Genomic DNA, 69742 nt, shown 5'->3' with positions numbered 1-69742 from the left:
GGTCCTCTTGGGACGCTCTGGCGCGGACTCCTCTCTGGGACAGATGCACTTCTGATGGAGGCCTGGGAGCTCGTGGGGCTTGGGGGCTGGGGAGGCAGGACTCAGATGCTGCCAGAGTTAGTTCTGGCCCTTTGGCCCCTGGCTGCGTCCTCGTCCCCCCGCTGGCTGAGGAGGGAGCCTCTTTTCAGACATTCATTTTTTTCGGCCAGTTTGTTTGATTGTGTGTGTGTGTGTGTGTGTGTGTGTGTGTGTGTGTTCTCCGCCTCTCGACGGGCGTCCCTCCTGTGCTCTGGACATGCACACTGCACGGATGTTGTGATTTTCTAGTACAGTTCCCTCTCTGTGGTTGTGGCCTCACTGTCTCCTGGTCTTTTGTCGACACAAGTTTTTACACTGAGGATCCCAGGTTTCTCTGCCTTCCTTCGTGATTAGTGCATTCTGGTTCCTGTGGAGAGAAATCTTTCCTACTGTAGTCCCCAACAGTTTCTGTTTTATATTTAACAAGTTCTGTTGTCTATTCTTTTCCAAAATGAACCACAATCCATGTGAATCTAAGATTTTTGCCTGATTAGAAGTAACCTCTAGTTCCATTTTCTCCTCCATATACCTAACTTCTGACCCTTTACAACATAAACTGCTGGGCAGAATCTGAGTGTCATTTTTTCATGAAACACATGTCCATCGACATGTAGGTCTGTGTCTCCAATCCACTTTTCCATTTACCTGTTTGTCTGTCCTGAAACCATTTTATTATGTACTACCAAATTTCATGGGGTAGTTATTGTAGCAAAATATAAAATATAGGAAATAGAAATGAAACTCAAAATTTCCTTGTTTTGCTTCAAAAAAGAAAATAAAATACACCAATAATAATATGCTTCACCTAAAAGTAAAGAGAAAACTGCACACTCATGAGCAATTTGGATATAGAAAACTCTCACTGCTTTGATGGCACAAATGGTGACTGAGCAAATAGAAGGACACACCATGTTACTGCCTGAGAAGGGCAGACACCATAAAGACCTGCATTTTATAACTGAATTTACAAACCCCTTCTCTGCCACCTGGCCAAGTTTCTATAGTACTAAGCAACTGAATCTACCCTAGAACACATCACGTCAAAGAAAAGAAAAATCCAAAGAACTTGTGAAAACTGAAAAGAAAAAGGAGGGACATGGCCTGCCAAAGTCCATGGAAGAGTAAGAGTGAGGTCTCAGATGTCTTTAGAATTCTGAAATGGTATGGAACTCACTAGGAGTGAGGAACTGAAATTTTAAACTATAGCACAAATTTAACACATTTGTCAGAGTGGAGTCAGAGAAAACAGGAACTCATCCACTCCTGGCTGCATTTCACTGGCTTAATCATTCTGGGAGGAAATTTGGCAGGATAAATAGATAAAAAAGAAAGAATTTAATAAGGTGCAATTTCTCAGCAGGAATTGTCCAAAACCAATATGGTGGATAGCAAGAAGAATCCACCATTCTGATCTCATGGAATTTGTGAATACAGATAGCAACCTGAAGAAGCCAGAACTGAAGAGACAGGATCAGCATAACACCCCTGTGTCCCTGCGGGTCCCCTCCGCATGGTCCTTGAGCAGCTCAGAGTTGGCTCTCTGCATCCATCTTTCTACTTTGCCATGTGTATCTAGGTATGCACCTTGGAGCGGGGAGGAAGGCCACCGCTGTGGTTTTCATAATGGAAAAAGAGAATAAAAAAGATGGATTAATTGTGCTTCTTCAAATGAATTGGGTCCATTTATATTCTGTGTTACAATAGAAGTTAATATGGGAGGATTTTTCAGAAGGCAATCAAGACTCCTATGGACCGAATTTTCACACAGAGCTGGAGAACTGAAATACTCATAAGACAGAATAGTGAGGATGTTTTTCTGACCTTGTCAGCTGCAACCCTTTCCCGCTGTATTAGGTTCCTAAGGATACCATACAGAAAGAGAAATGTGTTATTCCACAGATCCTGAAGACAGATGTTCAAAAGCAAGTTGTTAGCAGGACCATGCTAACCCTGAAATCTCCAGGACAAAAACTTCCTTATCTGTCTTCCTTGGAAGTCACAGTGGCTCCCAGCCATCCCTGGTGCTCCTCGGCCAGCAGCTGCCTGGCTGCTCTCTCTGCCCCACCTCACACACACCTCTTCCTCCTGTCTGTGTGCCTCTGCATCCTTTCTTCCTACAAGAACTCCAGCCATTGGTTTAGGGCCCCCCCAGGATAGTACGGCTGAGTGTGGCAAAACTTCACTCTGATTTGGTTGTATGCCTATCATCTTGAACTCCATGTTTTTGCTTTATGTGTTTTCAGTCTTTATTATTTACATGCAAATTCAAATTTTCATATATGATTGGGTTGGATGAAACTTTTCACTATGAAATATCTCTGTTTTCCTATGTGTTTGACTATTTTATTTTTTCTCCACATTTTTATTGGTACATTACATATAGTTGTGCATAATGATGGGATTTGTTGCTACATGTTCATACATACATACAACATAACAATATGATTTGGCCAATGTCATTCCTTAGCCCTCCCATTTCCCACCCAACTTCCACCCCCCGTTCCCATTCTTCAACTGATCTCCTTTTGATTTTTATAAGACCCCCCCCCCAACCTTTCTTTTCCTTTCCCTCTCTAGCTTCTGCATATGAGAGAAAACATATGGCCCTTGACCTTCTGAGTCTGGCTTATTTTGCTTAACATAGTGCTCTCAACTTTCATCCATTTTCCTGCAGATGACATAATTTTATTCTTTATGGCTGAATACCACATTTTCTTTATTAATTGATGGACACCTAGGTGGACTCCATGGTCTGGCTGCTGTAAGCATGGGTGTGCAGGTCTCACTGTAATGCAATGCCTTGAATTCCTCAGAACAAATACTGAGCCGTGGTGCAGCTGGGCTGTATGGGGGTTCCACGCCTAGTCTTTTGAAGAGCCTCCATACTGCTCTATAGTGTTGAAGTAATTGACAGTTCCACCAACAGTGTTAAACAGTTCCTTTTCTTCATGTCCTCTCTATCTCTTATTATTGTTTGTGTTCCTGACGATGACTGATGTTCTGACTGGCGTGAGGTCAAATCTCAGAGTAGTTTTGATTGGCATTTCCCTAATTGCTAATGATGTTGAATATTTTTTCAACATTTGTATTTCTTCTTTTAATTCACTGACCCATTTATTAATTGGGTTATTTGATTTTTTGGTGTAAAGTTTCTGGGGTTCTTTATAAACTCTACATATTAATCCTTTGTCAGAAGTGCAGCTAGCAGATTTTCTCCCATTTTGTGGGTTCTCTCCACAATCCTAATTGTTACCTTTGCTGTACAGAAGCTTTTTAATTTGATGCTATACCATTTATTAACTCTTGGCATCATTTCCTGAGCTTTAGGGATATTATTGAGAAAGTCATTGCCTGTGCCTATCTGCTGGAGTGTTGTTGAACACCACATGGAATATTTTCTAAAATAGACAATATTTTAGATCACATGGCAAATCTTACCAAATTTTTAAAAACAGAGATAGTACATTGCATTCTATAAGATCATAATGAAGTGAAATTAGAAATCAACAACTATTTAAAAGCCACTATATAAAAAACATTCTAACACCTAGAACTAAATAATACTCTTTTAGTTTTGGAACTGAGGATTGAACCCAGGGGTGCGTAATCACATCCACAGCCCTTTTAATTTTTTAAATTTTGAGACAAGGTCTTGCTAAATTGCTTATGGCCTTGCTCAGTTACTGACACTGCCTTTGAAACCACAATCCTCCTGGCTCAGCCTTCCGAGTCACTGGGATTACAGATGTGTGCCACTGTGCCTGGCTTAAATAATACTATTTTGAATGACAAACGGATAGCAGAAGAAATCAGAGGAGAAATAAATAATTCTTGGAAACAACTGAGAATAGAGATGCAGCATATCAACATCTCTGGGAGAGTGTGAAGGCAGTTCTAAGAGGAAAGTTTAAAGAACTGAATTCCTACATTTAAAAAACAAAAGATGCCAAATAAATCATCTAATGTTACATCTCAAGACCCTAGAAAAAGAAGAACAAACTAGTACCCTAATCAATAAAAAACAGGAAATTACTAAAATCAGATCCAAAATCAATGAAATTGAGAATAAAAAGCAATACAAAGTATCAGTGAAACAGCAAGCTGGTTCTTTGGAAGGATAAAGAAGATTGATAAGCCTTTAGCCAAAGTAACTAAAACAGAGAAAATGCAAATTAACAAAATTCAAGGTAAAAAAGGAAATATCACCACAGACATTACTGAAATCCAGAGGATCATCAGAAACTATTTTGAAAATTTATATTCCAATAAGCTAGAAAATATGAAGATATTGACAAATTCCTAGAAACTTATGACCTAGCCAAATTGAACCTGATACATAGAAAACTTAAGCAGATCAATGTCAAATAATGAAATTGAAGAAGCTATCAAAAACTTTCCAACAATGAAAGCCAGGACTGGGTAAATTCCCAGCAGAGTTTTGCAAGACATTTAAAGAAAAACAGATGCTCAACTTCCTCAGATTTTCCCATGAAACAGAAAAGGAGGGAACATTGCCAATCTCATTCTATAAAGCCAGTATCACCTTGACACCAAAACCAAAGACACATAAACAAAAGAAAACTGTTTCCTAATGACATGATCTTATATTTAGAAAACTCCCCCAAAAAATCTATAACAAAAGACTGCTAAAACTAATAAACAATTTAGAAAAGTAGCAGGTTATAAAATCATCCTACAGAAGTCAATAACTTTCCTGTGTACCAACAATACATAAATCTGTTGAGAAAGAAATCAGGAAAACAATTTCATTTACAATGAATTTTAAAAATAAAATAAATTATCTAGGAATAAATCTCACCAAGGAGGTGAAAGACCTTTACTATGAAAACTATAGAACACTGAAGAAAAAAACTGAAGTCGGCCTCAGAAGATGGGAAGACCTCCCATGTCCATGGACAGGCAGAATCAGTATTGTTAAAATGGCCATTGTACCAAAGCAATGTACAGCATCAGTGCAATCTCCATCAAAATACTGACGACACTCCTCACAGAACTAGAAAAAAAAGAGTTCTCAAAGTGATTGGGAAGGATAAAAGACCCCAAATAGCCAAAGCAATCCTGAGGCAGGAAGGTCAGTGGTGGAGCCTCACGATACCGGACTTCAAGTGACACCACAGAGCTGCAGTGACAAAACCTGGGTGGTCCTGGCACCAAACAGACACGTAGACCAGTGGACAGGGACCAACCCACACAGACCAGTCATCTGATCCTTGACAAAGGGGCCAGAACATAGTTTTAAGTAAAAAGACTTTTTATAAAATGTTCTGGGAAGACGAGTTATCCTTATGCAGAAGAATGAAACTTGACCCTTATCTTTCACCCAGCACAAAAGTTAACTCAAGGTAGATCAAAGACCTCGGAATGAGACCAGACACTGCAACTGGCAGAAGAAAATGTAGGCCAACACTCCAACACAGGGACACAGGTACTGACGTCCACTCCAACACAGGGACACAGGCACTGATGTCCATAACAAGGCTCCTGGAGTGTAAGAAACAACCAAAAATCAATAAGTGTGGTACCATCAAATTAAAAACTTCCAATAGCCAAGGAAACAAGAACATGAAGAGAGAGACTACAGAATGGGAGTTCTGTGCCATCTTTTCCTTAGAGGATTAATATACAGAATATACAAAGAGATCAAGAAACTAAATACTAATAAAAAACCCAATTAATTAATGGGTAAAAGAGCTAAACAGACACTTCTCAAAAGAATAAACACCATTATGTAATAAAAATAAGAAAAAATGTTCAACATTCCTAGCAATCAGGAAAATGCAAATCAAAACTACATTGAGATTTCATGTCACTTCAGTCAGAAAGTCAGTTATCAAGAACAAAAATAGTAATAACCACCTGTGAGCCTGTGAGGAAAAGGTTCACTCACATATTGCTGATGGGACTGCAAATCAGTGCATGCGGTCTGTAAAGCAGTATGGACATCCCTCCAAAGACTAGGAATGGAACCACCACCGTACGAATCTCTATCCCAACGCTTGGTGTATGTACACAAGATCTGAAACAGCATAAGACAGGCCTGGGTCCATCATGTTCGCTGCAGCCTAATTCACAACAGCCAAGCTATGGCCCCACCCAGGTGCCGCCAACAGACGGATGGATAAATCAAATGTGGTTTATATACACAGTGGAGTTTTAGCCATAAAGAAGAATGAAACTATGGCATTTGCTGGTAAATGGATGGGAACCAAGAATGTCATGCCAAGTTGTCAGGAGCCATGAATGAATGTGGGTTTGTCTGAGCCATCTCTAGGTGGAGGTGATGCCCTTCAGAAAACTCTCAATGTTATCTCACCCATCTGTGACCGCTCTGTTGTCTTGGCAATGCCCTGCTTTGTTGAGAGCCACAGCCGAAGGGGCCCCAGCAAACTTCCAGCTGCCAGCAAACTTCCAGCTGCCAGCTGGAAGTGGGTTAGGGAGAAAGGATGGATGGACATTTCAGGAGGATAGAAAGGCTGATATAATGATTTTGTGTGGTTCCATTTTTATTTCATTCTGTCTCGGTTTTGTTTGGTGTTATCTTGTTGGGTTGTATTATAGTAGAAATATGGGATCAGAAATTAGTAAAAAACAAACCAAAAGAGTGTTAAGTAAATTGTTAGAGGAAGGAGGCATCCCAGTAAAATCAAGAGCAGTCAGGGCATACGTTGATACAATACAAAAATGTAGCCCATGGCTTTTTAAGGAGGAGTTGTTAAATATATCACAATGGCACCATCATGGTGAAGATTTAAAAAGAATAGAAAAGAACAGCCCAGGAACTCTGCCAGTTGGCACATTGCCATTGTGGGCATTGGTATCTTGTTTGCTTAGTCCAAAGCCTTCAGTTCAGACAAAGGTAGAGGAAGGAGAAGACATATTGATTAAAGTAAAAGAGAAGGTCTCTCAAGTTAGTCAGAAAGAGGAAAAGATTCAAGTAAAAGAGAAGGTCTTTCGAGCTAGTCAGACAGAGGAAGGAAGTTTAGAGCAGAAAAAGCCATCAGGGGGAAAGTTACAACAGGAGACTGCTACTAACACCTTTCTATCACCAGAGGATGTAAATGTCCAACTGACAAGGCCACCTCCATATGCTGGGAGGCCCCCAACCCCTGCAGTTGATAGTTGGGATCCTGAGACAGGATCTCAAGTATTAACATGCCCTGTATTTGAGGTAGGAGGGCAGCGAATTCACCATGCTTTAATTTCAAAACAGTGAAGCAGCTAAAAGAGGCTGTAACAACCTATGGTCCTCAAGCACCCTTCACTGTAAGCTTGGTCGAATCCATTACCAACTTGAACATGACGCCAGCAGATTGGGCTAATATGTGTAAAGCTGTGCTAAATGGAGGACAATACCTGTTATGGAAGGTTGCCAATGAGGAAATTTGCAAGGAGACGGCTAGGTGAAATGCAGCAGCTGGTTATCCTCAGAGAAATCTAGATATGTTGTTAGGAAAGGGACCTTATGAGGGTCAGCAGCAACAAATTGCATATGATCCTGGCGTATACGCACAAATTTCTGCAGAGGCGGTTAGGGCATGGAAGACTTTACAAGGACATGGAGGTTTACAAGGTCAATTATCTAAGGTAATACAAGGAGCTAATGAATCTTATGCTGAATTTGTACATAGGCTGATTCAAACAGCTACCAGAGTTTTGGGGAATACAGAACAAGCAATGCCATTAATAAAACAACTGGCTTATGAGCAAGCGAATTGTTGGTGCAAAGATATCATTAGACCATGGAAACATGAAGATTTAAACACATATATTAAATTATGTAGAGACATTAATGAACAAGGGCAAGTCGTGGCAGCTGCAGTAAAACAGGCTTTAGATGCCAGGCCAAGAACATGCTACAATTATGAACAAACAGGACATTTTAAAAGGAGTTGCCCCATAGGAGGAGGGTTTAACAAAACTAGGTATCAAAGGAGTAGAATACCGGGTATTTGCCCACAATGCCGTAGAGGGAGACATTGGGCTAATGAATGCCGCAGTCTGGCTGGGCACAATTCAGGAGCCACTTGTCAAAAGAAAGAAACTTTATTTTTAGAACCACACATGCCAAACAAAACAGCTCCTTAGGAAAAACCCTCAGAGCCCAACTGTCACCACTGGCTTCCCACAAGCCTCTCCACCTCCCACAATCCTCCTGCTCTTGAGGCTGATTGGCTGGGTTGCATGGGTGGGGCCAAAAAAGTCCCCCAATGAGCAGCTCCGTGGTCTGAAAGGGCGGGGAAACAGCCCAATGAGCATCACCACAGAGGAGCCAATCAGTTGGCAGCTAGAAGTTGCTGGGGCCGCTGTGAGCCAATCATCAGCTGGCAGCTGGAAGTTTGCTGGCAGCTGGAAGTTTGCTGGCAGCTGGAAGTTTGCTGGCAGCTGGAAGTTTGCTGGGGCCCTTCAGCTGTGGCTCTCAACACTGCTCAAAGAGAATTCTGGGATGCCTTGGAATTTACAGGTTCAGACACAGCTCCCTGGAGGCAGAAAGAGATACCAGTGTGCCCACGTGGCCTTGAGGACTGGTGCGCGCAGGAGGAACAATCACTGTGGTAAGACCCCAATCAGGCCAGTCTCCCCAGAGACTCTCCGTTTATCTTGAAGAACCTTTTCTTACAATAAATCCCTTTGAGGTGTTTGGCTAGATAATAAAGGTGGGTGTGCTTTTCTCTTTATTAGGGATCAGACCCATCCAGTCTAATCCACCCACCAGGACCCCGCTATTAAACTATTTTTTGTCTTTTGTCTTTATTTCTTCTTAGTATTTAAGACCTTTATTTTCTCAGCTGGCTCATAACCTCGGCACGGTTAATGGCTCCCTCACTGTGCAAGGCACAGTGAGATTTGGGTGCAGGAACAGGGACCCATTCCAAGGCAAACAGAAATTTCAGATGAGCTTGGCCGCTCCTCATAAAAGGGATGCATGGCATTTTTGAAAAATAGACGGGGGACGAGTGAGTGAACTTTTTTGTCAGCTCAGTGTTAAATTTGGGGTATTTTCTGAAACTTAACCAAAGAAAGAGAGCTGTATTATGCCTCAGGTGAGGAAGGCATAGTTGGTGCAGCTTTTTAAACTTATTGTTAGATCATTTATTTGTTGGTTTTTCCTTTTTTTGAGGAATGAGCTCCAAGCAATGAATTTTCCTCTTAGAACAGCTTTCATTGTGTCCCATAGATTCTGATATGTTGTGTTTATGTTTTCATTTACCTCAATGAATTTTTTAATTTCCTCCTTGACATCATCTGTAACCCATTGATCATTCAGTAACATATTGTTCATTCTCCAAGTGAGGCAGGATTTTTCCCTTCTTCTTTTATTGTTGATTTCCAGTTTAATTCCATTATGATCAGATAAGATGCATGGTATTATCTCTACTCCTTTATAATAGCTAAGAGTTGCCCTATGGCATAATATATGGTCTATTTTTTTAAAGGATCCATGTGCTGCTGAGAAAAAAGTATATCTGCTTGCTGATGGTTGTTATATCCTATATATGTCGGTTAAGTCTAAGTTATTAATTGTGTTATTGAGTTATATAGTTTCTTTATCCAACTTTTGTTTGGAAGATCTGTCCAGTGGTGAGAGCAGTGTGTTGAAGTCACCTGTAATTCTTGTGTTGTAGTCAATTTGTCCCTTGAACTTGAGGAGGGTTTGTTTTATGAACGTAGCAGCACCATTGTTTGGGGCATATAAATTGATAATTGTTATGTCTTGTTAGTGAATGGTTCCCTTTAACAGTATATAGTGTCCTTCTTTATCCCTTTTGATTAACTTTGGCTTGAAGTTGATTTTATTTGATATGAGTATGGCCACCCCTGCTTGCTTCTGAGGCCCATGTGTGTGGTATGATTTTTCCCAGCCTTTCACCTTCAGCCTGTGTGTGTCTTTTCCTATCAGATGAGTCTCCTGAAGGCAGCATATTGTTGGATTTGCTTTTTTAATCCAGGTTGCTAGCGTATGTCGTTTAATTGGTGATTTAAGCCATTAACATTTAGAGTTACTATTGATATATGGCTTGTACTTCCAGTCATGTTTGTTTATTTATTTGATTATTTTTAAGATTTGGTTTATTTTTCCTCTTTGTTTAGTTTTTCATCCCCCCCGCTTTACTGAGGTACTGCCCACTGTTGTTTTTTGTTGTTTTTTTTTTCATTTCCTCTTCATGTAGTATTTTGCCCAAAATGCTTTGCAGTGCTGGTTTTCTGGCTGCAAATTCCTTTAACTTTTGTTTATCATGGAAGATTTTTATTTCATTGTCAAACCTGAAGCTTAGTTTTGCTGGATATAAATCTCTTAATTCGCACCCATTATCTTTCAGCATTTGAAAAACGTTGTTCCAGGATCTTCTCGCTTTCAGCGTCTGTGATGAGAAATCCACCATTAACCTAATTGGTTTACCCCTAAATGTAATGTGCCTCCTTTCTCTTGTAGCTTTTAATATTCTCTCCTTGTTCATATGTTGGATATCTTCATAACAATGTGTCTTGGAGTTGGTCTATTGTGATTCTGTATGTTTGGTGTTCTGTAGGCTTCTAGTATTTGTAAATTCGTTTCATTCTTCATGTCTGGAAAGTTTTCTAAAATTATTTCATTTAACAGTTGCTCATTCCTTTGGTTTGGACCTTTATACCTTCCTCTATCCCAATGACTCTTAAATTTGTTTTTTTTTATGATATCCCATAATCTCTTGGATGTTTTGCTCATGATTTCTTACCAACCTTTCTGAGTTGACTAGAGTCTTTCCGAGATGATATATTTTGTCTTCATTGTCTGATGTTCTGATTTCTACTTGGTCTACTCTACTGGTGATATTTTCATTTGATTTTTTAATTTGGTTTATACTTTCCTTCATTTCTAGGATTTCTGAAAAAGAGGGAGTACTTCCAAATTCATTCTATGCGGCCAACATCACCCTGATTCCTAAACCAGATAAGGACACTTCAAAGAAAGAAAACTACAGACCAATATCTCTAATGAACATAGATGCAAAAATCCTCAATAAAATTCTGGCAAATTGGATACAAAAATATATCAAAAAGATTGTGCACCATGATCAAGTAGGATTTATCCCTGGGATGCAAGTCTGGTTCAATATATGGAAATCAATAAATGTAATCCACATCAATAGACTTAAAGATAAAAACCATATGATCATCTCGATAGACACAGAAAAAGCTTTCGACAAAATACAACATGCCTTTATGTTCAAAACATTAGAAAAACTAGGGTTAACAGGAACTTACCTCAACATTGTAAAAGCTATTTATGCTAAGCCTCAGGCTAGCATCATTCTAAATGGAGAAAAATTGAAGGCATTCCCTCTAAAATCTGGAACAAGACAGGGATGCCCTCTCTCACGACTCCTATTCAACATAGTTCTCGAAACCCTGGCCATAACAATAAGATAGACGATAGAAATTAAAGGCATAGAAATAGGAAAAGAAGAACTGAAATTAGCACTATTTGTGGGTGACATGATCCTATACCTAGCAGACCCAAAAGGTTCTACCCAGAAACTTCTAGAACTAGTAAATGAATTCAGCAGAGTGGCGGGATATAAAATCAACACTCATAAGTCTAAGGCATTCCTGTATATCAGTGACAAATCCTCTGAAAGGGAAATCAGGAAACCACCCCATTCACAATACCTCAAAAAAATAAAATATTTGGGAATCAACCTAACAAAAGAGGTGAAAGTCCTTTACAACGAAATCTACAGAACACTAAAGAGGGAAATAGAAGAAGACATTTGAAGATGGAAAGATATACCTTGTTCATGGATAGGCAGAATTAATATCATTAAAATGGCCATACTACCAAAAGTACTCTATAGGTTTAATGCAATGCCAATCAAAATCCCAATAGTATTCCCAATAGCAGAAATAGAAAAAGTAATCATGAAATTCATCTGGAGAAACAAGAGACCCAGAATAGCTAAAGCAATCCTAAGCAGGAAGAGTGAAACAGGTGGTATAGCCATACCAGATGTCAAACTATACTATAGAGCAATAGTAACAAAAACAGAATGGTACTGGTACCAAAACAGGCGGGTAGATCAATGGTACAGAATAGAGGACACAGAAACCAATCCACAAAATTACAACTACCTTATATTAGACAAAGGTGCCAAAAACATGCACTGGAGAAAGGATAGCATCTTCAACAAATGGTGCTGGGAAAATTGGAAATCCATATGCAACAAAATAAAATTGAATCCCTTTCTCTCACCATGCACAAAAGTTAACTCAAAATGGATGAAAGAACTAGGAATCAAACCAGAGACTCTGCATCTAATAGAAGAAAAAGTTGGCCCTAACCTTCATCTCGTGGGAGTGGGCTCCAAATTCCTTAATAGAACACCTATAGCACAAGAGTTAAAACCAAGAATCAACAAGTGGGACATATTCAAACTAAAAAGTTTTTTCTCAGCAAGAGAAATAATAAGTGAGATAAATAGGGAGCCTACATCCTGGGATCAAATTTTTACCCCTTACACTTCAGAGAGAGCACTAATCTCCAGAGTATACAAAGAACTCAAAAAGTTAACAACAACAACAAGAAAAAACAAATAACCCAATCAACAAATGGGCCAAAAATCTAAACAGACACTTCACAGAGGAAGATATACAATCAATCAACAAGTACACAAAAAAATGCTCACCATCTCTAGCTATCAGAGAAATGCAAATTAAAACTGCTCTAAGATACCATCTCACTCCAGTAAGAAAGGCAGCCATTATGGAGTCAAACAATAACAAGTGCTGGTGAGGATGTAGAGAAAAAGGTACACTCGTACACTGCTGGTGGGACTGCAAACTGGTGCAGCCAATCTGGAGAGCAGTATGGAGATCCCTTGGAAAGCTAGGAATGGAACCACATTTGATCCAGCTATTCCCCTTCTTGGACTATACCCAAAAGACCTAGAAAGAGCATACTACAGGGACACAGCTACATCAATGTTCATAGCAGTGTTACCGCTGTTGGCTGGTGACGAGTCCTTGCTTCCCCAATGTTGTAGAATAATACCAAAGAAGCACGCCGAGGCAAGGTCAGAGTAGAAATTAGAAGTTTATTAAAGGACAGCAGAAAAGACTTCTCCAGGAGGAAGAAGGGGAGCCAAGAGGTGGAATCCGTGGAAGTGCGGTTGTCTCCCCTTTTTATAGTTTTGGTGATGGAATGTAGGTTGGAAGGCCCGAGGGGTGGGACACAGGTGCCCAACAAGTCATCTGGGCAGGAAGGACTTCATTATCACTTCTTGGGATGGGCTATCTCCAAATCTGTTGGGGGCTGTTTCCTGGGTTCCATTAACATTTTGGGGGGGTGGACTTTGGCCCAGGGCCTTTCTGGGACTTCATTAACATTCCATGAGTTGTCCTGCGTTTCCCAGAATCATTCTTAGCATGGCCTCCATTTTAGATTTCACTTGATATTAGACCCGATTTATCTAACTACACTGACTACCTAATTTTAAATCTGGCCTCAGCAGCACAATTCACAATAGCTAGACTCTGGAACCATCCCAGATGCCCTTCAACAGATGAATGGGTTAAGAAATTTTGGCATTTATACACAATGGAATATTACTCAGCAGTAAAAAATAACAAAATCATGACATTTGCAGGGAAATGGATGGCACTAGAGTAAATTATGCTAAGCAAAGTTAGCCAGTCCCTAAAAAACAAATGCCGAATGCCTTCGCTGATATAAGGGAGGTGACTCAAAACAGAGTAGGAAGGAAGGCATGAGAAGAAGATTACCACACAATAAGGAAAAGAGGAGGGAGGGAAAGGGAGGGAGAAGGGCAAATGCACGGAAGATGGAAGGAGACCCTCATGGGTTCACAAAATACATATACGAAGGTGTGAGGGGGAAGGGAAGGGGAAAAAAGAGAGAGAGAGATAAGTGTCACAGTAGAATGGGTAGACAATAGGGAGGGGAGGGGAGGGTATGGGAGGGGGGATAGGGAGGGCAGCAGAATACAACTGACACTAGGATTGCTGTGTGTATACACATGGATGTGTAACCAGTGTGATCCTGCAATCTGTACATGTGGAAAAATGAGAATTCATACCCTATTTGAATAAAATGTATGATTTGTGAAGATCATTGTATTGTCTTGAACAACTAATAAAAAATAAAATAAAATAAACATTGTTAAAGTCTGTCTTTGTTCGTTGAGAAGGGAGTGGTAGGTGGAGAGTCACGAGTTGATGGACAGCGGCCCGCCGACTATGAGGCTGAGACCCACCAGGTCCCCAGCAGAGCCTTTACCCTGTGCTCCCTGATGAGAAGCGGCCTGCGTCCACCCTGCAATGGCACAGCCTGTTTGGCTTCTGACTCAGTCTCTGATTGAAGGTCACCCTAGGTCCGTGGCAGCCTTCAGCCTCTGGTGTCTCTTGCTGCCCTCCCCCTGCTCAACAACAGTCTTTGTTTTCTGAGAACAGGCAGAAGGTAGGGAAGAAAAAAGCTAAAATGTTTCAGCCTCCCTGAAAAAAGCCAATCCAGGAGGAGCCGTTCTACCGTGACCAGCCTGGATGACTCGCCAGAGACCACTGCTGCCCCTGGTCATAAAAACAGACCAAGCTGCACTCATCTCCCCACCAAGATGAACATCTTGGATTGATTGATGTTGATCACAGCAAATGTAAACACAAGGCTTTTGCTTCCTGGGTTAAAAACTCACTGAGATAAGGTTTCCAGAAAAAAAATATAAGCTAAGGCACCATGCTTTCAGAGAATCCTGCAGGATTTATGGCCACAGAAAATAAGTTTCCTTTTAAAACTCAAGCTGTTTCTGACTTGACCATGTGCCCTTTTTAATTAATAATCTCCCTAATTCCACAGAGAAAATTGGAAAGATTCTAAACATACAAGTTTTCTTTTTCTTAAAAACACTTTTTAAGGATTTTTACAGGCTTCTGCATTCCTTGGATGGTTGGGCTGATTCTAATCTGAGCTCAGGGCAAACACTTAGTTGATGGAGAAGTTCCACATGCCCCTTTACTAGATTAACTGTAGTTTCTTCTCTAAAAAAAAAAAAAAAAAAAAAAGAGGAAAATGCTTTTGGGCTCATGATTTTATGGTGAATTCACATTTGATCTTGTGTGCCTAAATTAATGTGTTTTTCTAATCAGTTTTATTTTGTGACACTACGCAGGTTTTTTTACTCTGTCTTTTTACAGAGGCCGATTTTTCTGGGGATGGTGGTGGATCAGAGAGCCATCAAGGACAGGTGGCCGATTATCCGAACCTTTGCTTTCACTGTCCACCAGGCTGTTAGATTTCAAACCTAACATTTCCATCTACATAGGCCTGCTCTATATTCAAATCATAATGTAAAACCCTGATTGGCTCTATCTTAATTTCTAAACAAGTTAAATCTAACAAATGCTTTGATAGAAATCCACACAATTACTTCCTACCTGTGGAGCTCTTCTTAAAGTAAAAATCTTTGCTCCTTATCTGTTTTGTGTTTACACAGTGTTTTTTATGTTGTCTGCATCTGTATATTACATATGTGGTATCAAAATTGTCATATAGATAAATGAGCACTCATAAGTTAAAATTAAAAGATAAATGGATCCAAACAGTTGTAAATTAATTCAAGTAACTTAAAAAGAAGTTCAGTTTAAATTGGTAAACAGATGAAAGATGTCTTTAATATTACCAAATCACAAGTTTTTCTGGTTGGTTTATATAAAATGTCTAAAATGTAATATCCACTGCTTATAACAATTTTTTGATAGTTAATACTATTATCTACATTTGTTTGATTTCTTGGCTTTTTATAGTTAAGAATAAGTTAAATTTAAGATAAGTGAGATTAATTAACATTTTTATTAAAGGAAGCACATTAATTTGCAAAGTTAAATATAATAGTTATATTATCTACTAAATATAGAAAGATCAAGCACTCCTAATTAAAATATATTTAAACATTAGATGTGTTTATAATTTGGTTAATAAAAAAGAGTATAAAATTCCTTTGTTTTCTATGTTCTCACTGAGAATGGAGTTGCTGGGAGTTAAGATTCTGTCAAGTGTGTTTTATATACAAGAGTCTAAGACTCTGAGTCCTCAACTCTAATAAGAGGCTTTATAATCAGAAAAGCAATAAAACAATTTACTAGGCCACTATGAAAATAAATAATGTTTTAAAAAGGGAAGAGCTGTCTCTCATGCTGGATATTCTACTGAGATTGCATGAAGTTGATCCAAGTAAAATGGGATAGAATCTAAAACCTTCACAAGTACGTCCTGAGTTTTCCTTGTCTATCAGTCATGGACAGCACAAGGTCACTGATGCCCCTTTTTCAGTCGGTGGTGCTGGGTAGCCAGATGCAGTAAACTGAACCACAGATGTGGAAATTTGAAGGCCGTCAAAGACAAGGTTAGGAGGCAATAATTTTTGACAGACAAATGGTATTTGCCTGAGTACTAATATCCACAAGGAGGGGAATCATAAAACATGGGAGCGAACCCAGGAGATCAAAGGCCTGATAAGGAACTGCCTGCTGTACCCTAGCGACCAGAAACGCAGACCCTGTTCTCACAGCGCGTCAGAAATACACTAATACGGGGAACTACTGCTGTCTTAGAATGAATGGTGAGTACTGGAAATTACCCTTTTCCTTTAATTAGAATGATTTTTTTCTTAAAGAGTTAGATCACTTAGTCTCCCTATTTTTTCCCTAATAGAACAGGTTGTATTTTACAGTGATTTGGGATTTGATACCCTGATGTTCTTGGTTTGATAACATGGTTCAGTTGGAACACTCAAACATATGTATATAATAGATGAGTAACACATAAAAATCAATGAAAGAATTCAAAGATCAAGTGAGAGGTAATCCATGTGAACATTGTGAAGAATCAAATTCAAAATATATGTGGATTGATTCTGGCTTTATTTTTTTTTCAAAGAGCTTATTATATTTTTTTATGGTAACCACCTCAACTGTTGGAGTTTGATTCAAGAATTTGTTTTGATTTTGAGAGAAAGAGAGAGAGAGGGAGGAGGAAGAGGAGGAGGAGGAGGAGGAGGAGGAGGAGGAGGAGGAGGAGGAGGAGGAGGAGGAGGGGAAGAGGCGAGTTGTAAAACAAATGGGGAAAAAAACACAAAGAAAAGAAAAAGGAGACTTAGAGGTGATCTGCTCTGACTTCCTAACTGTACTAAGGGGTGACAAACCGTGGAGTCACAGGGCCTGTGCAGGAACAGTCACAGTCGGGGCAGAGCGGGCTGGCTACCCTCCCAGGGCAGGGTTCCCACCTCACGGCCCGCACACCATGGCCAGGGTGGAGCAGGAGGGGGAGGGCTGTGGGTCAGGAGGTCACATTAGCCCAGCCCAGGGCAGCAGCTCTTACAAGGGGCCCTGGACACGAGGTCCCTAGGAGTTGTCTGCTGCATCCCTCAAGGGAGTCCCTGATGATTCAGTCTTCCTGCCGCCCCACTGGGAGGAGATGGTGATGACACACAGATTGGCCACAGCCCTGCAGCTTGGGGGCCCAGGGAGTTGGAGTCCAGGCACTGCAGAGGCCCAGGGCCTCACTAATTGGCCATTGGAGGCCCAATAGCAGCCCTGCCAGGTACACAGTGACCCCAAGTGAAGGTGCCTTAACACGCTGCCCAGCTGGCAGGACAGGAGAGGAGGCTGACGTGGGGCCCCTGCTCTTCACAAAGCTAGGAGCCTGCTACACACACAGCCTGGGCCCAGAGCCTCACTGGACCTACTACTGCCTGCCCCTCACTCACTGCTCAGGAGGTCACAGCTGGGCCGCAGAGGACAAGGGGACTGGGCATCCGCCGCCCTGTCTCCAGCATAGACCTGGCTCAGGAGCATAGGAACCCTGGAAGCACAGCTGCTGGCTGTATGACCATGGGCCAGTCCTGACCCTCACCTGGACAGGTAAGGTCAACACACCACCTGCTCAGGCCTTCTAGGACCAGAAGCTGACCATGAGTGAGCAGGCAGCAGGGCTGTGTATGCAGTAAGGCCTTGCCCCAGCAGGGAGACAGAGACCACTCCCCTGCCCGCACCCTGCCCTACACCCTGCCCCACACCCTGCCCCGCACCCTGCCCCGCACCCTGCCCCGCACCCTGGTGGCTGAGCAGGGCCTGTGAGCCTTGGCCTGAGCACCCGCTGGCTGCCCCTTGCTAAGCACAGGCTCTGAGTCTGCAGGCTGGGGCTGCGGCTCCTGCATTTCCACCAGCTCCCAGGGGCCAGGGACGCTGCTGGCTCAGGACCACGCTGTGCACAGTAGGCCAGGGACAGAGGGGAGGACAGGCCATCCTATCACACCCAGTCAGTCTTCCAGCTCCCCAGCAGATGGGCACCCTCCCTACCCCGTGGTCAGCTGCTCATTCCACTGGGCCCAGGGATGGTCCTGGGTCCTCACCAAGCTGGACAGCTCTGCTCTGTCCCTCTTCCCACGTGAGTCAATGGCCTTGGTCTTGGGGATGGGCATTCCAAGTATTCTCAGCTCATCCCAAGGTCAAGCTATGCAGTCAGTGTGGGCACCACCAAGGGGGGTGTTCAAGAATTTTCTGGTTCAGTGTGCAGCACGGCACTGACGTCTCTGTACTCCACAAAATACGTGACCATGGTCCCGTAACCTGCTCAATCTCACTGCCTCCACTGTCCTCTCTGCCTGCTGTCCCAGCGCAGGGCCATGCCGACCCTCAGAAACGGAAACCTCTCAGCACTGCCCTTGCGGGAGTTTGTGCTGGAGGGCTTTAGAGGAGGGGTGGAGATTCAAGCTCTGCTCTTTGCTGTCTTCCTGGCCCTGTATGTGGTGACCGTCCTGGGCAACGTCACCATGATCGTGGTCATCACCCTGGATGCCCGCCTGCACTCCCCCATGTACTTCTTCCTCAAGAACCTGTCCTTCCTGGACCTCTGCTACTCCTCCGTCATTGCCCCCAATGCCCTGGCCAACTTCCTCTCCTCCAAGGCCATCAGCTTTGGGGGATGTGCCACCCAGCTGTTCTTCTTCTCCTTTCTTGGTACCACTGAGGCTATACTTCTGGCTGTGATGGCTTATGACCGCTTCATGGCCATCTGCAGCCCCCTGCAGTACCCTGTGACCATGTGTCCTGCTACGTGTGTCCGCCTGGTGCTTGGAGCCTACTGTGGAGGCTGCCTCAACTCCATCATAGAGACCAGCCTCACCTTCCAGCTGCCCTTCTGCAGCTCCAACCGCATCGACCACTTCTTCTGTGATGTGCCCCCCCTGCTCCGGCTGGCCTGTGCCAACACGGCTCTCAACGAGCTGGTCATGTTCGGCCTCTGTGGGCTCATCCTTGTGGGTGCGATACTAGGGATCTTGGTGTCCTATGGCTACATCGCAGTGACCATCCTCAGGATGCGCTCTGGATCTGGGCGGCACAAGCTCTTCTCCACCTGTGGCTCCCACCTGACAGCTGTGTCTCTGTTTTATGGAACTGGTTTTATTATATATGGCCAGCCAGGAGCCGTGGGGTCCATGGAGCAGGGCAAGGTGTTCTCCGTCTTCTACACCCTGGTCATCCCAGTGCTCAACCCCCTCATCTACAGCCTGCGGAACAAGGACGTGAAGGATGCTCTGCGGAGGCTGGGAGAGAGGCCCACAGCCTCGTGAAGTAGGGAGGCTGGTGAGAGGCAGTGACCATGAGGACTGATGGAAAAGCTGCAAGGGGACACTGCTTATTGCAACGACAGACCATGTGTGTTCCAAGTCTTGATTCTTCCTTTCCTTCTTGCTTTCTTGCTCCGTCTGTCTTTCCATCCATCCACGATTCAATCCTTCATAAAAGCATATCATGGCTCAGCCCTTATTAAATACAAATGTGTCATGTTCTTTGCCACCAGAAAAGCACTGGTCCAGAGATTGAGCTGACCCATGTCCTTCATGCTTTGTTGGAACACACAGAGGCCTAAGCGGAGCGCCTTCACAGTACACCATGCAGCTGGTGCTGACATCTGCCCGTGAAGGCTCAGGGCTCAGGGTCCTCCAGGGCCTCTCTCTCCCTCATCACTGAATGTCCCTGTGCCGGGATCCCTCCTGTGCCCCTTGCAGTGGGACTCTGAGGAGGCTGCTGTGGAGCCTATCCTTACTGGTGTCGCCAGGCAGTTCCGAGAGCTCTGAAGTCTCCTTGTCCTGGTGTCACCCACTCAGGTGCTGCCTCTGCCTCCCTCCCTGTGCATGATGCTGGCCTCCTCCTGTACTTGGCCCCTAGGATAACCCCCAGGCCCCAGCAGAAGCCCCAGACACACCACCCTCCTGACATGAACCTTCCAAACCCCGCCGGCTCGCCGGTGGTCACAGAGAGTTGTGCTTCGTCCCACAGAGGCTGCAGAGGGAGGATGGGCTCTGGCGGCCGCACCAGGTGGAGGTGAGGAAGCCATGGTGCCCTGTCGTGGTGGCCAGCACAGCTGCACCGAGCCTGCTGCCTCCTGTGCTGGCTGCCAGGCTGGACCCTCTTACCCACCCCCTCGTCACCCCCTCACACCCTGACCTAATTGATATGCCTGTCTCTACTGGAACCACCCATGCCCTGGCCACCACCAGCAATCCGTCCCCCTCCTGGAGGGCCCTGTGTCCCTGCACCTCAGCCTGGTCTCCTCCGCAGGAGCCTGCCCGTAGGAGCCCAGCAGCAGGCAGCTCCGTGCTGCTCCCCGTCAGCTGACCTCAGGGCTCCGGGTCTCCAGGGAGACCTGGAGACCCACCTGCACCCACCCCTCAGCGTCCAGCTCTCCGTGATTCTTTGTCCCTCTGCTCTGGTGCCTGCTCGATGCCAAAGTCTCTGTTTCTCTGTGACTCTCCTGCTTCCTGCTCGGTGCGTCTTGTGCCTGGTAACTGCCTCCCGCTGGAGCCTCCCTCCACGCCCTTCTCCCTGTGCTTCCTCACATGTGTCCTGTCAACCCACGTGTTAAGTTGCCTCTTGTTAGTCACACATGACAACAGCATCCATCTGCCATACCCACAAATCATGGACCACGACTCGCTCTGACCAGCCCTCAGCACCTGCTCCCTCCCTCTGCACTACTCACAGTCTGCAGTTCACTTGTGGTTTCTAAACGTTTAATCAGGGTCTTACTTAGAGATGGTGAGGTCACTGGGAAGGTGAGGTCAGCTCACTCCACCGCCCTGCCCCGTCCTCTTCCCTGCCCTCTTCCCCTCTGTGGGCTCCATGTGTCTTCCCTGTTCTTTCTGGTAGATGAGTGGAAGACGCCCATGTGACTTATGCCATCTTAATGCAGAGTGAGAGAAGGAATCAAGGACTACTTCGTTGAGTTTTTCTTTTTTAACACTGGTGTAGACTTTTTTGTTTTTGTTTTTGTTTTTTGGAGGTGCTGGGGATTGAACCCAGGGCCTGTGCATGCTGGCAAGCACTCCACCAACTGAGCCTCCTTAACACTGGTGTAGATTCAACCTGACACTTAAAATTTAGTGACGTGAACAGTAAGAATCAGCAGTGTCCCTGGTTGGGAGCATTACCTGGCCGTGCCAGTCGGGGAAGCTGTTCTGACATTAGAGGAACACACAGTCTCAGCCCATGTGCGGACCCTGTCCCTGTCACACAGACCACCGGTATGCATCTCAGCACTGCCCCTACATCCCAGGGGTGAACACTACTTGGGGTCGTGACGTATGAGCTTCCCAGTGTGTTACTGAGTTCCACTCATGAGCATTTTGTGGGTTGCATCGTTGTTTGACAGGGACGTTGACCTGTGGTTCATTTTCTTGTGGTGTCTGTCTGGCTTTGGTGTCAGGGTGATGCACACACCTCACAAAGAGAGTTTGGGAGTACTCTCTGTTCTTCGGGTCCAGGAGGTGTCTGGGAAGGACTGGTGGCAGGTCTTGGTGTTGGGCTCTGTCCACATGAGGTTCATTTCTCATCATGAGGCCCTCCATATTTGTCCACACTCCCACAAAGCGCAGGATTCCCTTTTGAAGGCTGGGTAGTGTTCACTGTGCACATACCCCAGGTCCATGTCCCCCACACCTGGTGATGGGTGCTAGGTTCTCCTAGGAGGGTGGAGCTGGTTTCTACCCGGGGCCTCTGTTGGGGTGTGAGCCTTACTGCGGTTGCCCCTGTGCTGCTCGGCTGTGTCCCATTCACGTTGACCTTCTGTTTCTGTCCTCACCTGCCCATCTTCCAACACCCTGGACGTCTCGGTCCCCAGGACAGTTGCTCAGGTGCGCGGTGTCTCATTCCCTCGTGTCTGTTAGTCTTTCGTTTCGTGTTCTTATTCTTTTCTGGTTTCACCCTCTCGTGGTCATATTTTAATCCTGTCAGTCTGTTAGGACCAATTCTGTGTTCTAGCGTGTGTGTGTGTGGTGCTTCCTGGAGAATGGTCGTGTGTGTGTGTGTGTGTGTGTGTGTGCGCACGCGCGTGCTGCTTCCTGGAGGATGCCCATGTGTGCCTCAATCGCAGGCTCTTAGGGTTGCTCGAGGCTGCGGCTTCCCTGCCACCCGTACTTCTGGGTGGCCCACCACTTGGTGGGACGGCGACACCCTGCCCTGTGGCACGCTGTCTGGGCCCTCACCTGTCAGCTCTGCTGTGCACCCAGGTCGTGGTGCTGTGGCGTGTGATGTCACATCTGCACAGCTTCCTGTGGAGTCAGCCCTTCCTCGTATGTCATGACTTTCTTTTGTCTCCTATGACAGTTTTTAACTTAAAGTCTATTTTACCTTAAATAAGCATTGCCACCTGCTCTTCTGGTCTCAGTTAGCTGGGAACGTCTTTTTCTGTCCCTTCACTTTAAATCCATGAATTTCTGTTTTGGTCACTTTTACTACTGTCACCAAAAGACCTGATGAGAACAATTTTAAGGTTGAACAGTTTATTTTAGGTTCACAGTTTCAGAGGTCTCAGTCCATACAGGCTTGCTCCAATCCTTGGGGCATTATGTGAGGATGGACATCATGGCACAAGAGTGTGGGGGAGGGAAACAGCTCAGGACACGGTACCAGGAAGGGGAGAAGAGAGACAGAGAGATATGGGGAGGGAGGGAGGGAAGGGGGCAGAGAGGGAGAGAAGGAGGGAGGGAAGGGGGCAGAGAGGGAGAGAGGGAGGGAGAGAGGGAGGGAGGGAAGGGGGCAGAGAGGGAGAGAAGGAGGGAGGGAAGGGGGCAGAGAGGGAGGAAGGGAGGGAGGGAAGGGGGCAGAGAGGGAGAGAGGGAGGGAGGGAAGGGGGCAGAGAGGGAGAGAGGGAGGGAGGGAAGGGGGCAGAGAGGGAGAGAGGGAGGGAGGGAGGGAGGGAAGGGGGCAGAGAGGGAGAGAGGGAGGGAGGGAGGGAGGGAGGGAGGGAAGGGGGCAGAGAGGGAGAGAAGGAGGGAGGGAAGGGGGCAGAGAGGGAGAGAGGGAGGGAGGGAAGGGGGCAGAGAGGGAGAGAGGGAGGGAGGGAAGGGGGCAGAGAGGGAGAGAGGGAGGGAGGGAGGGAGGGAAGGGGGCAGAGAGGGAGAGAGGGAGGGAGGGAGGGAGGGAGGGAGGGAAGGGGGCAGAGAGGGAGAGAAGGAGGGAGGGAAGGGGGCAGAGAGGGAGAGAGGGAGGGAGGGAGGGAGGGAGGGAGGGAAGGGGGCAGAGAGGGAGAGAGGGAGGGAGGGAAGGGGGCAGAGAGGGAGAGAGGGAGGGAGGGAGGGAGGGAAGGGGGCAGAGAGGGAGAGAGGGAGGGAGGGAGGGAGGGAGGGAGGGAAGGGGGCAGAGAAGGAGAGAAGGAGGGAGGGAAGGGGGCAGAGAGGGAGAGATGGAGGGAGGGAGGGAGGGAGGGAGGGAGGGAAGGGGGCAGAGAGGGAGAGAGGGAGGGAGGGAAGGGGGCAGAGAGGGAGAGAGGGAGGGAGGGAAGGGGCAGAGAGGGAGAGAGGGAGGGAGGGAGGGAGGGAAGGGGGCAGAGAGGGAGAGAGGGAGGGAGGGAGGGAGGGAGGGAAGGGGGCAGAGAGGGAGAGAAGGAGGGAGGGAAGGGGGCAGAGAGGGAGGAAGGGAGGGAGGGAAGGGGGCAGAGAGGGAGAGAGGGAGGGAGGGAAGGGGGCAGAGAGGGAGAGAGGGAGGGAGGGAGGAAGGGAAGGGGGCAGAGAGGGAAGGAGGGAGGGAGGGAAGGGGGCAGAGAGGGAGAGAGGGAGGGAGGGAGGGAGGGAGGGAAGGGGGCAGAGAGGGAGGGAGGGAGGGAGGGAAGGTGGCAGAGAGGGAGAGAGGAAGGGAGGGAGGGAGGGAGGGAGAGAATGGGCTCCACAAAATATAAGCCCCAAAGCCTCGCCCCAGGGACCCACTCCTCCTGTGGCCACCCACAGTTAATCCCATCAGGGGATCGATGTGCTGATTAGGTTAAGACTCATAACCCAATAATTTCTCCTGTAAACCTTCTTGCATTTTCTCACACATGAGCTTTTGGGGATACCTCATATCTAAACTGTAACAGTATCTTTAAATCTAAAGTGAACCCCTTGTAGACAGAGTAAAGCTGCATATGTTTGTTTTAACCATTCAGCTGCCCCAAGTGTTGACTGGTTATTTTATACCATTTACATTTAATGGAATTATCAATGGGTAAGGACTTACTACTGCCATTTTGTTAACCATTTCCTGTCTCTCTTGCATCATTTTCCCCTCTTGCTAGTTCCATTTGTGATTTTGTTTTCTGTAGGGATAAACTCTACTTCTCTTCATCTTTTTAAAATCTGCCCTGCTGTTTCTCTGCGCGATTAAGATGAGGTTTGCATGAGGCTTCTTAGAGTGGTGAAGTCGACGTTACGCTGCAGTGCACTTCAATCAACGCAGCCGTGTTTCTTGACTCCTCCAGCACACACTTCCTGCTACTGGCATGAGAATTTGCTTCTGTTTATATTGTGATCCATTCAGCTTTGTGTTTATAGTTATTCTCACAACATCGCTCTTTATCTTTCATACCCTGATGTCAAAGGTGATCCAGACACAACTGGGTTACCAGGTGCTGGTCTGGTTTTACCCTGAAGAGTAAGAGCTGTGCTTTCACATGGTTTCGTCCCTTTTAACCTGAGGACCTCCTCCTAGCAGTTCTGGTGAGACAGGTCCGTGGTGAGAAAGCCCCTTGGTATTTGTTTCTCTGGAGAAGCCTTTGTCTCACCTTCATCATTATAACACCTGCTGCAGGGTTGCTGCTGAGAAGATCCTGATGATATCATCACGGGTCCCTTGAATGTAACACATACCTTTTCTGTGGCTTCTTTCAAATCTTCCCTGTTGTTTTTCATTTTGATAATCTACCAGTTTAATTACACTGTGCCCTGGTACAGACCTCATTAGGCTTAACCTATCAGGGATCTTTGGTTTCCTGAATTTGAACGTCACCTTCTCTTCCCAAGTTAAGGAAGTTTTTGCCTCTGTTTCTCTGAATGTCCCCTCTCTGTTCTCCTTCTGTGACTTTCCTGCTGCACACTGGCTTGCTCGCTGGTGTGCCCCAGGTCTCCTGTGCCTCCTACGCTCTTTTTCCCGGGTGTTGTGCTGGCTGGGCGATGTCAACATGCAGTCCACCTCCACCCATCCTCCCCAACTCAGCCCGACACAGGCTGGCCTCCCACGAGCACAGACCCCTGTGCCTTCTTCCAGCCCGTCTTCCAGAGCACACCAGGCCTTCCCCAGAGCAACTTGTCTTCACTAGGACTGACTGGCAAAGGGACCCTGGTCAACAGCCCCCGGCTGCCCAACAGCCAGGCCAACAGACACCTGAGGAGGGCATGCTGCTCGCCTGCGGCAGAAGCTCCTTGGTGCCCATTCCAGTCCACGGGTGTGGGCAGATTGTTTGAGACCCAGCCATGGCGTCTGCCTCCCAGCTTCAGGGCCCAAGATGTGCAGTATAAGCCTCACTCAGGGAGTCCAGCACTGTCAGGGCCAGGGGAAGAAACCACCCTCACCCACGACCCCTGGCCCTTCCAGCCCTTGTCCTCCAAGTCTAAACATCACCATGGCTCCATACACGTAAAGCCATTCCAACCTTGAGAGGATTTTTATAGAACAAGCAGGAAATTCTAAAATAGGATGCACCACATCAAAGAGCTTGGGAAAATAAGAACAAGGGGGAGAAACAAATCCTGCAAAAATCGAGACTCCTTTTAACACTACAGTCCCAGAAAGTGAAAGAGTAACAAGGATCCAAGAGAAAAACAGAAAATCAAACTAAAACACAGACACCTCTGAAGAGTCACTAAACTCATTAGCAGCTGGGAAATGCAAATTAAAATAAGATGGCAATGATGTAGCATGCCCATCAAAATGAGGAAAAATGGAGGAAACAGGGACTCAGAGGCTCCCGGTTGGGTGTCTTTGGTTCAGTGATTTTGAGAGAAGTATAGCCGTTTCAGTGGACCGAGAAGGAGACGTGCTGCAGTGGAGCTGCTCACAGGAGTTCGTGGGACAGTCTCCGTGGGACAGGCGGCACAGGAAGAGCTCACCCTTAGTTCTCCTGGGAGTTATGAGCATGGACAGGGCAGACCCACAGAGACAGAAGAGCTGAGGACAAGGTGGGCAACCACAGTGAGCCAGCATTGTGTCCTCCAGCAGCCTGTAGATGGCTCCCATGGGAGCTGTGGGCCACTAGATGTCAGAAAAGCAGGACGATGGAGTACCGGTGGCGTCTGGGATGAGAGGGTAGCAGGCACTGTGAAGCAGTTAGGAAAAGGCCTTTACTAAGACACCCACCTCCACGTGTGTCTGCCTGGGGGCGCTTGGGTCATCACCCCACTGCCCAGGAGTGCCCCAAGGCTGCACAGATCCATTGGGTGTGTTCCTAAGATGGCCACAATTCAAGCGGCTCAGTTCTAACATGTCTGCTGGATTTCACTGGCTTGCTCTGCCGGGAACAGAGAGGTATGGTAAGACATCAACTGGAATTTGGATGCATGCCTTCCTTCTTTAATCATACATTTTTGTTTTATATATTTTAAGTCCTTATTAGCTATATAAAATTTAAAGTCTTCATTGTCTAGTTGGATCGATCATTTCTACTATGAAATGTCTCTATATAGAAACTTCTTTCCTCAAAGTTTACCTAGTGTAACAGTAGCTGTAACATCATCTTTATTTTTTTAGAATCTTTATGGTATAACAGGTATTTTTCTTTTATACTTTCTATATTTTTATATAAAGATAGTATGCCCTTTATACTTTGGTTTGGCTTTTATATCCAAGTGTACAATATTTTGCCTTAAAAGATGTTTTTACTCCTTTTGCTTGATTAGTTTAGTACCAACCTGAGAGGATCCCAGTGGCCAAAAAGTGGACAAATTTATGATTTGAATCAGAATCATAACTATATTAGATTGAAACACATAAACATTTGGATTTTGAGTGCACACTGATACATAAAAAAACAGTTATCATTAGAAGGGGCCAGTGAGCCAACTCATTGTTCAGAAATGTCTCCTATGGCAGAGCCAGCGTCTCTCCAGCATTCCTCATGTGGACATAGCACAGGTGGTCCACAGTTAAGTGGGAATTCTCTTCTCAGTCCAACCAGAAGCCAAAAACTGGAAGCCAAAAGCTGTTTCTCAAGAAAAGAGTCATTATCTACACAGGAAAGTCATCTCTATAGGTGCCTGCAGCTGAGCAGAAGTGGTGCTGGGTGCCACCTTTCTGCAAACCCGATGAATGGACCTAAGTGGGCAGTGCTGGTCAACGGCTCATGCCAACACAGGAGAGAAGTGACACCACACTCCCAAGAGAAGAGCACATGCCTTCAAGGAAGTAGAAGTAATGGCCAGTAATGGTGAGAGTGGTGATGACCACAACTGAGTCCTAGTCAAACCTCTACCTACAACTACAGATTGACCAAAGACACACAGGACAGGGAACATGATGAAGGACATCACAGGTGGAACCACTAAGGCCCGCCGGGGGGACGTTGAACAGGACTAAGTCTAGCTTCTTTTAAAAGTAAACAGCACTGAGGTTTTTGAGTTGTTTATATATTCTGGGTATTAATCAGCCATAAGGAAGTATGAAATAATGGCACTTGCTGGTCAATAATAAAAATGGAGAAAATCATGCTAAGTGAAATAAGCCAGACCAGGAACATCAAGAGCCAAATGTCCTCTCATACATGGAAGCTAGAGCAAAATAAGGGAAAGCAGGTGGTAGGAAAGGAGGATTGATACCATAAAGATGTGAGACCAGTGGAGTAAGAAAGGAGAACAAGGAGGAGGGAGGAAGGCAGGGGAAGGGGTAGAGATGTGGAATGAAATAAACAATGTTACATACATATATAAATGCACCAAAAAGAATTCCACCTGAATGTAAATGTAGGAAATACAGATTTAAAAAAGGAGTGAAAGCAAGATCAACAGAAGAAAGGAGATAGAAAGAGGGAAGGAAAGAGGAAGGGGAGAGGGAGTGGTCAAATCCCTTGTGTGTGGTATTTTGTCAAGATAAACTCAAATACGATGTATAATCACAATGTTCTAAAAAAAAAAAAAAAAAAAGCCGCCGCCCTACATTGCTGCCAGCCACAGTGACGACAGGCTGGGAAGGGAGCCTGCAGCTTCCAGGGACAATGCCAACTGTCACCTCCCAGGTGAGACCTGTCTTGGACACTTACTTAGGAGCTATGTGAAAGTGACATTCATTGTGCTATGGGCTCATGGACATTGAACAGAGGTGGACATTTGATGACACCAGGGAGGTATTCTTCTTTTGGTATGATAATGTACTATGCAGATCCTTTTGAAAATAAAAGTCCTTATTCTTAGGGACGTGTGGTGAGATTGCACACAGACAGTGTGATTCCTGATTCTTGCTTTCAGGTGGCACAGACCCTGGAGCTGGGGAGGAAGGCTGTGTGATCTTTGCTGTGTGTTGATGACTGTGAAGCTGAAGGGCGTATCTGAGGCTTGCTGCAGTGTGGCCTCCACATTGGAGCAATTTTAAAATCATCCTAAGAACAGCCTAATAAGAAGGACCATGCCTCAGGGCTTACCTTCTCCATCATTTTCCTCACAGAATTAAATGTCTCTTTCAACCAGCCAACTCCTTCTTCGCTGCAGGAAGTCATCTAACATTGTCCCTGGACACAGACTCCCTCCCGCTGCATTTCTCTGTGGTGTGACCACAGCTACAACGTACCGGTGCTTTGGGTGACCTGCCTCAGTGCGCTGGCCTTTGGCTGTGTCCTCCCACCCCAGCTCTGGTTGTTTCTAACCTCTTATGCACAACATTCCCATTTACCTGGTCAGGAATCCCCCTGTGCCGGAGGTTTCCAGGTTTTAAATAAGAATAACAAAGTGTACTGGGGACATGGGATGGCGGCATTTTTTCTCGTTGCCTGAGACCATCATACACATAAGCGCAGCTACAAACAGCAGTCCTTCCACTTCTCAGAGGCCTGACAGACACGGCAACCAAGGAAGCCAGGGGTTGGGTCTGGGCCACGCCTTCATATTCTTGGAACCCTGTAGAATTAAAAAGAATGTGACGTTGGTTGAGATATTGGAAGCCACATATCAGAAGGCCCTTTCTAACTCTGTTTGAAGTCCAGGTGACGAGCATCACAGAGCTCGGAACACAGCTCACACCTAAGCCTTGGGCCTTGTTAAATGTGAACACTTCACAGATTCTAATGCTGACCAGCAAAGAGACCTCGAGAAAAATGGAAGGAGATTGTAGGTCAAAAGAAAACGGAGCGAACAAGTGTGGACGAGAGCCAGCCAGAGCTGTGCAGGACAACAGCCACCGGGCAGGCAGCCAGCTCGAACCTGACCTTTCTTGACTGAAACAGGAAGGAAATGAGTGTCTCAGTGCACGCCACACTTCCAGAACTGCACAGCCACAAGGACTGGCCAGGCTGCCCTGTCCCCCGAGGAGTGCAGATGCATGGACATGAAGGTGGACAGAATGAGACCCATGAACTGTCTATGTTCACCCACAGGCTACCTGGAGGACTCCATCTACTCTGCAGAGATGATGGCAAAGTGCACACCAGATCACACAGTGGGACAGGACAGGAGAACGTGCTGGACCAGCGGTCAGAGATGCCCGGAGAAGCACTGGACACCACCCAAGAAGACTGTGGAGGCACCGCACACACGAACCCACACAGGCTCTGGTAAGGTAAAGCCCCAGTTCAGAAGTAGTGAAAGTGGAAACGTAGACTGCACAAGCACACCGCAGAAACCCACAGGTGTGCAGACACATGCGTGGGATCACAGCCAGCGGCCAGGGAGGGAAGGTGTGGTGGGGTCGGAGTGAGGGCTCTTCTCGTTGACCACTTGTGTTTGCCTCCATTCCTTCAAACAGAAACTGTTTTAAAATTTGAAAGGCAATCAACACCCATAAATCAAAGGCATTTCTGTACATCAGAGACAAATCCTCTGAGAGGGGAATGAGGAAAGCCACCCCATTTACAATAGCCTCAAAAAATGAAATACTTGGGAATCAACTTAATGAAAGAGGTGAAAGATCTATACAGTGAAAAACTACAGAACCCTAAAGAAAGAAATCAAAGAAGACCTTAGAAGATGGAAAGATTTACCTTGCTCATAGATAGCCAGAGTTAATATTAACAAAGCGACCACACTTCCAAAAGCACTATACAGATTTAATGCAATTTCGATCAAAATCCCAATGGCATTCCTCCTAAAAATAGAAAAAGCAATCATGAAATTCATCTGGAAAAATAAGAGACCCAGAATAGCTAAAGCAATCCTTAGCAGGAAGAGTTAAGCAGGTGGTATCGCTATATAAGACCTTAAACTATACTACAGAGCAATAGTAACAAAAACAGCATAGTACTGGCACCAAAACAAACTGGTAGACCAAGGGTACAGAATAGAGGACACAGAGACTAACCCACAAAATTACAATTATCTTATATTAGACAAAGACGTCAAAAACACGCATTGGGGAAAAGATAGCCTTTTCAACAAATGGTGCTGGGAAAACTGGAAATCCATATGCAACAAAATGAAATTAGACCCCTGTCTCTCACATGCACAAAACCTAACTCAAAGTGGATCAAGGACCTAGGAATTAAACCAGAGACTCTGCATCTAATAGAAGAAAAAGTACACCCTAATCTCCATCATGTGGGATTAAGCCCCAACTTCCTTAATAAGACCCTTATAGCATAAGAATTAAAATCAATAATCAATAAATGGGATGGACTCAAACTAAAAAGTTTCTTCTCACAAAAGAAACCATCTGTGAGGTGAATAGAGAACCTACATCTTGGGAGCAAATTTTTACCCCTCAAACATCAGATAGAGCACTAATCTCTAGGGTGTATAAAGAATTCAAAAAGCTAAACCCAAAAAAACAAATACCCAATCAATAAATGGGCCAAGGACGTGAACAGATACTTCTCAGAAGAGGATATTAAATCGATCAACAAATATATGAAAAAATGTTCAGCATCTCTGGCAATTAGAGAAATGCAAGTCAGAACTGACTCTAAGACACCATCTCACTCCAGTCAGAATGGCAGCCATTGTGAATACAGACAACAGTGAGCGATGGCGAGGATGGGGGGAAAGGTGCACTTGTGTTGTTGGTGGGACTGCGAATTGGTGCAGCCAATAGGGAAAGCAGGATGGAGATTCCTTGGAAAACATGGAATGGAACCACCGTTTGACCCCACTATCCCTCTCCTCCGTCTATACACAAAGGACTTAAAAACAGCATACTACAGGGACACAGCCACCCACAAAATTACAATTATCTTATATTAGATATGATGTTTATAGCAGCACAATTCACAAAGCTAAACTGTGGAACCAACATAGATGCCCTTCAGTAGAAGAATGTATTAAAAATGTGGCATATATACACAATGGAATATTACTCAGCAATAAAAGAGATGGCATTTGCAGGTAATGAATGCAGTTGGAGAAGATAATGTAAGTGAAGTTAGCCAATCCCAAAAAAACAAATGGCAAATGTTCTCTCTGATAGAAGGAGGCTGACTCATAGTGGGGTAGGGACGGGGAGCATGGGAGGAATAGACAAACTCTAGACAGGGCAGAGGGGTGAGAGGGGTGGGAGGGGAAGGGAGGGGCAGGGGGTAAGCAATGATGATGGAAAATGATGGACATCATTTTCCAAAGTACATGTATGAAGACATGAATTGGTGTGAATGTACTTTGTATACAGAGATATAAAAAATTGTGTTCTACATGTGTAATAAGAATCGTGATGCATTCACTGTCATGTATTTTTTTAAAAAAGCAATTAAAACAATAAAAATAAATTTAAAAAATAAAATTTGAAGGCAAAAGAAAATATACACTTGTTTGCAAAAATAACAAGAGAAGGGAACTTAGAGGTAAACTAGTCTAACTTCTGAACCTGTCCAGAAGGTGACAAGGGCCTGTCTGTGCAGGAACAGTCACAGCCGGGGCAGAGCGGGCTGGCTACCCTCCCAGGGCAGGGTTCCCACCTCACGGCCCGCACACCATGGCCAGGGTGGAGCAGGAGGGGGAGGGCTGTGGGTCAGGAGGTCACATTAGCCCAGCCCAGGGCAGCAGCTCTTACAAGGGGCCCTGGACACGAGGTCCCTAGGAGTTGTCTGCTGCATCCCTCAAGGGAGTCCCTGATGATTCAGTCTTCCTGCCGCCCCACTGGGAGGAGATGGTGATGACACACAGATTGGCCACAGCCCTGCAGCTTGGGGGCCCAGGGAGTTGGAGTCCAGGCACTGCAGAGGCCCAGGGCCTCACTAATTGGCCATTGGAGGCCCAATAGCAGCCCTGCCAGGTACACAGTGACCCCAAGTGAAGGTGCCTTAACACGCTGCCCAGCTGGCAGGACAGGAGAGGAGGCTGACGTGGGGCCCCTGCTCTTCACAAAGCTAGGAGCCTGCTACACACACAGCCTGGGCCCAGAGCCTCACTGGACCTACTACTGCCTGCCCCTCACTCACTGCTCAAGAGGTCACAACTGGGCCGCAGAGGACAAGGGGACTGGGCATCCGCCGCCCTGTCTCCAGCATAGACCTGGCTCAGGAGCATAGGAACCCTGGAAGCACAGCTGCTGGCTGTATGACCATGGGCCAGTCCTGACCCTCACCTGGACAGGTAAGGTCAACACACCACCTGCTCAGGCCTTCTAGGACCAGAAGCTGACCATGAGTGAGCAGGCAGCAGGGCTGTGTATGCAGTAAGGCCTTGCCCCAGCAGGGAGACAGAGACCACTCCCCTGCCCGCACCCTGCCCTACACCCTGCCCCACACCCTGCCCCGCACCCTGCCCTGCACCCTGCCCCGCACCCTGGTGGCTGAGCAGGGCCTGTGAGCCTTGGCCTGAGCACCCGCTGGCTGCCCCTTGCTAAGCACAGGCTCTGAGTCTGCAGGCTGGGGCTGCGGCTCCTGCATTTCCACCAGCTCCCAGGGGCCAGGGACGCTGCTGGCTCAGGACCACGCTGTGCACAGTAGGCCAGGGACAGTGGGGAGGACAGGCCATCCTATCACACCCAGTCAGTCTTCCAGTCCCCAGCAGATGGGCACCCTCCCTACCCCGTGGTCAGCTGCTCATTCCACTGGGCCCAGGGATGGCCCTGGGTCCTCACCAAGCTGGACAGCTCTGCTCTGTCCCTCTTCCCACGTGAGTCAATGGCCTTGGCCTTGGGGATGGGCATTCCAAGTATTCTCAGCTCATCCCAAGGTCAAGCTATGCAGCCAGTGTGGGCACCACCAAGGGGGGTGTTCAAGAATTCTCTGGTTCAGTGTGCAGCACGGCACTGACACGTCTCTGCACTCCACAAAATACGTGACCACGGTCCCATAATCTGCTCAATCTCACTGCCTCCACTGTCCTCTCTGCCTGCTGTCCCAGCGCAGGGCCATGCCGACCCTCAGAAACGGAAACCTCTCAGCACTGCCCTTGCGGGAGTTTGTGCTGGAGGGCTTTAGAGGAGGGGTGGAGATTCAAGCTCTGCTCTTTACTGTCTTCCTGGCCCTGTATGTGGTGACCGTCCTGGGAAACGTCACCATGATCGTGGTCATCACCCTGGATGCCCGCCTGCACTCCCCCATGTACTTCTTCCTCAAGAACCTGTCCTTCCTGGACCTCTGCTACTCCTCCGTCATCGCCCCCAATGCCCTGGCCAACTTCCTCTCCTCCAAGGCCATCAGCTTTAGGGGATGTGCCACCCAGCTGTTCTTCTTCTCCTTACTGGCTACCACTGAGACTTTCCTTTTGGCTGTGATGGCTTATGACCGCTTTATGGCCATCTGCAGCCCCCTGCAGTACCCTGCGACCATGTGCTCCAAGACATGCTCTCGCCTGGTGCTGGGCACCTACTGTGGAGGCTGCCTCAACTCCATGGTACAGACCAGCCTCACCTTCCAGCTGCCCTTCTGCAGCTCCAACCGCATCGACCACTTCTTCTGTGATGTCCCCCCGCTGCTCCAGCTGGCCTGTGCCAACACGGCTCTCAATGAGCTTCTCCTGTTTGGCCTCTGTGGTTTCATCATTGTGAGCACTACACTAGCAGTCCTGGTCTCCTATGGCTACATAGCAGTGACCATCCTCAGGATGCGCTCAGGATCTGGGCGGCACAAGCTCTTCTCCACCTGTGGCTCCCACCTGACAGCCGTGTCCTTATTTTATGGAACACTATTTGTGATGTACGCCCAGCCAGGAGCTGTGGAGTCCATGGAGCAGGGCAAGGTGGTCTCCGTCTTCTATACCCTGGTCATCCCGATGCTCAACCCCCTCATCTACAGCCTGCGGAACAAGGACGTGAAGGACGCTCTGCAGAGGCTGGGACAGAGGCACATTGCCAAGTGAAGAAAGTTCTGGTGACAGTGTCCACAGAGCTGGACTGAAGGGCTCTATGGAGATATATCTTCCAACTGCTCCCTACTTCAAAATGCACTTGAAGGTGTTGGGGCACATGTTCGCCAAGGTCCTTAGAGCATTTCATGGACCAGATGTTTATTACGTGTGAGATGCATGGATGGAGACGACTGGTCATGGGCACCATGCAGAACTCTGAGGAGGACTGACAGCCTGACCACAGGAAGCCTGGGTGGGCACCGAGCAGGGCCTTGCCTTCTGCCTCCTCCTTTGCATCTCTGGGCCATTTCCCAGGCTTTAGTTGGTCAGAGGATAGATATTGTGCATCCTGATTAAAGTTGTCAGACAAAAATGTGTATCTCACTAACCCAGCTTTCACCCAGACGCAGAGCCTGGCTGGCTGGTGGCCTCCCGTGATGTGAGTGAAGGGTCTGCCTGCCCGCTCCCTCAGCCCATCTTCCACACCAGTGCCAAGGAGCTACTAAAAATAATAACTGTTTAAAGATCAACAACCAAGCCATCCCGCAGAGCAAGTCTGGCATCAGGTGGAGCATTTTGGCTGTTGAGTGGCCCAGTCTGACAAAGAAAGCCTGTGTGCGAAGAAGCTGCAGGGGTCTGGGCATCGGGGTGGCTTCTCTTGGGGCAGAGCTTGCCCAGGATCCTGGGTATCACACCATGGGCACAGACAGCATGGCCCTGGGACCGGCAGCCCCTTCCTGGCCTCAGGATGGACTTGGGAGAAAGTAAAAAGCTGCACTGTGCGTGTGACCGTAACTGTATACATCATATACACACAGTGTGTGTGCATATGGATGCAGAGCAGGACTTATCCCTCCTGGTATATACACATATGTCTGTACATGCACAATAAAAACACTAATTCCAAGGGAAAATACACAAGTTTCATCTACAACTCAACAAGTTCAACATCTGCAGGTCAAGAGAAGGTACCGCTCACGCCACCTGCCTGTCCTCGCCCTCCGGGTTAGCCTTATCCTGACTAACTACATTTTCAGGATCTGGGTGGCACAAGCTCCTCTCCATGGAAAGTTCTGTGAAGACAAAAGTACTTTGTCTTCACAGAACTTTCCATGGAGAGGTATGCACAGTTTGTCTTCTGTTTGACCACTGCTGCTCGCCCATGTCCAGCTGCCTGTAACGGAGCCCTTGGCTGTCCACTGTACATGATTCCATTACAGATGTTCCTCAGTTGCCATGGGATTACACCTTGTAAGCCCAAGGTAGGTTGGAAACATCATAGGCTGCACTGCATCCAATACTTGTCACCTACAGGTCACAGTTCAGCCTGACCTACCTAAGCATGCTCAGAAGGCTGACTTCAGTTTCGGGATGGGAAAAATCATCTCACAGGAGCCTCTCTGATACCAGTGCTGAGTGTCACCTAAATCCTTCAACATGTCCAGGAAGGAAAGCAGAGCAGTGAAAGGGTAACTCACAGCATCAGGGAATCAGGAACCGTTAAGTCAGACCACTGTAGGTCAGGAACCACCTGCGTACAGTATTGACATGGTCATTCACTCATCCTCCTACTGACCATGGACATTTTGGTTGTTACTAATTACTGGCCCTTAAAATAATTCTGTGTTCTTTTAAACATCTTTTCCTGTGAATGAAATGAAATCCTGCGGGCATTCTTAAACATGAAATTGTTCACCCAAATAGTTTTCCAAACATGATGCCAATTTCTGCTCACATTGACCAAAGCAAACACCATTTCCACTGCTGTGAATCATCAGGAGCCGGTGTGTTCTGCTTCACAAGCCTCCCCATTTGGGGTTAGTGATCACACGTCCCTGCCATTTTCATTGTCATTTCTTGAGTGGCTCCTGAGCTACCCACCTTTTCACAGAACAGACATCTGGATATTCTTTGGGGGGGAAGTATATCTGCTTTGCCCATTTTTCCACTGTTTTCTTTTTCATATTGATTGTAGAAATTCTTCACCTCTCCCATCCTTATGACCCCTGTTGGTTATTTGATTTGGAAATACTTCTCCCACTTGGTAGTATTCACATCCACATAGTTGTTTCTCTTTTTTAACAAAGTTAGTCAACATCATTCTCTAAACTTATTACCAGGTAACTGTGTTGGCCACTTCCTTCATGGTTCTGTGGCATTTAATACTTGCCTATGCCACGTCCCCAAAGATACTCTTCTCTGATATCTTGTTATGCTTAGGTCTCTTTGCTGAGGCTTTCATCCGGTGTCCACATGCACACCACACTGGTGATGGCTTTTGTGCTTCAGGGGTGAACTGTGTGCTGCACATGGTCACTGACAGTTCCCACTGGCCTGACCACGGCCACCTTGAGTCGACCGTGCCAGGAGCCCTGTGTTGGCTGCTTCCTGAGGCCACTTCCGGGCACAGACAAAACCCGCCCAGGTGTGGGGCTCAGGTGTGGGGATGCGCCCAATGTCCTTGATACTGCCTCCAGGTAACCCTGTGTTCTGCAGGACAAAGTCACCTTGGTCCTGGGTTACTACGCAAGCCCCTCCTTCTTACCCAAACTGCAGGGACCTGATGGCCTTGCTGCTTCCCAGGACCACACACTATCCCAAGCCCAGGAAGCTGCATGTCAGCCAGCCTTCCATCCTGGGCCCGTGGCCAGTGCTCATGTCCTGGGTGCGGGTTTTCTTTCTGTAACTTGTTTTTAGATGTGCATGACAGCAGGGTGTACTGAGATATTAAACATGCATGGGGAGTGACCCATTACAGTCTTGAGCCCATTCTAATGGCTCAACAGGATGTGGAGTTACACTGGTCATGTGTTCACGTATGAGCACAGGAAGGTTATGTCCCATTCACTGACCTAAGAAACACTTTTTAAAGCACCTTTTCTCTAGAGTTGTGCAGGGTCACCAAGTCATTAACCAGGTGCCCCTGTGGGCATGCTTGCTTCTAGAGACTGTATTCTGTTCTATTGGGCTATTTCAAAATACATGATGGAATCTTAAAGGTAAAATGTTATAATAAAAACTCTTTAATATCTATGGTGTGTAAACTATTAGGAAATAAAGTGTAGATACTCTTGAAAGATGTAGCAGGGGACCGAGGAGAGACCCAGCGTGTCTCTGGCTGACGGCATCCCACATGACAAAGCTCCTGATTATGTGGCACAGCCAAACCAGTCAAGGTCTTTCCAACCTTAAGGTGAGGACAGGAGCCACCTCACACTTCTCTGGAACAGTTTTAAATGGCACGCCCTGCCTGGCTGGAACAGTGCCATGCTGCAGCACACGGGTCTGGGTGTGCATGGACTTAGTTAGAGGCCCTGTCATCTCTGGCCCCTGGCATCTGGGTGGTCTGCTTCTCGGTCTCCCTGCCCACCTTGGCCTTCCACCAGGTGCTCATCAGACCCTGGCAGAGGGCTTCTAAGGCCTCTGCCTTAGGCTAGAGGGGCCGGTGAGACCCCACCCAGAGCAGTTGGCCACTCTGGTGCTCTCAGGGACATCCTGGACCTTCTCTTGCCACATAGGCCAGTGCTCCCCGTCACGACCCTGCAGTTGTCCCAGAGCCCCCTTCATAGCCTACGGGGTGCACCATATCATTTTACCCTCTGCCCTTCTCCAGCACAGTCCCAGGGTCAGTTCCAGGACAGTCCTCAATGCCCTCTTCTCATATGCTTCAACTGTGGCCATGCTTGCCAAATCACTTCCCTTCTCACAGTGAAGGCAGCTGCGTGTGTGCATGTGCACAAGAGAATGCACGTTGGTGCATGCTGACCTCAAGGACACAGACCACATCTCAGTTCTCTCTAGTCGTAGTGACAGCCCCTCGTGGCTACTGAACACGGGCTGACCTGAGCTGAACCACCAGCAGCTGCACTTTCTTCTCCTCCTCCTCTCCTCTCCCCCTCCCCCACCCCTGCAGACCTGCTCATCATCCTCACCCTTCCCTCTAGCTCAGGCAGGTCTGTGGGCTGCTCACCTCGCACTCACTCCCAGGAGCATTTCTTACAATACTCTAGACTTCACACCTCTGTTCATGCTACTCTTCACCCCTCTGCAACCTGCTCTCTGCTTCTGCCACTGCTCACTGTCCAGACCTAATGGGCATGTCCCATTCCTTGTCAAGGAAGACCTCTGAGTGGAACCGGGTACCATCTGTCAATTGCTCTTTGGTGACTGTCTTCCACTGGTGTCTGTTTGGGACATTCATCAAGCTTTGTGCTTTCTAAACACCTCTGGTCATTCCTGCAGGACCAGACATCTTTGCTGGGCACTCTTCTCTGTGCTGGCTAACTACTGGCACCCCTCAGGGGCTGGTCTTGCCCCTCACATCCTGCAGTCTGCTTTCCCTCCCTTGGTGACCTCCAAGGTCACTCTCCAGGACATCCCCACCCATCGAGCTCCCCTCCACTGCACACATACACTAGGTGTCTTCACAGGATGCCCAGGCCCTGCTGCCCTCACCAGGACAGGAAACGCTGAGCCAAAGAGAGCTCTTTTGTGCCCTTTATCAATGAACACCCTGCTGCTAGGGCAATCATTATTCTGATGACCTCTAAGAACAAAAATGACTTTTGTCTGCTTAGAGAATCCCAAAAATCAGTTCGCGTGAGGTGTTTTCTTCGTAGACTTACCTGATGCAACAGATGCCCCGGGCCATCCTCGCTGCTGCCCAGGACGGCTGTTCCCTCTTTTCCACTGCTGTTCAGTATTCGATTGCTCGAATCATACATCCCTTCTGTGGCTGGTGGACAGTAGAGCTATTCTAACTTGGGGACATCATGAGCACACTGTTAGGAACAATCTCCTGTGTGTCTTTGATGGTACAAGGAATTATTTCTATTGCAAATATGCCAAGTAAACTGGAAACTGTTGTGTCATTGAGACACGCAGCTTCAGCAGGCCATGCCAGGTAAGATGGCCTTGGAAAAACTCTAAGAATCTACAAAAAAAAAAAAATCCCTTAGAAAAATAAATCAACCTCAATCTCAGGATACAAAATCAGCACACACAGCCAATTGCACTTCTACACCAGCAAGGAGTGACTGCGGTTTGGACTTCCCTGTCATATGCAATATGCCAAGTAAAAAAAATATGTTAGAATAAACTTAACAAAATGTTAAAGTACATTAACAAAAAAGTATAGAGTATCAATGAAAAATTAAAAAGCCTAAATGAAGGGAGCTAAAGTGTTTGTGGACTGAAATATTCTACATTGCTAAGATACTCATTTGTTCCAATTTGGTCTCTAGATTCATTGCAATCCCCATCAAAATCCAAGAGACATTGATGACCTAATTCTGAAATTTATATGGAAAGAAAAAGCACTAAAATAATTATATTAGCTATCAATTTCTACATCAGCTCAAAAGTCTAGAATCTTTTATATATATATATATATATATATTAGATCCAGGTGTGCCTGAGGCTCCTCGAGTTTGGTTCCTTAGGTACAATTTACAAGTATAGTCTTTCTTGATCTATAGATCCCCATGACCATCATAATGATGGGGGATGGTCAGACAGGCATGGATAACTCTTTTTTTTTTTTTTAAGAGAGAGAGAGAGAGAGAGAGAGAGAGGTTTTTTAATATTTATTTTAATATTTATTTTTTAATTTTTGTGGACACAACATCTTTATTTTTTATTTTTATGTGGTGCTGAGGATTGAACCCAGTGCCCCGCGCATGCCAGGTGAGCACGCTACTGCTTAAGCCACATCCCCAGCCCCGAGCCCCAGTCTTTACTCAACAAACTGATTGCATGCAGCACAACAGCGCTTCATCTATGCTGCTCGTGAGAAGAGAGCACCCAGTCCAGGCCACCTCCAGGAGGGTGTTAAACACAACGTGAATACCAGGAGGCAGAGGGCTCTGGGGCCACCGTGGAAGCTGCCTACCTACCACGCTAGTCACAGACTGGAAGAAAATATTTGCAGATCATATATGTGATAAAGGATTACATTACATTATACACAAACATAATTTTAAGTAAGAAAACAACCAACCAAACACAAATGAGTAAAAAGTGGCTAATTTTTACTTCATCAAAGAAGACATACAGATGGCAAACCATCACACGGCAATATGCTCAACACTAGTAACTAGGAAATACACCTCAAAACCACGATGGCTCCTTAGCACACTCACCAGCAGGGCTGAGACAGAAGGCGGCAACTGGGGCTGTCAGAGACTGATGGAGAGAATGTGGAGACCTTTGGGAAACAGCTTGGCAGTTATTAAAAAGCTAAATGTACACCTGCCACATTCCACCCAACATGGTGACCTCCAGCTCTAGCTATTTTCCTGAAAACGACGACTTAATTCTTGTTGTGACTGAAGAATACTCCATTGTGTATATACATATGCGTTTCTTTATCCTTTCATCAGTTGACAGATAGCTAGGATACTGTGAATTGTGCCTTAGAAGACACGGTGTGCATCTCCCTCTGTGATGGCTGGCCTTAGTCTCTGCAGGTGTGACGGGGAGGCAGGGTCAACGGCTTCATACGTGGTGATGCTACTGCGCCCTTTTTGAGGAGCCTGCCCTCTGGCGGCCAGTGGCTGTATTTGCACTCCCACTGCAGTACCTGAGGGGTCCTCTCCCCTGTGTCCTTGCCAGCAGGCACTGCTGTTCGTGCCCTTGAACACAGTCAAAGTGACTGAGGGGGAACAGAACCTCAGTGTGGTTCTAATTTGCATAGTCCCAAGAGCTAAAGATGTTGAATGAATTTGTATGAAATTACTGCCCATTGTACTTCGTTTGAGAGGTGTCTGCTCAGTTCACTTGCCTGATTTTGACTGGGGTTTTTCTTTCTTTTTGGTATTAAGTTGGCATTCTTTCTTTCTTTCTTTCTTTTTTTTTTTTTTTTTTGGTTCTTTTTATATTACGACACTAATTCTCTGCCATGGTTTCTGTATTAGGTGTCCCCCAAATGCTCACCTGCAAGGATGTTCAGATATTAAGTGACTGGGTTATGGAGGCACTAAAGGGACTGACTGGGCAGTAACTATAGGCAGGTCAGGTTGGAGCTGAGCTCTCTCTGCTTCACGGTGCCATGTTCTGAGCTACTTCCCCCTCCGTGCCCTCCACCATGATGTTCCGCCCCACCCGGGCCCAGAACCATGAAGTCAACTGACCACAGATTGAAACTCTGAAACCATGAACCAAAATGAACTTTTCTTCTGCTGTTGTTCTTGGGGTATTTGGGTCACAGCAATGAAGAGCTGCTGAAGCGCTGCTGTCAGAAGAGTGGCTTTCCCCGTTCTTCTGGCTGCCTCTTCACTGTTTCCTTTGCTGTGCAGAAGCTTCTAAGTTGATATGATCCCAACTGTCAATCCTTGCTCTTGTCTGAGCTACTGGAGTCCTTACTCAAGAAGGGACTGCCTGGGCCTGAGCCTGGGCCTTGAAGTGTCTTCTGTTTTCTTTGGACACTGCCCTTCTCGAGGGCAAGCCTGCTCTGCCACGCCTCAGGGCCGGCCTTGGGGAGCCGTCCCACCACTGCCTGCTCATGTGCACAGTGAGCACATACCCACTGGGCAATGTCCTGAGGACGACATGACAGAATGCAGATGTGGGGCTCACATGGGCTTCAGTGAATGGCACCTTTTAGGATTTATGATTCTTGGCAAGATGTTAAATAAATAAAAAACAAAACTGTTCCAAATGCTATTTTCATGCCAGGTCTGCTGGTTTTCCGCCTCAGCAAGAGTTCTAACAGGTTCTTCCAACGTTTACTTAACTGCACTGGGCACAGTTGGGGACAGAGGTGAGCCTTCCAAGTGACAGTATAAATTAAGTTCAGCAAAATAAATTTTGAAGTTGAAGCAGCCAAAAACAAAAAAGGAAAAACAAGCCACCACCAGGGGATAAGGGGAGAAAGCACCACCCCACCGCCACCTTGCCCAAGGCGGCCTCAATCTGCAGACCACGACCACTTCCACATCCTGACACTCAAATCCAGGGGCCGGGAGCTGGCAGACTCCCAGTTGAGCAGAGACCCTCAGATGTAGGGAGGTTCCAGCTGAAAGGAGGCCCACCTGTAGCACAGTCTGCCACAGGCTGCCCCCAGAAAACTCCCTTCCCAGGTCCAGGAGCAGAGGCCACCCACAGCTCTGGAGGCCAGTCCCCCTTCAAAGCGCATGCTAATTATTGGCCCTTGACCTTGAAGGCCATACCTGCCTTCTTTGCTTTAGCTGCAAACAAGGAAGCAAAGAAAAGGGTACAAGATCCCAGATTGGGGCTGACTGCATGTCTGGGATGGACAACTGCTGCTCAGGAGCACAGCCCATCCCAGGTGGCCAGCCTCCCACCCACCCCGTCTTCCCTCTCAACAGCACACCCTCTCCTGAGGCTCCTCTTCACTCTCCCAAGTGCTTCCTTCCAGGTGAGATGGGGGCCACCTGCTCCCCAGCCCCAACCCACCCACGGTGTGTCCTGGGTTTTCACAGCTCTTTCTCCACAGGCCTTAAGCACAATCCTTCCTGAAACACGTTCACATACACACGGAGCTGAACACATAAGTCTGTGATCACAGCTGGAGGTTCTGGGGTGCTGCAAAGGTGGAGACCTGCGGGGCTTTGTGTATGCGTATGCCCCACGTACACTCACCTAAGAGCACACATCTCTGCACACAATGTGTCCTGTGTGCACAAACCCACAGATGAACACGCCAAACAACAAGACTCTCTACCCTGCTTCCCACCCAAGGGCCAGGTGGACACCTCAGCTCACTGGCTGGCTGTGGGAGCCCACGGGTGGCCACGGCATCAATCCCTCAGCTACTCACTTGGTTTTTTCCATGCTTGTTGGGTGGTATTGAGAGGTCAGCAGGCACATGGCCCTTCCCTGTTTACCACCCTTACGCTCTCTCTTTAGAAAAGACTAAGGGTACATGTTGTCCCAAGTATGGAAGTGGCTGCTGTTGGTGAACTACTGTGCACGGCTGCTGGGTTCACGTAGTTTGCATGTCCTCAGGGCCAGGGATCCTGGCTGATTTTCCATCTGGATTACCTGACCACTGCCACTGGGGGCACTGAGATCTCCTACGACTATTACCAGCAGCAATTTCCCCTCGATCCGCTGGGTGGTGGCAGGGGCACATATGACTATTACACCTCCCGCCACCCCTGTCCCACCAAGGTGGGTGGTGTTCATCCCTCGCTGGCCTGGCGCATGTCATTCTGAGCGCCTTCAAACACTTACTGGCCATTTGGCTTGGCTCCTCCATGAACTTTTTTAAGTACTCTGTGCCCATTATTTTTTACTGTATTGCTTCGTTCATGCCTTTGCAAGCATCTCAACATCTGACAAACACCAACGCTTCGGCTCTAGGCGTGTGACCTTGTTTCAGGAACTCCTTCCAAATCCACCCCTCATTTCCCTCATGGCCTCTTTGGAGAGGGCAGCTCTTGATAAGGGCATGGGGTCTGCCACCTTTGTCCTCCAGAATTCTGAGTGACCTGGGCGAGCAGAGAGGTTTTTTGACAAGGTTCAGAAATCAGAGTGGAAAGCCAAGCGGAAGGCCAGAGTCCCTGCAGTGCCCAAATGTGCACACAGCAGCAGCGCACATCCACGGGACTCTGACTCCACGGAAGCCGTTTCACCCACATTGACTCAGAGCCCCCTTGCCCACCCCACAGGGAACGTCACTACTGCCCTCACTTCACAGCCCGAGGCAGACGTATCAGACCACCTCGGACAGCTGGGCTTTGCCACAGGCATCAAGCTCCAGGAACCCTCAGCTACTGTGCTGCTCCCTGACCAGGCAGCACATCAGATGGGTTGCATGCAGTGCCTTGTCCCCCTGTGGGTGTCCCCAGGCAGGTCAGGTGTCTGGGGCAGTCTTACTTGGCTGGACCTTTTCTGCTCAGGTAAGGCTGACCATCACACCCCTGGGATCTGAGTTAGGGGCTCAGGCAGAACTCTCAAGCCAAGTGTGGCTTGAGGACAAATGGAAACCCGGGCCCCATGGCCCTTGCTACGCACAGACTGGCTGCACTCTTTGTGTTGCTGGTGCTCTGGGTCCAGAGGGGCACAGCATGGGGCTGATGCTCAGCACTTCTCTAGGTTGGCATTTTCTTCTCTCCAGAAAGACCTAGGGCTTAGTCATTTTCCAAGCCCCTTGCATATTGATATACTGTTATTTCTACTCAACAGATACTTGCTGAGCACCTTCTGTGCTAGAGGCTCCCCCTGATGCTGGGGACAAAGAAATCAAGCTATTTCTTAAACACAGATACCTATATATAAGTGACTGCTCTTGAACACTCAGGATGACAGCCATCTGAAGCACTCACACCCCTCAGGAATTACCCAGCAGCCACTAAAAGTCATAATTATGAGCAGCACTTTGTGACTCACCAGGGAGGATAACCATGAATCCACCCGGCACCTAGGAAAGCTCGGAGCTGCTGGAGGCCTGCAAGTGCGGACACAGAACTAGATCCTGAAAAGATACACAGCATTCTGGTCTCACAGTGCCTGAGCCTGTCTCCTGAGAAGGGTGTGGCAGAAGCACACAGAGGGCTCAGTCCCCTTCACTCTAGGCTGAGACCTGAATCCTGAGCAAAGGACCAGTCCAGCTCCTGAGTGCCCAGCTTTGGCCTCGTGAGAAACAAAAGGACTTTTATCTAAGCACATTTTTCACAGTACTTTCTCCCTTGACTCTAAGCAGTGTCAAGGCAGGAAGAGTTCTATCATCAATAATGACTTTTTTCTAAAACCTGCTTGTTCTGAAGTACCACTGGCACCAAGAGCTCAGAGATTTGTCTCTGGTCCCCAGTGGAGAAGATGGGCATTTCCACCTGACTCTGAAGAGGCAGAAGCCTGAGGACAGGGCAAGGAGGTGCTTCCTCCAGAAGGCCTTGCCGGTGACCCTGCCTGGACCCCCCAATTACCTCCCGGGCCCAAGGCTCCAGAGCCCAGCTGTACGACCCTCATGGCTGGCATTGAGTCACTGGAGAAGGCTGTTTCATTGAGTTCTCACTTCTATCAGAACTGTAACAAGGACCTTCAGAACATTTAACTTTAGTAGGAGATATTCTTCAACTAAATCATCACTGGCAGTGTGTGGGTCACCCACTGCTCCCTGCCCTGCAGGAAAAGGTCCTTCCATCAGAGTGGCTGGGAGCCACCACCCTGCACAGCTCAAGCTTGGCTGCTGCTGACTGGCTGGGCCTTCCCCATGTAGTCTCCATGGGACAGAGCCCTGGGACATAAGCCTCAGGTCTGTGACAGAAGCCACTTGGATGAGGAAGCTAGAGGAAGAGACCAGGCCACCGGGGGTGGGCAGCAATAAAGCCCTGCCCACTCAAGGAAATGCAGGGTCAGGAGTGCTGCAGCAGGACACCTACAGGTGATCAGCAGGCACCACACCAGAGGCACACCAGGAACCAAAAAGCAGCACATAGTGTCTGATCCTCCTTGCATGCTGATACACAGTGCACGCACCCAATTCACACACTCGGACGGCAACATCCACCCAGACATGCAAGAATCAAAACTGCCCTTTGTGTGATGGTGTATTTTTAATAAGCGTGAGGACAAAGGCCATTCCACAGGAGATGATGAAGTGTCCAGGGGGTTAAGACAGTCCCCCACCCTCGGTTGGCCAGGTCCTGACTTCTAGTGATCTCCACGAGGTCTCTAAACCATCTGACACCGCCCTCTGTGCAGACTGGTGTGCTGTGCATGGCCATGTGTGCAGCTGGACCGGACTCACTGGACATCATCGTCATCAAAGAGATCTTCAAAATCTATGTAAACAGAACCCCACATTAATGGGCACATAGGGAAAGCATCCCAGAAACCCACTTCAAAGTTAATTACAGGTAGTTGAAGACACAGACAGCAAATGATGTGGCAGAGGCCTTTCCCCACGACAGATGCTCAGCTTTAGCTAACAGGGCTCACAATTCAAGGGGACAGTGTGGTTTCTACGTGCTTTTAACCTGCTCTTACGCAGGAAGACACAGGTGTTGCACACTGAGAGCCAACTCACAGCTGCACTGACACCTGTGCTAAGGGTGACATGCGGAGGGGCTGCAGAAAGGTGGCAGAAGGACTGCGCCACTGAGAATGGCCTTAGGGGGCCTGGAAGAGGTGAGTTCAAGACACAACGAAGCCCCATTCCTGCCAGAAGCAGCTGGATAAACACACAAGGCACTAGCCGGTGACCATAGCCAGGGCCAATTTGTCCTTCTGTTTTCCTCTGTGCACCTTCCAAGTTCTGGACCTCATGCCAGCATCCCCTTCACCATGGGAAAAGAAAGAACTAAGCCCCCTCCTGTGGGCCCTGGCCTGAGGACGTGGTCAGACAGAGCGCTGGGGCAGGCCCCGCACTGACCTTCTTGGGGAAGGGCAGCTCCTCTGGCCACAAAGGGAGTACTCACTGCCCACTGACCTTTCTGTGTGGTGCTATTGCTCTAGACACTTCCTTCCCTCTCCCCAGAGCATCCCTCTGCTCCACATCTTCACAAGGAGACACCTTCCAGGGCAATCCCACCCAGCCCTCAGGGTGCAGTTCTGCCCTGCCTGCCACCTCGTTTAACTCCTCCACTGCACTGTGAAACAAGCCAGGGAGGAGAGCAAGTCACACTCATTGTGAGGACCCACTGCCCAGCAGACAATGGATCCCAAAGTCCACCCAGCTGACGAGTCAAAGGGCTGTGGGAGAAACCTCAACTGAAGCCAGAGGCTCCTCGTGGACAATAACAGCCACCACCCAAGACGGGCAGCGCCTGCAGGAGGACTCTGACATGCTCCTGAGCACAGAGGCAGGTGCACAGGAATCCACTCTCTTTGGAAATCTTTGGAAATCCTTCTCACTGGAATCCAAGAGCTGTCTTATCTCAGCACTGACCATTGAACACAGTCAATCATCTCTAATTTAAGAGGCTAGCAAAGGACAAAAGGGACTTTTGAAGATCACTGAACTGTGAATTAATGGTGCTAGCACTAGGAATGAGACGGCCTTGCCTGGTGAGAATCCCAGGAAGCTCTGGAAGGCATCCACCCTTCCACACCTTGTGTTCCCTTGGACAGAATTTAGAGAAAGGCTATTGAGGCTCTCAAAGCTCAGCTCCAAGGTTATGGGATGTCTGATATCAGTTGGTGGCAGCCAGGTCCCCTGGAAAGACTGCACCTTATTTAGCAGCAAGGTTCCCCTCCTGGACAGTGAGCCAAACTAGCACGGACTCAGGGATTATTTGTAAAGGCAGACACCAACATGGCAAGATCCCACCCCAGCTGCTACAAGTGAGTAACAAAAGTTCTTTAATAGGAACAAAAATCATGTGATTACAGCGGGACAGAAAAAGGAGAGAAATCCCAACCTTCTGAGCAGGAAATGTATGTTGTGTTTCCTCTGTTTGAACCCTTGGTAAGGGCCCAAATAACCTGTATGGACAAAGCCTTCAGAAACCAGAGGAATAAGAGAAACATGCCCTCTAGCACACTTGAAGGTTCATGAGAGGTCAGCTTTCAGTGTGTGTTTGGTAAAACTCCCTGGGTAGCTAGCATGAAAAGTTCTGAAACAAGATGAAGTGTGTCCTCGTCCCGACTCAAAGACGGGGAAGGGCCGAAGCTGGAGTGTGGCTGCTCCTTGCAAAGACAGCCACGGGCAGACAAGTATGGGAAAGGAAGAAGGGAGGGATGATCAGGAGAGTACAGCCACCCGAGAGAACCTGTCCAGGGTGACAGGCCAGCCACAACTGGCTGTTAGCATGTGCTAACATTCATGCCACCTACTCAATCTCAGGCCCTGGCATGTGAGACAGGAAGCAATTTCATGCTTCTCCAGATGTGGCCGACAGCCAGTGTGATCGATTCTGCACTGTACTCTGAGAACGGCCGTGTCTTGGCTTCACTGTTCCATGATCCTAATTATTCAGGTCACAAGATCGTCCCACTGTATTAACTTACAGGAAAAACTTTTAAATAAAACCAGGCATGCAGAATCCCGGCACCCCTACCATTAAAGAAGTCTGCATGGACTGCTTTCTCATTGGCTGCCAAGTCCATCAGGAGTCCAGTGCTGCCTCCTGCCTGGGGAGTGAAAGGTAAGTTATGTGAGCTCTTTCCCCAAAACAGCTTTGAGTTGTCATAGCACCCCATACCTCCTGGAAACAGGTACAGGGTGAGGGGTGACAGGCAAGTACTCAGGGTGGAGTTAAGAATTTTAGTTGCAAATAAAGAATGTGTGTGAAGAGGGGATTCAAGGAGCAGTTTCTAAAATTCTACATTCCTTAATTTTTCCCTTTCTTTCAAAAAGAGAATTTCCATTGCCCTGAGTGCCACTACTCATCTGTGGACCTCAAGTTCAGCCTCCAGTCCCCTCCTGGATACTGCACAGAGACCACAAGCATGTACAACCCCAGCCTGGCAACTATTCTGGACCCCTCCCTTCTGAGAATGCAACCATTTCCCTTGGAAGCTGACCTGCCCTGGCCCTTGTGTGCCCTCAGAGCCTCCCACAGCTGAAGCTCCTCCTGGTGGCAAAATCAGGTCACTGCCACCGCTGGGCAATAGAATGCACTCAGGATTCTGCACGTTGCTTAGTCGCCTGGGAAGGATCAGTGCAGTGTCCTCTGATGGTAGCCGTCTGGATGGCTGGCCACAGGAGCCTGTTCCTGCTCTGGTCCCTACATCCTCGAAGGTGTGTGCTCAACTCCCAAGTGCCAAACGCCTCCCGTGCTCCGTTTCTGGTTGCTGCCAAGGTTCCAAGACTCCCCCCTTCTCAGCCAGCCTCCCCATCCCAACACTACAGGGAGCCACACAGACGCCACCACGTAAATCCTAGGTTGGGGTTCTCCCTGCTCCCACCGGCCTTATCCAGACCTTCTTCAAGTTTCCTTTCTAATTCCATTTTCCTACCCTCCCACTCCAAACCCAACTCCGAACTCTGCTAAGTGACCAGCCGCCTAGCAAATCGGAGCCTGAGGCCTCCCGCAGGGGCCTTAAAACCTGACAGGAGCTGGGTTCGGGGCCCCGGGAGTGGGATGCGCAGGACCCGCCCGCTCCGTGCCGCTCCACGATCTGACCCTGCGTTCTCTCCTCCCCCGGTACCCACTCCGCGGGCCCCTGCGACGCAGGAGCTGCGCACCCCGGCCAGGCTCGTCCCCAAGACGCGCGGGCGTCGCCAAGCGGGGAACCAGCTCCCGCCTTCCGGCAACCGCCCCTACACTAGGCCAGAACGCCGACGCTCCCACCTCACCTCGTCCAGGTCCACGTAAGGACCGGCACCCTCGGGGAACATCTCGTCCACCGCCGGCTTCATCTCGGGCCGTCGCGCTCTGCCCACTTCCGGCTCGTCGCGCCTACTTCCGGCGCTCCCACCCGGCAGGTCTAGACGCTGGAGGACCGCGACTCGGTGGTGCCCGCCGCGGACCCGGGTCAGCCCGGGTTGGCTCCGTGCGGCGCCATCGGGAGCTAGGCTGGTCTCGCCGACCTGCGTGCCCGGGGAGGGCGCCGGGAGCCGGAGGCTGCGTCGCAGCCGACGGGTGGAAGGAGCGGGGAGCTCTTGGACATCGAAGCCCGACGTGGAGCGGGCCGGGCACGGCAGCCCTTCCCGGAGAAGGATGCGCACGCCGGGCTCGGGGACGCGCAGCGACGTTCACAGCCGCCGCGCGCCACCCGCGTCCGCGTTCTGGTGCTGCCCGCGGAGGCGGGACCTCGCGGCGACCGGAGGACATCCTCGAGTCCTCCGAATACCGCACAGGGCCGCCCCGAGTCCCCTCCGGAGCGCGTCCCCGGTGGGAAGCGGACTCCTGCGAGCGCCGCGCCGTGGGCGAAGGCACAAACGGAACGGGCCTGTCCCCAGGGCGCAGTGCCACCCAGGAGGCACGTTCCCCCGCGGTCAGCGAGGGCCAGCCTCGAGGACAGAGTGTTACTGAAATAAGCCGGTCACCGAAAGACACGGTGCGGTTTCACTGGCGGTCCCTTTGGAGGCGCCGGGAACGTGCCTGGTGACACTTGAATATGGTTAAGGTGGAAATTTCATGTTGTATTGTTTTGCCACAATTTGTGACGGAGAAAAGGGGGTAGGGAAGGAAAGGAGGAAGGGGAAAGGAGGGAGAGACCAGAGCCGAGAGGGAGCAGGAGGCGCCTGGCCTCGACTTGGTCCGCTGCCCAGAGTGCTGTTGCCTCCGTCTGAGGCCCAGCTCTGCGCGTCTGTAAAGCCCAGTTTTAGCAAAGAGCCCTGCTAAGCCAGCGCAGCCAGATGTGATCACCCCGACATCTGATGGGGTTCCTCCGCCCTCACACCCGTAGGTATCCGAGCTCCCTGGCCTCCTTCCGGAAGTCCTGTTTAGCAAGACCCACTGTGCCACCTTCAGTCACTTTCCGTCCATCATCCAGCCTGCTCCTTGCTGTCCACCCCCACTGCTGCTGCTGTTGGAGTTGAACGCAGTCTTTCCCGTTGGGAAGCCCACAGGCCCTTGCCCCTGTCTTGGTAGTCTCTTACTCGCCTTTAGTGACCTTGAATCATCTTTCCTTAACTTTCAGGAGTAGGTGGACATGGAGGTTGGGAGGGGCTGTGGAGGCCAAGGGACAGAGCAGAGATGTGAGGGTATTGTGGCCTGGACAGGGGCCAGCCTGGCCTGAGTGGACAGTGACTGGATTCAGGGCAGAGGAGCCTCAGATGCCAGGTCAGAGTGTGTCCCCTGAGGCAGTGAGGGGGCTGCCACTGGCTGGCTCTCTTTCCTGACTGGGTGTGAGCCCCACGGTCCTCTTGGCTTGCACACCTTGCACAGATGGGTCTCACTGCACTGGGGCTGGACCTGAGGCACTCCTGCGCTGCCTGTCCACCCTCCCACTCCCACAGGACTGCCCAGGGCCACAAACCCCTCCCTCCTCAGCCTCGGAGCCTGAACCTGGGCCCTGACCCCCCTCACAGATGGGCTCATTCCCTGCCGCCCTCAGGAGTGTGCTCTGTGTCAAGTGTGGACACCTGGCCTGGGCTGACTGCTGCCCAACTCCGTGTCCCCTCCTGGGGCTGGAACCAGCTCCTCTGACCAGCTGAATGGCTTTAAGGATTCAGGCCAAGCCTCTGTTCCTGCCTCAGTTTCCCCACCAGCAATCTGAGGGTTATGGAGAGAACTGGAGGAGGGGGTGACACAGAGGCGACTCCCATGGATGAAAGTGTGCAGACATTTATTAAAGCAGGGTCCCCAGGGATCAGAGCCAGCCAGGTGAGCTGGGGAGACAATAGAGCAGAGGCACTGTGTGCAGCTGTGCGGAAGGTCAGAGTGTGTCCCTGGCCTGTGGCGCCCCATGGCCTGTGGTGCCTCTTCAGTGGGAGGTTTACTGGTGTGAAGCCACCAGACCCCCACCCCACCATGGCTATGGGTCACCCCAAGGCAAGGGCAGTGCAGCCAGACAGGCGTCAGGCTGGATGCTGCTCAGTCCTCCTGGTAGGGGACGTGGAAGCCCAGGGTGCTCCCCAGGGGGAAGTGGGCAAAGAAGGTGCGGGCCAGGTCCTCCAGCTGTGGGTAGGCGCCCAGGCTCTGCAGGTACTGCACGTAGTTCCAGAAGTCAGAGGTGGAGAAGGGCCAGTAGGGCAGGGCCGGAGGTTCAGCATAGGGGTCTGAGAGACAGGAGCCACCTCAGGGGCTGCCCACTGCCTGGAGACCCCTCTGGGGCAGGTAGACAGCCCAGCAGCACCTGCAGTGGTAGGGCCTTCTGGCCTGGAGCAGGGCCCAGGCTGCCCCTGATCATCCTAGGAACAGGGGCCAGTGTCCCTGCATCTTATGGGTGCCAGGTCTAGGGACAGAGGAAGAGTCAGAGAGGGGGGAGGGATGAGGACCTGAGATGGAGGGGAGGGAGAGAGGGGAGGCCACCCTCACTCCGGGAGGTGCTGAACTGGGAGGAGCTGGCTGGTAGGATTGTAGGGGCTTGGGCAGTGTCCTGGGAGGGGTTCAGAGGAGAGCAGAGCTTCCTGGTCCTAGAGTTTGGGCAAAGACACCCAGATAATACCTAACTGTGTTTGAACTTGAGGGAGGGCCCCGGACCAATCCCAGGCCTGAGGGTGGGAATTTCGGGGCTTTATTGGCCAGGTGTGTTCCCAGGCTGCTGGGCAGGGCCTGCTGGCAGTGACCCACCTCCTCTCAGCTGAGCCAGGCTTCCCATCATGTCTGTCTGGTAAAGAAGCCCTGGCCCCAGCAACCGCTGCTTCCACCCCCACCCACAGTTATTGATGTAAATGAAGGAAGAGCCAGGAAGAGCTTACCTGCCCCCTCCGGCACAGGCTTGGCCCCTGCAAAGGGAAGGGGAGGCCATCAGCCAAGCATCCCAGACCTGACCCACACTGCTGAGTGGACTGCAGTATGGAGGGGGAGCACCGGAGGGCAGAGGTCTGTCCCAGAGGGGCCCCTCACCTGCAAGAGGCCCCAGCAGGAGGCAGAGGGCCAGCCCCAGCATCCAGCAGGCCTCCATCGTCCCCAGTTGCAACCAGTCGACTCCTTAGGTCTACCTGCAGGAGTCCAGAGGGCGAGACCACTGTGCACCAGGGCCAGCCTTTCTGCCACCCCTGGGAAGCTAGTGTCTGCCCAGTGACTCCGACTTCAGTGGTTTCGAGCCATCATTCTCCCATGAAGCCCCCACCTGGTTGGCTTCATTGATTCTGATTACTTAAGAGTCTGCCTTCCTTGCCCTCGGATACAGTCCCAGGTCCCCAGAGGCTTTACCTTCCCTCCGTCTGCTCAGCCCAACGGTGCAGCCTGGATGTGTCGCTGCCAGCTCAAAACCTCCTCTTTATACAGGGGCTGGGGACAAGGAAGGAAACGTCACCTGCCTGAACTGTCAAACTGAATATCTCATTCCCAGCCAGAGGACTGTGGGCTTTTGTAGCCCTGCGGGCAGCAGAGTCACGGGATCAACTTGTGAGACTTGGATCCAAGATCAAGTTGAGAGAAAAGCATCCTTGTGCAGTCTGTTTCTACAGCGTTCAGGACTGAGATTCAACCTTGACACTTGGAACAAACCCACAAGAGAGCGGGCGTCTGCCACTGGACCCAGGGAAGCTTCCTGTCCTGGGGTGATGTGGGTGAGCCCAGAGCTGCCCCAGCAGTCCAGCTGGCACGAGTCACAGAATGACTGTCGAGCAAAGTCACGGGCTGAGCTGGACCTGTCTCCAAACCAGAGCTTTTGGGCTTATGCAGAGCCTGTCTCTAGTCTGGAAGGAGAGTGTCCCAGCCCAAGGGATGCCAGCTCAAATGCCAAGGGGTCCTGAGCCATGAGAATGCACCTCTCTGCACAGACCACCACAGTGCCCGAGACCACCCTGCCTCTCCGAGTCAGCGCAGATTCCTGGCCCTGCCCGTGAGGTCTGCCATCCCGTGGGACACTACCTGTCCAGGGGGCCGGTTCCTTTGTTTTTCCTCTCCACCCCAGGGTGCTTCAGGGGTGCTGGGAAACTTGCTCACCCACACGTTTTGGGATTCTGCACCTAAAGATCCCCAGCTCCACCCCAATTTGCCCACAGATCCCCATCCTAATGGCTGAGGCCCATTCTTTCTCTAACAATGCCCTAAATTTACCCAGAGACCCACAGAGGCAGCAAACTTAACTTGCATGATAATGCAGACACCCGCCAGATTAGACTTTGGGTTTCATTTTCAGAAACCTGGTCCCTGTGGCTACAGGAGGTAACAGGTTCTCTTGGGGGCAGCTGCTTTGGGGTCTCCAAAACCACAATCCACTAAGAGAACACACAGGACTCGTCACGGGGATGCGCTCGTGGTTGGTTTTATTACAACAGTCAGACACAGAGGGAAATCTGCATGGGAGCAGGCCCGGGCCTCCTGTGTCAGAGGAGGAGAGAGCTGCCCGCGGCCATGGCTCCCGCCCCGCTGAGATGGCATCCCAGGATGATGTTAGGAAAAGCACACCCGGCAGCAGTCGCTGTATCTTCATGACTCTGTTCCTGACAGAGGACTGTGTCAAACGTCTAGGAAGACGGACAGGGATGGTGTTTGGTGGGGGGGACTACAGGTGCACATACGTTTTGTCTTCTCTTTCTGTACTTATTGTAGATAATTTATCTTATGTCAGGAAGTCTAAACAGCAGCAGCAGCTCCCTGTGACTGGCCTCCACGTGGAGGCCCTGCCCTCTACACCCCTTGCCCCATCCACTGGTCCTCCCCCACCCCTGCTCTCCTGCAGTGGGCCAAGAAAGTCCTGGAGGGGGTTTGCCCCCCACCCCGTGTGTTCTGGTTTGGGCGGGAGAAACATGGACTCATCTTTAGGGATCTCCAGGGATTCTATTGAAACTCAGGTTCTGACTGGGTGCTCGGCATCACTACCAAGCTGCAGGGCCCCAGAGCACACCTGGGGTGGTGAGGCTCAGCAGGGTCCAGGCTGAAGGCCCTGGAGGACCCGAGAAGGTGCAGGTGCCACCGGCTCCTCCCCCTCGGAGCTCTGAGTGAGCCCAGCGTGTCAGTCCTCAGCAGGGTGGTTAGCATCTGTGCCTCTGGCTCACATGGGAACGAGCAAGGCAGCTTGAAATACCTGAGTGTCCACCTTCCCGCATGAATCCTAACTCAGCGGTGGACCCTGGTAACGGTGGGTTTGGAATTTGTCCAGCAACTGCTCTGAAGCCTGGCTGACCACCACTCCCTGGATTGGGGTCTTCCCTGTCCCAACCCCTGTCCCTGCAGGGCATAGGGCCCTCCCTATGGAGGCATCAGAGGCCTCAGGAGGTCTACTGTCTGGAGTAAGAAAATGCTTGGGCTGCATAAGGCCATTCTGGGTGGACAAAGGCTGCCCTGTACCCTCTATTGATAATGAGAAGGCGCAGGCTGGCGGCAACATCAGCGTGGCAAAGATAAAGTCTCTGGCGCCCCCTCCCGCCCACCCGGGAAACAGCAGGTGTGGCCTGGGTCTTGCAGCCCCCAGATGCCCAGGCCAGTGCCCCACAGGGCCACCTGTTCTCTTGGGAGACTCAGCTCTCACTGCAACTCTTCCCCAGGCCCTCCTCCCTTCCTGCCCTGTGGAGTGTGTCCAGTGTCCGTGCTGGGCCTGCTCATTGCTCGGACCCCAGCCCTCTCCAGCCAAGAGCTGCACCTCCCTGGGGCTGAAGACAGCCTCCTCTGCAGGCCTTGCTGCCCCATGTATCCCCTAGCCTGTCACTCTGTCCTGTGTCCTCCGTCATGGCAGGTGGCCCTCTTGCCCAACTGTGTCCCTGGGCTCCTTAGAGAGCCTGGTGTCCAGGGCCTGAGCAGTTGCTGGCTCAGTGGGCAGTGCTTGGAGCAGTTGCTGATGGAGCGTGGCTCTCTGCCTTTGTCCAGCTAGCAAGGGTTCCAGCCCAGAGGCCCCTCAGCCGCCCCCTGCTGCCCCTCCTGCATCACAGGACATGCCATTCCAGTGGCTTTGGCCCACAGACCTCAGTACTGTGCCATACTCCCCCCAAACCTGCTGAGACACCGGGCCTGGGTCATCGGGAAGGACTGCCCCTGCTCCAATAGTGGGAGGGACGTCTTCTAATGTCACCTACACTCGTTCCCAAACCCATAGGTTCTGCTCATGTTGTTAGTTCAATAAAGGAACTTAAGTATCATGAAGTTAATGAACATGAATAGGCAGACTTTGGAATGAAAGCCCCGGTGACTTACAAAGACACCTGATGGAGCAGAGTCTCCAGACCCTCCCTGCGGCCTTCAGGGGAGGAGGGCCAGGGCGGACCCCACAAGGTCTCTCCAGGTCTGACCCGCTGGGGTTCTGGGAACCAGCATGTCTGGAACGGGGCCCAAAGTGCCTTGGAACAGCAGAACCAGGAGAGGGCACTGCCACAGGCTGCACAGGGCTGGGCCCTTGGGAGTCCCTCCTGGACGTGGTCCCAATGTCTGTGCGGTGGGCTGGCCTCAGCAGGAGTGGGAGCGCTGGACAGAGGGGCCGCAGTGGGAGGAGTCGTGGGGCAGGGACATGACCCAAGGCTGAGACTGCCCACAAGATGGGGCAATGGTCCAGGGACCACCCTGGGACCCATGGGCAGCTGGGGATGCCAACAGACATCCTCCTGAGGTTGGGGATGGGCCTAGCCAGCAATGGACTGCTGGGGATGGTGGACACTCCTCCCCAACTCTGACTGGCGTCAGTTTCTGCTGCTCCCAGACAGGGCCAGGGCTCCAGGACTGCACGTCGAGGCCCCTGACTGCAGGGGACCCTTCAGCCAGTCTCTGCGGCCTGAAATCGATCCACTGGTGACCTCCTCACTGCCACAGAGAGGCTGACCTCAGGGAACTGTGCGTTTCTCAGCTGCCGGAGGCGCCAGGCCACAGCGTCCTGCCACCCCCCAGGGTGCCTGCCCTCTCAGCCTCCAAGGGTCTCTGCTGGAGAGTCCAGCCTTCATAGCTTCCCCGGCAAACGGCCGGCTGCCCTCCTCCCTCGGAGCCTCCAGCTCTCTCTCCGCAATGCTGAGGGACAGGAGGGGCAGGAGAGGTCTCGGTGGCACCCAGCTGCTGTCCCAGATTCCTGACCTGTTGCTTCACACGAGAAGGTGCTGTGAGCCCAGAGTGCGGGGAGTGAGGTGGCCGTTGCTGGGCAGGGTCCAGCTGGGCCAGGAACGCGTCTCTGCCTTTGGAAGCCCTGGTAAATCTGTCTCCTGGCCCGGCTGGGAGGTGGCTGTCCAGCCCAGAGCCTGGACAGCAGAGCCCATCCCCCATCTGGCTCACAGGAGATGTCAGCCTGGCCCCAGGAGCAGCCAGTCAGGGAGGACGGAGATGCCCTTCCAGAGTGAAAGAGGAATGAAGACCACCGCCCCTCCAGCCCTAGGCCTCCCTGTCCCAGTGAGGCCATGGCGGCCATGACAGGCCCTCTCCTGGGCTGCCCATGTTTGCTGGGTAGCATAAACAGGCCCCGATCACACACGTGAACCATAAGCCCATTTTCTCACTGAGTGACATATTTTGGAGGTCTGCCAGGTCAATATGTATGAGGCCCACTCGTCCTTCCTAACAGCAACAACACTTTGATTCCAGTTCCCACCTTCAGCACGATGGACCTCGGGTAGATCGCTAGATGTCCAGCAGCACCCCAGCCTCCAGCCACCTCAGCCTCCACCCACTTCTGGCCTCCACCCATCTCTGGCCTCCACCCACCTCAGCCTCCACCACCTCAGGCCTCTACCCACCTCAGCCTCCACCACCTCAGCCTCCACCCACCTCAGCCTCCACCCACTTCTGGCCTCCACCACTTCAGCCTCCACCCACCTCAGCCTCCACCACCTCAGGCCTCTACCCACCTCAGCCTCCACCCACCTCAGGACTCCACCACCTCAGGCCTCTACCCATCACATGCCAGCCCCAACCCTGGTCAGGACAACCCTGACTGACACACACCCAGGGGCACCTTGGGTTGGGGACCCTGCCCTGCTGTAGCACGCTGTGCCGATTCAGTCATTTTCCTGGATGGACATCTGGGTTTCCAGGACCTGACCACTCTGAGCAGCGATGCCGTGACCATCTTCACGTGCATCTGAAGTTCTTGGTTTTAGGGTCACAGTTCTAACCCAGACGAGAGCTTAGAGTGGACACAGGGGGCAGCTCATGGAAACAGTGGAGTGGACTCCACAGAGCTCCTGCCACTGGCCTCTGTGAGTGAGGCCCCCTGCCCATCCCTGCCCTCTGGTGACGTGGAGCAGCCTCGCATGGACGCTGTCAATCCTGCTTCTGTCCAGGACCTGGAGTCCTCAGCTGTGGCCCATGCAGGGTCCTGGGCTCTAAGCCAGCCTGGTTCTCCCCTGCCCTTGCTCTCTCCCCAAGGGGCAGCCTGGACAGCAGTGCACCCCTGGACCTGCTGGGGTGATGTTGCCAAGAGCAAGCCCGGGGCCGAGGGGTGGCTCTAGGACTGGCTGCTGCAGAGGGTCTGGATGCCGCGTGTTTCCAGAACTTAAGTGAACAGAGGCGTCCTGTCCTGCCCTGTGGTGCCAAGGCAGGGGGCCTCCATGGGGCCTTACGCCTGCCCCCAGTCCAGGTGTCCTGGACGAGCAGACAGCAAGGTGGCTCGCAGCAATGCAGCCACCCCGAGCAGGCCCCGCCCGCCGCCCAGGCCCCGCCCGCCGCCCAGGCCCCGCCCGCCGCCCAGGCCCCGCCCGCCGCCCAGGCCCCGCCCGCCGCCCAGGCCCCGCCCGCCGCCCAGGCCCCGCCCGCCGCCCAGGCCCCGCCCGCCGCCCAGGCCCCGCCCGCCGCCCAGGCCCCGCCCGCCGCCCAGGCCCCGCCCGCCGCCCAGGCCCCGCCCGCCGCCCAGGCCCCGCCCGCCGCCCAGGCCCCGCCCGCCGCCCAGGCCCCGCCCGCCGCCCAGGCCCCGCCCGCCGCCCAGGCCCCGCCCGCCGCCCAGGCCCCGCCCGCCTCAGGGCCAGGCCTGACAGATTCTTCATCATCAGGGCTCCATCTCCAGGGCAGCTCAGCTTGACTCTCCCCAGCGTGGGGACCCCAGGCCACGCGTGGGCCTGCCTGTGCCCAGTTCTGACGTGGTTCCTGAAGCAGGCAGTTCCACCTCCAGGCCAGGGTCAGCAGTGCCAGTGCTGGCCAGGTTCCAGCTCTGTCAGCACGGCAGAGCCCTCCCCGGCCTGGCTGGACCGCTGCTCCTGAATGTCCGGGAGGCCCTGGAGCCAGAAGGACGCTGGGGGGCCCAGCCTGCCGCCAGGAAGGCTCTCGGGGCTGGGGCGCCCTGGTTCCAGGGTGGCGTCAATGAGCCGTGGCTCTGTGGCTGAAGGTGTGTCCCAGGGACAGGCCGCCCGTGGGTGACCCCAAGATCACTGTGGCTGTGGGAACCAGGCTTGGCCTCAGGATACTGGGTGAGCACAGAGCACAGGAGACGGTGCCCGCCGCTGTGCCCTGTGGGCTTGCGGGCCAGTTTCTGAGAAGTCACCGGCAGGTGTCCTTCAGACCTCAACCCTGCCCCCTGCCACCCGCCCTGCCCCCTGCCACCCGCCCTGCCCGGGCACTGGGTCCCACAGGAGCTGGTCCAAGGCTCTGGGCGCAGGGCAAGGCTGCAGGCTCATTCCCATACCCGCTTCTGTGCCCCTCCTGCGGCTCCCTCAGAGCCCACTGGCTGGCCAGCCGAGGAAAGGAAAGACCAGGGGATGTCACCCAGGCGGCCATGACTGCCAGGGCAGCTCAGGAACGTTCCGTCCTTGTTGGAGGAAAAGCTGAGGTCTGGTGCCATGCTGATGGGTGAGCACTTGAGCCAGTGCTTGGGGAGTCCCAGAGGACCGTGCTCTGTCACGGCCTGGGTGCCTCCAGGGGGGCTTCTCTCCACGCAGACGCAGATGAGGAAGGAAGGGCGGGTCCTCAGTGGCCACCCGTGAAGCTTCTGCCACAGGGAAGTGGCCTGGAGTGTGCAGGTGCAGACAGTCATACACACCTGCACACACAGACACGGCTGCACACACGTGCGCATACCACACATGTACACATTACCCGCACACACGTGTGTATCCACACATGTGCGCACTACCCACACACACGCGTACACACTTTCACACATGCGTGTGCACGCACACACACATACACAGTGTAAGTACACCACGTGCAAACACACACTCCCCCCTTGTGTGTGTGCATCCCCTCAGGAAGGGCTGAACGGTTTCCTGCACCCCGACCCCTCACCTAGGGACTGGCACATGCCAGCTCTGCTGTCCTGTGCGGGGACCAGGCAAGCTCAGCCCCCACCTTCTGCATGAGCACAGCCCCACCCTGAGTCCCAACCTGAGTCCCAGTTACCTTCCCCAGAGCCCCAGAAACTGCATCCTCAGCTTGATGGACACAGGATAGAATCAGGACAGGTCACTGGGTGGGGTGGTCAGGGCCACGCCTGGTGCATCCCTCAGCATCCCAGCACAGGGTTGGGTCCAGGACACCAACCGGCTCCCTCAGTTCCATGAATGGACACATGACCTGGGGTCCCTGAGACAGAGGAGGAAGGGCCAAGCACCAGAGGCTATCTCTAAAACTTGAAGAAAACCTCAGCTGGACACTTGACCCTGTCCATATCTAGAGACGTTGCTCACCCCACCCCTCAGTGTAGGTGCTCAGCTGACCTGGAGCCTGGGTCCTGGTCCTGACCTGAGAGGCAGGAATGGGGGTGTCTCAGAGCAGCAGGGAGGTCCATAGGGAGGGCCTGCCCTTTGCCATGCCCCACCCACAGGCAGCCCCTCCAGGGAGTCCTCTCCATGCAGTCAGGACCCCTGGTTTCCTGTCTTTGGTGGCCCAGGGTCTGTGCTGCCACCTGTGTGCAGCTCTGCCCCCAGGAGTGCCCCCCGGGGGCCCAGCCTTGCAGCCGGCCTCTGAGCAGGGCAGCAGTGTGGCCTGCCCTCTGCTTGCTCTCTGCTTGCTCTGGACGGAGAGGCCGAGGCTCAGGAGCAAGGCCACTCTCAGCACTGGCCTTGGTTGGGAGAGCTAAGGGCTGTGCTGCCAATGTTGGAGCTCGGCTCACGCATCCCTCTCTGTGCCCCTCCCAGGCTCCCACAGGCACCCAACCTGGGCCTCAATGCCCCTCTGGCCTCATCCCCTGCAAACCTGACCCTGTCCACCTTCAGCCTGCATTCAGGGGCTCTCTCATCAGAACAACTGCCTGAAACTCTTAGAGTGGGCCTGGGCACTGGACCTGGACCATCCACAGCCCAGTTGCTGGACAGTGAGGTAGCTTTCTGAGAGACCAAAGAAAGTCCCCAGACTCAGCAAGCTCCAGTCCTCAGTGCTTATGGGGAAGGTCCAGTGGCCGCAGGCTGGACAGAGAGCACCCCTGCCCCTCAGAGTCAGAGACTGGCACAGCCTGTGCTGCTCACCTGAGGCCAGGTCCCCAGAGCAGGGGAGGACCCTGGCTGAGGGAGACTCAAGACACACAGCCACATGTAGCCTTTAGTGGCATCCTGGCTACTAGGACATTTAGGGGACTTTAGCAAAATTCATGACTCAGTTCAGACAGCTGCCTTGGGCTGACATTACTGACCAGATACGGCAGCTCCCGTGGAGATGGGTTTGGACACAGGCTGCTCTGAGACCACGTGTGTGGGCCTGTCTGCCCCCCACCCCTGATCTCTTCCTGCAGGTCCAGGGAGGACCAGCAGGCGCCCACAGCTGTGCAGAAGGGAGGGAGGGACCTTACCCCCAGCGAGACAGCAGCTTGCAGCCCACTGAGGCTTGGAAAGCAGGCAGCAGCAGGGCCGCCGCCGAGACAGCTTTCTCCAAAGTCATTGATGCCCATCCCAGAAAGACCCCCATCCAGCCAGGGGGCTGCTTCCCACCCTGCTGCCCGGACCCAGTGGTCAGAGTCACCCTGGGCTGGCCCTCCCCACTCCCCCACTCCAGAGCGTCCCGACAGCCCTGCCCTGGGCCTCTCTTGGACACCATGGGGAAGAATCAGGGTAATGGCACCCGTCTCCCAAGCCACCATGGGCTATGACGGGTGCTGTCACCATGACGTTGCTCCCATGGCCCAGTCAAGAAGATTCAGGAAAGCTGTGAATCCAAGGAGGGAGACCTGTGGGGAGGGTGGGGTGCAACCTGCTGATGGCCATGCACATGCCATCCAGCTGGCCGCCACCCAGGGCCCCAAGGGCCAGAGGTCAGCAATGTGCTCATCCAGTGCCTAAAGACCGAATGGGCACTGGTCACACAGAGACTTCCTTCTCGACTCATGACTTAGCCTCAAAGCTGCACCACCGGCACCTCAGCCAGCAGGGCTGGGACACACAGCAGCCAGGGGTCCCAGCCTAGTGACCTGCTCCCGGCTGTTCCCATGAGGGTCCATCACGTGGACCAACCAGCAGGCCAGGTAATCGAACGTCAGTGAGGGCAGAGCGGCAGATACAGCCCCTGGAGGCTCGGGGCCAGGAGTGGTCTTCAAACTGGGCCTGTTCATCAATTTGCCTTCGTCAAAACCCCTCCGGAGACGGGCCCCAATGAGGCGATCTCCCCCAGCATGGTTTCTGGACAGGGAGGCTGCCTGCCACCCCGAGGTCCCACTATGTGCTGACCCGTGGGCAGCGTGTCCAGCTCTACAGCACCCCATGCAGTAGGCACTGCTGCCCTGTTGGAACACACTTGCTCAGGGACCCCAGGAATCCGCTCTGGCTCCAGTCTCCCCTGGACTGGAGGGGGAGCTGCTGGGCTGTACAGACCTCCCCGGGCACCTCCTCCCACATCAGCTCACAGGTCAGCCCTGCCGAGGGCACAAGCAGAGGCCACAGGAGCTTGTGTGGGGAGAGGCCCGTGTGGGAGGAGCCCAGTGCCAGCAGCTCCAGGGCCAGCGTGTCTCCCCGTCAGGGACAGGAGCAGGGCCGGCAGCCTGGCCAGCCCACCTCAGGACATCCCATCTGGTCCCATATGGTCTCATCTGGTCCTTGGTGCCCAGCAGAGCCAGGGAAGGAGCGGGGACTATCCTCTGCTCTTTTCCAGCACTGGGGACTCACCAGGGCAGTCCCTCGGGGCACACAGTGCATCGGATATGAGTGCATCCCAGGAAGGACCGTGACCACGCACAGGCCTGGCCCCCGTCCTGGTCTGGCCTCTCGCTTGGAGAGCCCCCAGGGTGGGCGCTGGGGCATGGTCCATGCCACCTCCTCGGGTGGGTTCTGGAGTGGACTTGTGGCAGGTGGACGGGGGCTGGGGTGCAGTGGAAGCTGACCCTGGCAGGATGGGCAAGAGGCCACTGGCCGACCTGCACTGGCAAGGACAGGCAGGTCGGCTGTGGCCGGGGCCTGGGACCCCCTGAAGGAAGCCTGAACTAGAGTCCAGTCCCTGCATTTGTCAGTGGTCTGACTAGGGGCTACCTGACCTCTCCTTACCTATACCCAGGTAAGGACACGGCTACCCTGTGGTGCCGGGAGGACGTGGCGGGGCACTCAGCGACATCAGCCATCACAGTGGGGGCCAAAGAGGACCCAGGGCCCCATCTGGGTGATGGTGTAAGAAAGAGACCCTCCCAGTGTGCCTGGTGCACAGAAGAGCCCAGAGATTCTGACAGTCCCCAGGTGCCAGCAGGACTGGCAGCAAGGCCACCTGGGAAGGAGCGGGGGCTGCACAGGTGACAGACAGCTGTCCCTCCCTCACTCCTCCAAGTCTTAGCTCAGGTTGCTGATAAATGCCAAGAACCAGGTGCAGACAGCAGACCTTGCTCCGCCCAGGGCCAGAGCAGGGCACACAGGTGCACCATGACTCAGGGCCTGCTTCCCGGACCACAGGTGGCACCTCCTGCTGCCTTCACATGGTGGGGGGGGGCAGCTCTCTGGTCACTCCTGTGGGGGCTGCAATCCCGTCACCAGGCCTCCACCCTTTCGAACTAACTGCCTCCTGAGGGCCCTCCCTGTCTCCACCTCTGCCCACGTCCTGGGCGTGGCCCCAGCCTGTGGGCAGTTCCCACCACTGCCCTGCCATGTTCTGGGGGCACTCACGAAGGGCAGTGTCACGGCTCCAGGTGACTTCCCCAGGCAGTCCAAGCCTTGGCGGAGAGGACAGGTCTGACTGGTGGCCAGGTGCTCTGCCCTCTGGGTCAGCTCCCTGTTCCTGGTCCACAGTGGATTCTGGGTGGGACCCAAGCCTCCAGGCTGAGGGGCTTCCAGGACACCCCACGGCACCGGGGGCCACCGCCTGCGTGCCAGGACAGTTTCCGCCAGCCCAAGCAGTCCTGCGTGGCAGAGAGGCTCCTCAGAGGAGGCCCTGTGTCTGCGCCCTTCTCCTGGGGTCCTAGGGAAGGGACCAGATGTTCTCCAGTCCTGAGGTGCCCGGCAGCAGCACTGGGCAAACCCGCTTGCCAAGAGGAAGGATGGCTGCCGTGGGCGGGTGAGACACCGGGGCATCTGTGCTCTCGCTTCAGACACTCCTAAAACAACAAGGCGGGGTCGGGGCAGCAGCCAAGGAACCTCCTGCTTCTTAGTTTATTCACACAAATCGCCTCCTTGGAATATCTAGAAGTGTGGTAGTAGGAGCAAATGTGACTCCATTGTGTTTTATGACTTCATCATGACAACCAGGCCAAGTAGAAGGGTCATGACTGGAGCAAGATGCTCTTTCCCTTTTGCTATAGAAACCTTAAGAACACAAAAGTACCTAATGGGGTATTGTTTCTGAAACTAGGGTAACGGGGCCCTGTTTCTGTAACTGGGGTGACTGGGCTAACTGTGATTGGTTAGGCTTCCCTCCGCTTGAGCACTGTCCCGCTTCTGTAACCTGACTGGCTTGCGTTGGCTAGACCCCTGAACATCCCTTTTGTGGTTTTCAGGCTTATAAGGAGCGCCTTGCAATTGTTCGGGGCTGATCAGGGGAACCGCTTTATGTTCTGGTCAGCTGCCACCGGTGTGCTTCAATAAAGGCTTGATTCGATGATACGTGAGTGGTCTGGAAGTCAGTTTATGAAACCCCGGGACGAAGCTTTAACTATAACAGAAGGTCCACAATAGTTGCAGATATTTCCCCTGTAAATTGGAAATATTGTGGTTATTCAGTGACTACAAATAGAATACCTGCTTGACATAAAATGCTCAAACTTCCTGAAAGTATACGACATAGAAAATGAAATCCTGCATGACCCAGCCTCGCGGAGACCACAACAGTCACTCTACTGTTTTGTGCATGGTTTGTGTAATAAGAATGAACTCCTGCTCTCTGTGTCTGTCCTCCAACTTGCTTATTTCCCTTAGTATGTCTTGGACATCTTCCTCTGTGTGGGGGCCTCTCAAGGTTCCATTTTGGCACTAGCTAAACTTGTAGTTGAAATATCAATCAGGGAGTAGGGGTTGGGGTGGGCTTGATGGTGGAGCTCTTACCCAGGAGGTGCAAGTCCCTCCGTCCCCGTGACGACAGGGCAGGGGTCAGGAAAGCAGATTCTTAACCTGCCCATGGGAATTTCCCCCTTTAGACTTCTTTACCTCTTTCAAGGTTCGGAATACATGATAAGTAATCCAGAATCCTCTGGTTTATTAAACTTTCCTACCAAAATTTATTTAAAAAATCAGTGTAGACTGAAATGATGATGCATGGGCCCCTTCTCATGTCCTCCCCGCCTGCATCCCCATCTAGCATCTCCAGGAGAACGGAAGGGGCAGGGAGGGAGGCTGGGCTCCACTCCCGGCTGCACCCCAAGTCACCCCCTGCGGCACAAGGTGGGGCTGCAGATGGAGACTCCAGGTGGGCAGGATGCTGGTTTTTTCCCGAGGCCCTTTTGGGCTCTGACCATGAGAATCCTCCGCGCAGGGGGACGGCGGCTATGAAGAGAGCCGCCAAGCTCTGTGAACCACGGGGTGCGCCCTGGAGAGGCTGCTCTCAGGGGTACCAGCCCAGGGGCACCCAGCAGGGCGCCTATCCAAAGCTGGTGCCTCCTGGGATGCTGGCGGGGGCCAGGGGCATGGGAGCCAGGCGCAGAGAGCTGACCTCCAACAGGCTCCCCGCTGCCCGCCCAGGAGCTCTCGTCCCAGGAGCGCTGGCAGTGTCCGTGGATGGTAAGGCCATCTACCCAGGGGCCTAGACCCTAGACTCCTCATGTCAACTTGCCGCGCTGACCATCAGCTCCGTGTGGTGCTGCCTGGGGACGCAGGAGGACGGAGTCTGATCTCAGAAGCCCTAGTGTCAGGCCTTGGCTGGCGGGGGCTCCGCGAATGTCCTTTTTGAGGCTCTGTCCCACCTCTCACAGGTGCTTTTGCAGGAATGAACGCTGGACCTTGTCCAATGCACCAGCAGCATCTGTTGACATGATCATTGCCAAACATTTTTAATTTTATTTTTAGTTTAATAGTATCTTTAAAATGTTGAACCAAGCTGCGATGCTCGGGGTAACACTCCTGGTCAGGGACTCATCCTTACCTCCTCCTTGGATGCAGCTGCCCGGGATTCGGCTCAGAACCCTGCTGTGTGCCCGTCAAGCGGGGTCTGGGCATTCCTGTGTGTGGCTGTGGTACAGGCAGTGCTGGCTTCGTGGGATGACCAGCATCTTCCCTGCCCTTTAGTGTTCTGGGCGCCTTGGTGCAGAAGGGTGTTTTCCTCCCCTTCATGTTAGTTAAATTCACCAGTGAAGATGTCTGGACTTTGGGTTCTGTTGTGGGAAAGGTTCAGCTACAAATTCAATTGTTTAATAGGCGTGGGGTCACAGGGTGTGCATTTTGGCTGTGAGCAAGCCCTGGCGATGTCAAGGAATTGGTTCACACCATGGGGGGCGTCAGATCCATCAGCTGTTCTTGGGACCCTTTATCATCCTTGCCATGTCCAAAGAACCTGTCATGATGTCACCTCCTTGTTCCTGACGTTGGCACTTAGTGTCACCTCCCTTTTCTTCTCATGGCTCTGACCCAAGGTCCATCACTTGTGTTGATCTACCTTAAGAACTGGCTTCTGGTTGTCCATCTTCTGTTTTCTCCCCATTGATCTCCTCTGCAATCCTGATTTGCCCCTTTCTTCTATTTACTTTGGGCGAGTTCCATCTTCTTGTTCCAGCTTTTCCGGGTGACCGTGGGGTCATGGGTCTGGAACATCTTCTTTCTTAGTTCAGGCATTCAGTGTTGGAAAAGCCCTGCCCAGCGGCCGCAGGCTCTGATGGGCCACTCTCCTCTGCCCTGTTTCCTATTTGATGTCTTCTTTGAATCCTGGCTGTTTTCAAGTGGGTCCTTTGATCTCCTGGTTCCCAGGTGGGTCCTGCTGCCCAGCCCCTTTGCTCCTTGACTTTCAGAACTGTATTTTGGAAGAACATGGCGGGAAGGGAAGACATGTCATGCCACAGAGGGCAAAGGTCTGCTGCAGCCAGGGGCTCACTCCTCCCCTGTCCACTGTGTGGTCCCTGCTGTCAGAGACACCAGGCAGGAGCAGGCTGGAAGCAGATGCAGTACTGGAGACAGGAGCGTCGGGGCCTAGCCTGACTTTTAGTGCCCGCTGCTGCCCTGCAGGGGCTCGGGGAGTGGAGGGACCTCCCTTTTCAGATCTGCAGCAGGTGCAACCACCCAGGTGGAGGGACAGACCCGACCAGTGGGCGCCTCTCGCCTCTCCAGCCTGGGAGGGTTTCCCGGCCCCTGCCTGCCAAGCCTGGGCTGCAGCTGCTGACAGCCTGGTGGGAAGCCCAGACAGAGATTTATGAAAAGCTGTTTCCACTGTGAGAACCACATAAAAACAGAACCCATAAAGTTTTGACTGAGAGGAATACAGCTGCAGACACACTCACCCCGACTCTCTTCACTCTCTCGGCTCCCCTTCCTGTCCCAGAAGCTGAATGTCTCAGAATGCACCCCATTGGCTCCCCAGACCTGAGCTTCGCCTTCCCCTCCAGAGCCCTGCTCCGGATGGCTTGGCGGTCCTGCCTAGGCACCTGTTCTTCCGTGAGTCACCTGCAGGCTGCACAGCGACCCACCTCCAAGAGAACATGGCGTCTCTGCCTGGGTGCTCAAAGAGGACTTAGCCTCTGCCTCGCTCTCTCCTCTTTCCCTCCTCTCCCTCAAGCCTGGGTGGTGGACAGCAAGTGGGGGTGTGTCTGGACTTCTGAACCAGACGAGACGAGCTGCAGGGTCAGAAATGTGTGCTGGTGTAAGCTGCTAACTTGTGGGGTCATTTGTTACACAGCTACGGGTGACTAATACACAGACCTCCCATCTCTCTTCCTCTGTCTTCATGCCTCCACTCTTCAGAGAAGCCCAATCTGCAGTCTTGATTTCCCTTGTCCATCCTACTTGGCCACCCTCAACCTGGCCACATGCTCCCTTTTTCTCCTGAAACTCCCACTTGAAAGTTCCTGAGTGCACACAGCACCCAGACATGAGGGGCTCCCTCTGGAGGTTGCTGGGCCCCACAGGCTGGAGCCCCGCCACCTGCCAGGTTGCTGCTCTCCCCAGTGCTGTGCCTTGCACGGGTTTGTTTCCTGGGGATAACAGAGAAGTGACTAGCTTAAAGCCACAGCGTGTCCTCCCACAGGCCAGGTGGCCCCAAGTCGGACCTCAGGGGCCAGGAGTTTGGCCTCCCTCCCTGCTCCTGGTAGTCCCCAGGACCTCGGTGACCTTGGCTTAGGGCAGCACCTCTCGTTCTCCCCGTGTCCCCACAAGGCTGCCTGCCACCTGTGCCTGCAGCGTCTTGTGGAGACAGAGTCACTGTGGGCCACCTTACCCTGCGACTCGCCTGCGGAGACTGTTCCCAGAGGTCATACTCCCCGTCCCAGGCAGACATGAATTTTAGGGGGACACTCTTCAGCCCAATGCAGTGCCCAGGGACCAACAGGCAGCCCCCTGGCCGTCTGCTGTCACCCTCGGCCACCCACCCCTGGGAGACCCCTGGCTCCTCGGGTGACCCCCGGTGCTCGGGTGTCTGACATTCAGAGTGCGGCTCCCAGTCGGCTCCAGGGCAGCCTCTCCTCAACACAGTCCCCTGCCCTGGCGAGGCCCATGTGGTCTCCTGCCCCTGGCGAGGCCAGTGTGGTCTCCCTGTCCACCCCCACGAGACCAGTGTGGTCTCCCTGTCCACCCCCATGAGGTCAGTGTGGTCTCCCTGTCCCCCATGAGATCAGTGTGGTCTCCCTGTCCCCCCCATGAGGTCAGTGTGGTCTCCCTGTCCCCCCCACGAGGTCAGTGTGGTCTCCCTGCCCCCCATGAGGTCAGTGTGGTCTCCATGTCCCCCCCATGAGGTCAGTGTGGTCTCCCTGTCCCCCCCACGAGGTCAGTGTGGTCTCCCTGTCCACCCCCCATGAGGTCAGTGTGGTCTCCCTGCCCCCCATGAGGTCAGTGTGGTCTCCCTGTCCACCCCCACGAGGTCAGTGTGGTCTCCCTGCCCCCCATGAGGTCAGTGTGGTCTCCCTGTCCACCCCCACGAGGTCAGTGTGGTCTCCCTGTCCCCCCCATGAGGTCAGTGTGGTCTCCCTGTCCCCCCCACGAGGTCAGTGTGGTCTCCCTGTCCACCCCCCATGAGGTCAGTGTGATCTCCCTGTCCACCCCCACGAGGTCAGTGTGGTCTCCCTGCCCCCCATGAGGTCAGTGT

General features: G+C 51.3%; 3 protein-coding genes and 1 pseudogene across 3 annotated transcripts; 2 read left to right on the top strand and 2 right to left on the bottom strand.

Moving 5' to 3' along the window:
- Window positions 1-18770: 18770 nt before the first annotated feature.
- LOC143407122 (olfactory receptor 9S13-like) lies at window positions 18771-19723 on the top strand (annotated as a pseudogene).
- A 14158-nt stretch (window positions 19724-33881) lies between these two features.
- LOC143407222 (olfactory receptor 9S13-like) lies at window positions 33882-41537 on the top strand. The gene is made up of 3 exons (XM_076866370.1): window positions 33882-34818; window positions 40849-40907; window positions 41433-41537. Exons 1-3 carry the CDS (start codon window positions 33882-33884, stop codon window positions 41535-41537), a joined length of 1101 nt encoding a protein of 366 aa, XP_076722485.1.
- Window positions 41538-46317: 4780 nt separating this feature from the next.
- Window positions 46318-50129, bottom strand: Cops9 (COP9 signalosome subunit 9). Its single transcript, XM_076866216.1, has 3 exons — window positions 50023-50129; window positions 48782-48854; window positions 46318-46564 (listed from the first exon to the last, which is right to left on the bottom strand). Exons 1-3 carry the CDS (start codon window positions 50083-50085, stop codon window positions 46527-46529), a joined length of 174 nt encoding a protein of 57 aa, XP_076722331.1. The 5' UTR covers window positions 50086-50129; the 3' UTR covers window positions 46318-46526.
- Window positions 50130-52207: 2078 nt separating this feature from the next.
- Otos (otospiralin) lies at window positions 52208-53240 on the bottom strand. Its single transcript, XM_076865523.1, has 3 exons — window positions 53183-53240; window positions 53035-53061; window positions 52208-52392 (listed from the first exon to the last, which is right to left on the bottom strand). The coding sequence occupies exons 1-3, from the start codon at window positions 53238-53240 to the stop codon at window positions 52208-52210; spliced, it is 270 nt and encodes an 89-aa protein (XP_076721638.1).
- Window positions 53241-69742: the final 16502 nt, after the last annotated feature.

The sequence above is a fragment of the Callospermophilus lateralis genome, chromosome 9 (genome assembly GCF_048772815.1).
Source record: "Callospermophilus lateralis isolate mCalLat2 chromosome 9, mCalLat2.hap1, whole genome shotgun sequence".
NCBI lineage: Eukaryota > Metazoa > Chordata > Mammalia > Rodentia > Sciuridae > Callospermophilus > Callospermophilus lateralis.
The sequence above is the reverse complement of the archived record's forward strand: the minus strand, read 5'-3'. Positions and strand labels throughout refer to the sequence as shown.

Bases quoted from the DNA above. Each gene is read 5' to 3' on its own strand.
- Cops9 (XM_076866216.1), bottom strand. From the start codon at position 50,085: ATGAAGCCGGCGGTGGACGAGATGTTCCCCGAGGGTGCCGGTCCTTAC. The intron at 48,855-50,022 runs GTGAGGTGGGAG...TTCACTCCCCAG, and splicing joins CTTACGTGGACCTGGACGAG to GCAGGAGGCAGCACTGGACT. The intron at 46,565-48,781 runs GTAGGGGTGCCG...CTGTTTACATAG, and splicing joins CCATGCAGACTTCTTTAATG to ATTTTGAAGATCTCTTTGAT.
- Otos (XM_076865523.1), bottom strand. From the start codon at position 53,240: ATGGAGGCCTGCTGGATGCTGGGGCTGGCCCTCTGCCTCCTGCTGGGG. The intron at 53,062-53,182 runs GTGAGGGGCCCC...TTCCCTTTGCAG, and splicing joins CCTGCTGGGGCCTCTTGCAG to GGGCCAAGCCTGTGCCGGAG. The intron at 52,393-53,034 runs GTAAGCTCTTCC...CCTGTCTCTCAG, and splicing joins GCCTGTGCCGGAGGGGGCAG to ACCCCTATGCTGAACCTCCG.
- LOC143407222 (XM_076866370.1), top strand. From the start codon at position 33,882: ATGCCGACCCTCAGAAACGGAAACCTCTCAGCACTGCCCTTGCGGGAG. The intron at 34,819-40,848 runs TTGCCAAGTGAA...TGGCTAATTTTT, and splicing joins GAGGCTGGGACAGAGGCACA to ACTTCATCAAAGAAGACATA. The intron at 40,908-41,432 runs GTAACTAGGAAA...CCTTGCCAGCAG, and splicing joins CGGCAATATGCTCAACACTA to GCACTGCTGTTCGTGCCCTT.